The sequence below is a fragment of the Malaclemys terrapin genome, chromosome 1 (assembly GCF_027887155.1).
Source record: "Malaclemys terrapin pileata isolate rMalTer1 chromosome 1, rMalTer1.hap1, whole genome shotgun sequence".
Taxonomy (NCBI): Eukaryota; Metazoa; Chordata; order Testudines; family Emydidae; genus Malaclemys; species Malaclemys terrapin.
The window spans coordinates 320,703,370-320,775,458 of record NC_071505.1 but is presented as its reverse complement, the minus strand read 5'-3'; positions in this window follow the sequence as shown (position 1 = coordinate 320,775,458).

Genomic DNA, 72,089 nt, shown 5'->3' with positions numbered 1-72,089 from the left:
TCACTTTGTTGAATTTCATTTTGTCACCCAGTTCTCCAATTTATCAATTTTATCAAATTTATCTGAATTTTAGCTCTATCCTCCAAAGTATTGGTGACCTCCCCTCCCGTTTTTGTGTCATCTGCAAATTTGATCAGTGTGATCTCTATTCCTACATCCAGGTCATTAATAAAGATGTTAAACAACACTGAGCCCAGAACAGATCCCTGTGGAACCACACTTGAGACCTCCCTCCAATCTATTCCATTAATAGTTACTCTTTGTTTGCAGCTGTTTGATCAATTATGTATCCACTTAATGTTCATTAAATATCCAAGACGAGAAGCACAATTGCACAAGGTCTGAACAGAAATTGCATCTGCTCCAGCTTCTGGAAACATCTAGTTCACATTGGGAATGCTCAGAGACTTTACACGGGGCTTAACTAGTCACGCCCATATTTACATTAAACCTTCATTAGTATAATTACTCCCATACAAGTAACATGATACCTAATGTAACCAGGTGTCCTTTCCACACTGCTTCAAGGCACAGTAAACACACACGGTACTGAGTCCAAATTCAACTCCTTCAGGGGGTTGGTTTTATTGACATGTCATCAGAGGACAAATGTGGAGCAGGTCAGGAATTTTTTGATCATTATTTTCTCATTGGAAAAGGCTGATTTCTTGACACTGCACCCTTTTGCAAGCAAGGGTCGGTTTCAATGAGTTTTTCTACTCAAAAAATGTTGACGATATGTGTAAATGCTTCATTTTGACATTTTAAATGAAAAATTCAAATTTTCTGAGTTGAAATGACTTCATTTTGAAATTTAAGCTACATATAGTAAAAAAAGAAAATTTATTAAAAAATAGCCCACATCAAAACGAAATGTTTTGAAATTATCAAAATGAAACCAATTTTTTCCCGGATATTTTGAAAATTTTCAGGGGATAGGAAAACCATGTATTGCCCAGCTCTAGTCTTATGTATCCCTTCTCCCTGGTGTTAATAGCTCTAAAAGGACTGGTTTCAATTTAACTCAATGTCTACAGTTATAGAATGGGGCCTTTCAAAATAAAACAATAGTTTTGTGCCCCACCCCTTCAAACCTAACTCAGTTGTAGGTTCGAAGAAGTGAAAACTTCTGTTTATGTTTAATGCTGTTCCTTCCCCCCTTTGTGACTCTTTGGGAACCTGGTAACATACTTTTATATTTGGAGAAAAGATGAACACTTAATAAAATGAAATGAAATAAAAGCCACTAGATGTACAGGCGGTCTGGCAGGCTCTGCCATCTGTTATTTCTTCGTTTGCTGCCACATTGAGGCCCACAAAACTCAACCAAAATACCCACCTGATAACTTCTCTCTAGTTCATTTCAGGAAGCATCATAAGTCCTGTTACATGACCAAAATAACACCATCCCTAAGAACAAAAAACGAAAACTCTAAACAATACAACTTTAAACACTTTCTAAAACTGCATGGGAGCAAGTGACAAATGTGTAAATTAAACCTGCCAGCAAGTAGAAGCCTCTTCTCTTTTTCCTTTTAATATATTAAGGGAGCCAAGACAAGAACACTTTTTTCCCTGCAAACCTCCAGCACACAGTCCAGCTTAATCTGTTTTTCCAGCCTTGGTAGTTCCTAGGGCATCTCCCTTAGAACTGCTCAGCCCTAAACTCTTCTCAGAGGCCAGTTCCCACCTCCCTGGTTTCCAGGGTAGCACAAAAGCACTGTACCTCTAACAGTTAGTTATAAGGGCTCAATTAGCAACTCATTGCAGGGTACTTAAAGAGAAGACCCCGGCCATCCTGTACGCCTAGCTATAATTTACATATACAAGAGTCCCATTGTTATAGCTTGTACAGCTACAAGGTGACTTCAAGAGCTGGCCATATATATTTTTGTTTCTTTCTTTCCCAACGAACAGAGGACAGACCATGGCTGACCCAGCTTCTCCTCACTTATGGCAATACTTACAATACAATATTTACACAGCCCCCACCACTGCAGCATCTGAGCACCTCATGGGCCTGAGAGTGAAGACAGTGGGGGACTGGAGAGAACGAATTTCTGCATCTATCCATGTCTGGCTTGATTATTTAGCTCCTGGGCTCAAGATTTGGCCACAAATGCCTATCACTTACACTCCACTTTCCTGTGTCTGCAAGTAAATGCTTCAGAGGAATGTTGGTTCCTAAGGCCTGGTCTACATTAGGGGCGGGGATCGATCTAAGTTATGCAACTTCAGCCATGTGAATAATGTAGCTGAAGTCAACGTACTTAGATCTACTTACTGCAGTGTCTTCACTGTGGTACGTCGACTGCTGATGCGCCCCCATCGACTTCACCTACGCTTCTTGCTCTGGTGGAGTACTGGCATCGACAGGAGAGTACTCGGTGGTTGATTTATCACATCTTCACTAGACATGATAAATAGACCCCCGCTGGATCGATCGCTCTGGAGGTAAGTGTAGACATGCCTTAAGTTAATACTTTTCTTGTCAAACAAATTAAATTAGCACAAGTTTAACACAGCACTGGAGTTTTTACATAGCTGTGAGTCACTACAACCTTTCTTTCTCAGTCTGTTCTGTACATATATATTTTTGAAGTTATTCTTACCTTGGGTAGCTAAATCCATTTCACCTTCACCGTTGGTCATCAATCAGCACAAAGTGTCTTTTGTACAGGCCTTATGTAAACGCACCTAATAAATATGCTTCAGTGTTTCCCAGATCTCAGAATTATGGAGTCACAGTTGCCTCTCCAGCTGTTTTTTGGGTTTTGTGCTCAGTGTGACAAAGCAAATTCAATAAAAAATCTTCCATGTATTTTTCCTCATCTTTGACTTGTTATTGTGAAGAACATTATGGTGATGTCCAATAAGAAGAATTTTAAAGTCAGACATAATGTCTCTTGCCTAACTAAACAGCCCAGATTAGGCAATATACTTGTAGTTGGGGTTACAATTTGTACACACCATCATCAATCAGTTCAGAAAACACAGTATTATATATTTAAACGTTGCTAGATTGTTGTCTTTCAGCTTAGATGGTCAACAACAATACCAATATAACTGTCTTTCCATTTAATGGATGCAAAGTATTTGGAAGTTTTGCATGCATTGCTGTATAGTCATTGCATATCACCAGCTATGAGAGATAAGAATGTTATGTATCATAACGAAAGACCTGGATTGGTACATTACCACAGACAATTTCCAGAACTTTTTTTTTCAAGCCAGACAAAAAACAAGAACAATCTGACTTGGCCAAAACAAAACAACTTTTAAAACTTTAAAAACTCAAAGGAGGTTTTCATCCTCCTTTCATTAGTATTTTAAATGAATCAGTTTGCCCATCCTTAACTCACAATAACTATATTTCATATGCACTCTTACTGTTAAAATGTCTGGGTTAAATGACTTCAAAATGTTTTACTGACAGACTATGATGGCTCCATCTATTACTATCTGCACAAACTATGTGCTTTTTTGTTTTCAAAGCTAAAGTTAAGACTTTTAAAAGTGATTTGTGATATGGGTACTCAATTAACAGACCTTCAATGGGTCTGATTTTCAGAAAATGCAAAGCACTCAGTCTCTGACTACCAGGCCCCTTTAAAATGTTTCACAATGAGGACCTGTGATGGGGTGTGACTCACCACTGTGGTGCCTCCTGCTGGCTGTCCCAGGGATTAGCTCTGCTAGCCAGTGCATCTTCTTCTGGTGATGTCTCGCCGCCTTCACTTCTGATCCTGGACCCATGTCGCTCCAAGGACCACAACATCCTCTATAAGACACAGATCTCTGGCTGTGCCACACTGTGCTCCCCCCTTCCAGGGGAGCTGCAGTCTGCTGTCCAGCCATTTCCCTCAGTGGCAACTGCAGCCCAATATCGGGCCACTTCCTCAGTGGTGAGGGGGTGGGGGAGACCTGGGCCTGCCCATTACTGTGGGTCCCTGCCCTGGGATCCTATAGATGGCTGCCACTTGCTGCATCCCCTCCGAATCCTGGGCCACTTCCCCGCGGCCCCAGCACTCTCTTTACCCTTGCCTCAGGGCCAGGGCAGATGCCCCATCATAGGACCCAAAATACTGAAGAACCTCAAAATGACTAGTCATTTTTGACAATCTCAGACTAAGGGCTTGTCTTCATGTACAACGCTACTCCACTTTAGCAGAGACACTACTACACTGACAGGAGAGAATCTCATAAGAACATAAGAATGGCCATACTGGGTCGACCAAAGGTCCATCAAGCCCAGTGTTCTGTCTTCCAACAATGGACAATGTCAGGTGCCCCAGAGGGAATGAACAGAACAGATAATCAAGTGATCCATCCCATCACTATTTCCCAGCTTTTGGCAAACAGAGGCTAGGGACACCTTCCCTGCCCATCCTGGTTAATAGCCATTGATGGGCCTATCCTCCATTAATTTATCTAGTTCTCTTTTGAACCCTGTTATAGTCTTGGCCTTCACAACATTCTCTGGCAAAGAGTTCCACCGGTTGACTGAAGATTCTCCCATCAGGCATAGTTAATCCCCCTCCACGAGAGGTAGTAGCTGTGTCAGCAGGAGAAGCTCTCCTGTCAACATAGCGCTAACCACACAGGGGGTTAGGTTGGTATAACTACGTTGCTCAGGGATGTGGATTTTTCACATCCCTGAGGGCTTGTCTTCACTATCCGCCCGGATTGGCGGATAGAAATCGATCTCTCGATTTATCGCATCTCGTCAGGACGTGATAATCGATCCCCGAATCGACGCGCGTACTCCACCAGCCCAGGTAGGAGTAAGCGCCGTCGACGGGGGAGCCGCGGCGGTCGATTTGCCACCGTCCTCACAGCGGGGTAGGTCGGATCAGATACGTCGAATTCAGCTACGCTATTCCCATAGCTGAATTTGCATATCTGAAATCGATCCCCCCCCCCGTAGTGTAGACGTAGCCTGAGTGACGTAGTTATACTGATATAGGTCTGTAGTGTAGACCTGGCCTAAATGTGTACTTAATTATAGCACTCTGTGGTTTTCCAGACACATACCATACAATTTTTTTGCTAAACATGTTACAGGAGCTTTCTGTTTCATCAATCCGTGGTCTAGAAAGTATAACACTACCTCTGAACATGGCTCTACCATGCAAAGTCTAACAGCCTTATCCCAGAGTCTACAGTTATGTGCTGAGAATATTATAGTACCTCAAATACCACTGTGGTAAATGTTGACGTTTTAAAGCCAACCCACGCTGGATGATAATCCATGCATCAATGAAGGGCATGTCAAGAATAATGAGAGCCTACAGTATCCATCAGTGAAAGCTTTTGTAATATTTTCTCCATTAACTACTTTTAATCTCACTGACAGCAGCTATGCAGCCATCTAGCAAACCAGCAGCCAGGCAGCTTCTGAGAAACCTATTTACTAAAGTGCTGCCATACCTTACAGAGAAATCTATTGTTTATGAAGCACTCCATGTAACTGTGGTCAATAATTACTGTGACAAGCCAAATGAAATAAAATTGAAGGTTGAGTGGTGCATGCAGGCTCAAGGGGGAAAAAAAACTGTTTGTGCCTATGTGCTTTCCTTCCACTGTTGTGAATGGAAGGGAAGAAAAGCCAAGGGAACTGGGTCTAGAGTACACATTAGGAAGCAGAACCCTTAGAGCATTCTTCTCTTTCACCCCAATCTTGCAGGAGCCCCTCGGCACCCATTCTGTAGGGTAGAGGCTGTGTAGATTAGAGGGGGGTGGAGCCAGTGTGGAGCTGCTTTTTGTAGCATGTTCCCTTCCAGGCTATAGCTATCATCCTGGATAAATACAAGCAGCATTTATTCCTGCTCCTCCCCTTGTCCAGGCAGAGGAGAAAAATACACCTCTCAAAAATCTGGAAAAGTCATGAAGCAGGTCCTCAAGGAGCACTTAGAGGAGAGGAAAGTGATCAGGAACAGTCAACATGGATTCACCAAGGGTAAGTCATGCCTGACTAACCTAATTGCCTTCTATGATGAGATAACTGGCTCTGTGGATGAGGAGAAAGCAGCGGACGTGTTATTTCTTGACTTTAGCAAAGCTTTTGATACGGTCTCCCACAGTATTCTTGCCGGCAAGCTGGATATGAGTCGACGGTGTGCCCTTGTTGCCAAGAAGGCTAACGGCATTTTGGGCTGTATAAGTAGGGGCATTGCCAGCAGATCGAGGGACGTGATCATTCCCCTCTATTCGACATTGGTGAGGCCTCATCTGGAGTACTGTGTCCAATTTTGAGCCCCACACTACAAGAAGGATGTGGAAAATTTGGAAAGAGTCCAGCAGAGGGCAACAAAAAAGATTAGGGGGCTGGAGCACATGACTTATGAGGAGAGGCTGAGGGAACTGGGATTGTTTAGTCTGCAGAAGAGAAGAATGAGGGGGGATTTGATAGTTGCTTTCAACTACCTGAAAGGGGGTTCCAAAGAGGATGGATCTAGTCTCTTGTCATCTAGCAGATGACAGAACAAGGAGTAATGGTCTCAAGTTGCAGTGGGGGAGGTTTAGGTTGGATATTAGGAAAAACTTTTTCACTAGGAGGGTGGCAAAGCACTGGAATGGGTTATGGAGGGAGGTGGTGGAATCTCCTTCCTTGGAGGTTTTTAAGGTCAGGCTTGACAAAGCCCTGGCTGGGATGATTTAGTTGGGGATTGGTCCTGCTTTGAGCAGGGGGTTGGACTAGATGACCTCTTGAGGTCCCTTCCAACCCTGATATTCTATGATTCTATGATTCAAATGAGCTATGCTGCCAAAGAGAAGTGGTGAGCCATCAGCAAAGCAGGGCTTGTAGCTCCCTTTTCCCATGACTCCCTGGGCCTTGTACCACCATGACTCTTACACACTTCTTCTCCACTAGAAGATCTTGTGGTCCCTTCTAGCCTTAAAGTCTATGATTCTCTAACTCCTGTTGGGAACATTCAGAGAGAGCTACGGATTGAATCTCATGGACTGTCCTGGGGCTTCTTTTCTCCTCCTGCGGGCTTTTCTGCAAGAGAATACTATGTGACTCTTACTGATATTTTGATTAACTCTTCATCCACCTCCCTGCGTGCAATGCCTCTTGTCTCTGCCCCACTGGAGAGCACCATATAGCTAACAGCCATGGAAAATGGAAAAAACCCTCCCTTAATCAGTGTCAATAAGCACTGCATTATGTGATCACATACCATAGGTGCCAACTCTGTGGGTGCTCCAGGGCTGGAGCATCTACGGGAAAAAATGGCGGGTGCTGAGCACCCACCGGCAGCCAGCTCCTCTGCCCCCAGTGCCTCCCACCCACCAGCCGCCCCACCAATCAGCACTCTCCCTCCCTCCCAGTGCCTCCCGCCCACCACAGATCAGCTGTTCCATGGCATGCAGGAGATGCTGGGGGGGAGGGGTAGGAGTGAGGGTGGGGTGTACTCGGGGAAGGGGGTGGAATGGGGCAGGAAGAGGCAGGGTGGGGTAGGGACTTGGGAGAAGGGTTGGAGTGGGGGTAGGGCTTGGGGCAGAGCTGCGGGTCGACACTCCCCGGCACATTAGAAAGTTGGTGCCACTGTCACTTACAGAAGTTAGTCTTTCCATCTGATTAACTTGGGGCTAAAGTTGTCCTTAAAAGCAATTAGTAACTCTGTGAGGAAAATTTTGTCCCCATACAGCTAATTGAAAATGAGCAGGAGCTGCAAGCATTCATCCTCAACAGGTTGAATTCTATATATTAATCTTAAGTACATATATGGCTCCTGTTACCATAGTATCTGTGCACCTCACACTCTCTAATATATTTATCCCCACAACACCCCTGTGAAGTAGGGAAGTGCTATTAGCCTCATTTGATAGATGAACCATACAGAGACTGAGGCTCAGACCCTCAAAGATACTTAGCTGTCTAAAATCAATGGGAGTTAGACACCTAAATACATTTGAGGATTTGGACCTAAGTGCCATATCCAGGGTTACCCAGCAAGTCTGAGGCAGAACTGTGACTTGAACTAGGGATTCTGAGTCCCAGGCTAGTATTCTAACCACAGGGCCATCCTTCCTCTAATTTGACTTAAATGCAAATTATGAAATTTAACTTAGTTAAATCCTCTCTTACTTATGTTTAAAAATAGCTTTCTGTAGACAATTATCATGTCCTTTTTTACCATCTTGAAACTGTATTGATTTTGAAATTGGAAAATATTCTACTCCATCATGAAATTAGAGAGAAATCCAACCCTAAACATCTCCTCCCCAAATCCCCTGATCTAAAATCTCCACACTTTGATGGGGTTCAAAATTAAGATCTGGATCTCAGTTTTGCTCTCTGAGTTCACATCTGTGTGAAATAGATTACTATATCATCAGAGGGGAGAATAGGAAAGCCCTGTGCATAAGAGTTTACATAAATTCTGAGACCACCAATTGAAGTCAGACTCTTCCAATATCATCTCATCTGAATCATCCAGTGTTTTTAAAGATATTCTCTCTTTTACACATAGGTCACTTAGACCTAGTAGTTGACTAAATACTTATAAAAATATACAGTAGCAGCATTACATATAAAAATGGTAAAATCAATGAAAGTTAAGCATGTCGCAAGGAAAAACTGTATGTTCTTTCACAGAATTTCAGACATGTTGCTAAGAGTTCATTCTAATAGTGTGGCACATCTCTCTCCAATGTGTACACCAAACCTTTATTATTATTACTATTTTAATTTCTGGGCTAGGAAAAGAAAAACAAAAATATTTACTGTGATGCACATTGATGCATAATACAGTCAATGAGTGAGCAGTTCAACCTCCAATTCCTGACCTGAGTTATTTTCTGGTGGCTTGTATACACATTTTATATCTTTGCTATACTCATTCTGTAATAGAAAAAAAAATTTACTGCTATTATAATTGCTACAAACTAATGAAATGTTAGAGCCTTTGGGTGGTGTGGCCACTAGTCATGAACTTTTGATTCATTAAGTTACTTATTTTTTAGTGGGAGAATTTACTGTCTCTTTCCATCTTAGTGTGATTGCTTATTGATTGAGAGGAAGATTTGCTAATTTTAAGGGATATACTAAAAATTAATAACTTTTCCTGAAGCATGGCATACTGTACTTTGTCAGAATCATCTACATTTTAAATCTGGTCCACTGTTGTGAGAAATGCCTTTATAATGCCAGGGTTGGAGTCTGCCAATTCTGCATCAAAATTATAGCAAAAATTGCAAGCGTGCTCTAGGGATACTTCACATCAGCAATAGTTTTAGGCACACAAACCCAATCCCAAAAATGTTTTTACTCTTTTTATACGTAGTGCTGCTACAGGTTATTGGTTTAAGTATTCAGTCATCTACTAGGACTGAGTGACTTCAGCTGTAACAGACCAAGGTTCTTTCAAAATACTGGATGATTTATCTGAGATGATGTTGGAAGTTTCTACCTTCTACTTGTCTATTACTGGTTCCTAGAGCAGAGAAGAAATTGTTTAGCTGACCTTTTCTACTCCTCTCCTGTAGAGGAGCATTTCAGCTCCAGCCCTGTAGCTTCTCAGTCCATGTAGGGATGTCACTAGAGGCTGCAGAGGCTCACTAGAGTCTATCAAGCCTCACAGACCTATAAGAGTGGAAGTGGACAGAGGTGCTCGTAGCAGCATTTGCATGTTCACAGACAGGTGGGAGGCAGTGCAAGGGATACCTATTTCCACTTGCAGTGGAATAAACGTTGTATATGATGGGTGCATGTGTCTTCAAGAGGAAGGGCAAGGAATTGGAGTGTCTATTTTTATTCACATTGAAAAAAGAAGACTTTTCTCATCATCATAATTACATGAGGAGGCAAATACCATTGTATTAAGCTCCTCTTGCTGGAACTGCATTTACTTTATTTCTTAAAAGGATCCTGACAGACTGATTTTCAAAACCCAAACACACTAGAAAGTTATGCACTGACAATCTGGCAGCATAAAAGGGTCTTAATAGGCATGGATGGAGCCTCCTGAGAATTCTCCCTGTACAGAGGACTCCCTCAAATTATAGGTGAATAACACTGGAAGGTATTTACTATCATACTACTGAACCTACTGAAATACTGTCTCAATCCAAAAATGAGAGAGAACCAGTGTGGTTTCTGTACAGGCTGATCTTCAACAGGGCTATATATGTCTTGCCGAACATTATTGAAAAATGAGAGTGACAAAAGGAAGTTAACATCACATTTAGAGATTTTGTAGCTGCTTTTGACTGAATGCATCGATCAACACTATGGCTACTGCTATGCCAGGATGGGGTACATGAGGACTGAGCATGCCTAGTGGAAGAACTGAAATGCAGTAGATTTAGCTGTGTGTGTGTCAGTGGTCGTACTGCAGACTGGTTTTCAGTAGAGCCAAGAGTACACCTATAACACCTGGGTTATTACTTAACAGCAGGAGGTTCTATATCCAAGGAAGAAACATGTTGGATCAGTCTTGCATCAATGGCATTTCAGCATCTTCAAAGGCCTCTGGGTGGTGGATGGCTGTGTGACAACTAAGATAAAAAGTGTTGAACGCATTAGTGATGACAACTCTGTTCTATGGAGCAGAAACATGGCCACTAAAAATAGCTGAGGAGAAGAAATGAAACAGTTTTCAATGTCAAAAATTACAGTGTATTCTTAGCATCCATTAGTGTAATTTTGTCACAAACAAGAAGACACTTAGATGATCCTGGCAGTCATGCACCAGTTGAGAATGATACAACTGTAACGGTGGGGTCATGTCCAAAACACAGAAGAACATACACTTTTACAGAAGGTTTGTAGAGCTGAGGTTGAAAGAAGTAGAGCATGAGGCCAACCACGAATGAGGTTGGAAGATGCAATTTCCGCTACTGACTTTTACTGAATGAATAAGACTTGCAAGAGACTGTTCAAGATGGAAATCCATTCTATGCACCACTATGGCTACATCATAGCCATGTGAATCTGCTACTGCTGCAAAGGGCCTCCTCAACCCTGTAGAGCTGGCATAAGGGTCGTAGTCCATCCCACTCCCTTCCCACCAGAATGGAAGGTGGATTATGGGCCTGACTAGAATACTGTATACTATGGTTATTCTTGCCAAGGTCCATAGGGAATTAAGAGAAGCAGAGAGTAAGTCAGAGCAACCCTGATATTGCTCTATCTTATACTTTGCACCTACCCACAATGCAAAGAGAACAAAAGTGGCTTAAAGCACAGGAACGGAATAATTGAGAATCAGGTCCTTTGATCCTATTCCCAGATCTGCTATAGACTTCCCATGAGCCTTTCGACAGGTCACAAATTCTATGCCTCCAGTTCTTCATGTCTGAAATGGTGATAAAAGATATTTACCTTACAGACATGGTGTTTGGTTAGATTGATTAAGCTTTGTAAAGTGCTTTGCAATTCATGGATGGAAGGTGTTATAGACATAAAGCTTTTTTTCCTTCTAATTTATGTGGTCATTTAGGACTTGATTCTGCCATCTTTGTTTTATGGAATTACCATGGAATAAGGTACTACTGAACAGAAGTAAGAGTGGTAGAACTGGACTCTTAATCAACATCTTCAGCAGCATGGAAATTACAGTTATGTAAAGTGAGACAAAAAATGATGTAAGCCCTCAGTGGGAATTCTTCCAAACACCACTTTGCATTTCTAAAGCTCTGTTTCAACAAGTTGCAACTAGCAGCAGCCCAAAATCTCTGCAGTAAAACATGTTAATTGCATATTCAGCAAAAGTTCTAACATTTTAACAACAGTTTATAGCAAAAATAACAAGGGATACATTATACAGAAATGAAGGGTGACATTTTCAAAAGCACATAAGTGACTTAGGGACTTGTGCTCCTTAGTAGGAGCTTTGGAAGCCCCCACCCTAAAATGTTAGTAAAAGCTCAGAGCCCAATTCTCCCAATTTTCAGTTGCACAAGTAGAGAAACTCTAAGAACTCCATGCACTCTGCCTACTATTCCCTATGGAAGAAAAGGCAGGAGAAGTACTCCAGTTAAATGAGAGTAGAATTTGGATCACCAGCCTTATTTAAAGGTGACCTGGAAGGATTCAAGAATCATATGCTTTACAGTCACATGCTATGGTCTCCAATCCGCCAAAGTTAAAGGGGCTTCAGAATGTCAGTTGCATGCTTGTAATTTATAGACCTGATATGGATTGCCGGCCCTTGTTCAGTATGATGTCTCAGCATATAGTATATTGGGGTTTTCACTAGTTCATCCTTGAATTCTGTTGTTGCCTCATCTTGAACTGTAGCGGTTAGGAAAGCCCCATTAGAAAACAGAGCTACACCTTAGGTGCATAGATTGTGACACACGGAAATTTTTGCTGCTTGAGTAAAATGCTGTGACCTTTAATTGTTTGTGGAAGATTGTAATTAGAGATAACTTAAAGCTGGCCAAAAATAGTTGGTGAATTATAAATTATAGTTGATTAAGGGCCTGATCTTGCTCCTATTGATTTCAACATGAACAAGAGCAGGCTCCAAAGCTCTGATCCAGCAAAGCACTTGAGACTACATATGGACTTAGAGTTAAGCATGTGTTTAAGGCCATAGTTCTGGAAATAAGCACATGCTTTGTTGGTGGGGGAGGGTAAGGGCTAAGACAATATCCTGAAAATAAAATTTAGTTACTATAAACCATTACTTAAGAACATAAGGACAGCTATACTGGATCAGACCAAAGGTCCATCTAGCCCAGTATCCTGTCTACCGACAGTGGCCAATGCTTGGATGTCTTCCTCTTAAGAAGGACAAATATTGTGCATGAATATTATCGAGAGACATTTAGATCGTATGGTGATGGGGGGACAACTGAGAATCTAGATGAACGAGATTCTGGGATGCAACATCTCTCATTACTATGCACCAGACTCATGCTTTCACCGGTATTTAAAATAATCAGCCATCACCTACTGTATAAAAGAGGCTCAGGTTTGTTGAGTTCATTGTTTCTGGCTTTCATTTATTTACTTTTAGGCAAATTTTAGTACAGTTTTCAGGAGGAAATCTCATTTAGCAGGGCAGAATACACAGTTGTATTTGCTCTTAGAAAGAATGGTGTGTACATGTAAGCTGGGGAAGCAAATAAAGAATAAAGCCATGGATCTATCTTCTGCGGAGGGGGGTTGTAATTGACATTTTGTGGATTTAGGGTTTTTTTGTCTTTTAGCATGCTTAATTTTTTCCCCAATATGGTGTTTTTTATGTTTGAATTATGCATTATTTTACAACAATTCAAAGTGGGCTATGCAATAGTCTTTGTACTAATCTTGGGGTTCATTTAACAACAAACCAGTGAAAGGAATAAAACTTTAATAAAACAAATTGTAGAGCATCTCTGGCGAACTGCTGCACACAACCATGAGGTGTTCCCAAGCCCTGCCTCCAGGGCACATCTCCAAATTCCCACACTCACAACATAGTCCCTTATAAGGGAGCATCTCCAAATCACAATATCTCATAAATATATCTCTACAGTCTTTTAGGCTGTAAACTCTCTGGAGCAGTGACTATCCTTTTCTATGTGTTTTGTACAGTTCCTGGCACAATGGGGTCCCATTTGATTGGCTTCCAAATGCTACCTCAACATAAATGATCATTAATAATTATAATACTGCACTTAGCAGGGTAAATAGAAGGACATGGCCCCTGCTTTGAAGATATTACAGTCTAAGGCTGTGATCCTGCAAAAATTTACACATGCTTAAGTTTACTTACTTTTGTGCATCAATTCATGAATCTGAAATATATAGTTTAGAAAATATGTGTTTGTTCTTTTATTAAATACATTTATTGGCCTCCTTGCTAGTTTGGTTCTCCTCTCTAAGATCTTTTCTTTGGCTCTCTTTTATTTGTTTATTTAAAGAGGACTGAACTTTTATGGTATTCAAAGCTGATCAGTTTTGTAGGAAGATAAGTCTCTAAAATTCATAAGGGATTTTACAATTTTACCCAGCCACATCATAAAAATTCTTCTTATGTGGCATCTATAGACTCATAGACTCATAGACTTTAAGGTCAGAAGGGACCATTATGATCATCTGGTCTGACCCCCTGCATGCTGCAGGCCACAATACCGTCCCTACCCCTTCCCTGGACTCTGCTGTTGAAGTCCCCAATCCTGTGTTTTAGTGACTTCAATTGGCAGAGACCCTCCTGCTAGTGATCCCTGCCCCATGCTGCAGAGGAAGGCGAAAAACCTCCAGAGGCTCAGCCAATCTACCCTGAAGGAAAATTCCTTCCCGACCCCAAATATGGCGATCAGTAAGACCCCGAGCATGTAGGCAAGAATCTCTAGCCTGACCCCTGTTAGCCATTATACTATTTACCTACCATTTCTTGGTATTCCTTGGCTACTATGTTTTACCATTAAACCATTCCCTCCATAACCTTACCTAACTTAATCTTAAAACCAGTCAGGTCCGTCGCCCCCACCGTTTCCCTCGGAAGGCCATTCCAATATTTCACCCCTCTGACGGTCAGAAACCTTCGTCTAATTTCAAGCCTGAATTTCCCCACAGCCAGTTTATATCCATTCGTTCTCGTGTCCACATTAGTACTAAGCTGGAATAATTCCTCTCCCTCCCTTGTATTTATCCCTCTGATATATTTAAAGATAGCAATCATATCCCCCCTCAGCCTTCGTTTTGTCAGACTAAACAACCCAAGCTCCTCTAGTCTCCTTTCATACGACAGGTTTTCCATTCCTCTGATGATCCTAGTCGCCCTTCTCTGCACTCGTTCCAGTTTGAGTTCATCTTTTTTAAACATGGGAGACCAGAACTGCACACAGTACTCCAAATGAGGTCTCACCAGCGCCTTATACAACAGAAGCAGGACCTCCTTATCCCTACTAGATATACCTCGCCTAATGCATCCCAAGACCACATTGGCTTTTTTCACCGCCACGTCACATTGTCGACTCATAGTCATCCTGCGGTCTACAAGGACCCCTAGGTCCTTCTCCTCTTCCGTTACTTCTAACCAATGCGTCCCCAGCTTGTAACTAAAATTGTTATTAGTCATCCCCAAATGCATCACTTTACACTTTTCACTATTAAATTTCATCCTATTTCTGATACTCCAATTCACAAGCTCATTCAAGTCTCCCTGCAGAATATCCCTATCCTCCTCCGAATTTGCAACGGCTTCCACCTTCGTATCATCCGCAAACTTTATCAGCCCACTCCTGCAATCGGTTCCGAGGTCAGTTATAAATAGATTAAATAAAATGGGTCCCAAAACCGAACCTTGAGGCACTCCACTAGTAACCTCCCTCCAACCTGACAGTTCACCCTTTAATACGACCCGCTGCATTCTCCCCATTAACCAATTCCTTATCCACCTCTGGATTTTCATATCGATCCCCATCTTTTCCAGTTTAACCAATAATTCCTCATGGGGTACAGTATCAAACGCTTTACTGAAATCCAGGTATATTAGGTCCACCGCATTTCCCTTATCTAATAAGTCCGTTACTTTCTCGAAGAAGGAGATCAGATTCGTTTGGCACGATCTGCCCTTCGTAAAACCATGTTGTAATTTATCGCAATTGCCATTAACCTCAAGGTCCTCAACTAGTTTCTCTTTCAGAATTTTCTCCAACACCTTGCACACTACAGATGTTAAACTAACAGGCCTGTAGTTACCCGGATCACTTTTTTTCCCTTTCTTGAAAATAGGAACCACATTAGCTATTCTCCAGTCTAACGGGACCACCCCTGAGTTTACAGATTCATTAAATATTATTGCTAATGGGCCTATTTCCCGTGCCAATTCATTCAATATTCTCAGATGAAGATCGTCCGATCCTCCCGACTTAGCCCCATTAAGGTGTTCAAGTTTTGTTTCTACCTCGGATATGGTAATCCCCCATCCTGTATGTCCCTCTGTCACGGTCCTAGTATCCCTAATACCTTCATTGGCCTCATTAAACACCGATGCAAAATATTCATTGAGATATTGCGCCATGCCTAAATTATCTTTAATCTCCTCTCCGGCTATAGTCTTCAGCGGTCCCACTTCTTCTTTCTTTGCTTTCTTCCTATTTATATGGCTGTAAAACCTCTTACTATTGTTTTTAATTCCCCTCGCTAGGTCCAACTCTACACGGCCTTTGGCCTTTCTCACTCTATCTCTACATTCTCTGACTTCACTAAGGTAAGTTTCCTTACTGATCCCTCCCCTTTTCCACTCTTTGTACGCTTTCTGTTTTTTCCTAATCGCCCCTTTGAGTCGGTCGCTCATCCAGCTCGGTCTAAATCTCTTGCTTAGTAATCTTTTTCCCTTTTTTGGGATACAGGCCTCTGACAGCTCATGCATCTTTAACTTAAAGTAATCCCAGGCATTATCTGCCTTAAGATTCATTAATACGTTTGTCCAATCCACTTCCCTTACCAGTCCCCTTAATTTGTTAAAATTAGCCTTTTTAAAATTATAAACCCTAGTCTTTGATTTGATTCTGTTACTCCTTCCATGTAGTTTAAACTGGATTAGCTCATGATCACTGGAGCCCAAGTTGTCCCCTACTATCACTTCCTCAACGAGGTCCTCACTACTTACCAGAATCAAATCTAAAATGGCCTCCCCCCTCGTCGGTTCAGCTACCACTTGATGAAGGAATTGATCAGCAAGCACATCTAGGAACATCTGAGCCCTATTATTGCTACTAGCGTTTGTTCCCCAATCTATATCCGGGAAGTTAAAGTCCCCCATAATTACACAGTTTCTATTAGTATTTACTTCTATAAACACATTAAATAGTTCCTTATCCATATCCTGGGTCGATCCCGGCGGTCTATAGCACACCCCAAGCACTATCCCCGGAGAGGCTCTAGTAGTCCTTTTACCCAGTGTGAGTATTGCCCAAATGGACTCTGTGTTATCTATTCCATCAACTATTATTTCTTTACAGCTTATTTCACTATTGACATACAATGCCACCCCCCCACCTTTACCTTTGTCCCGGTCTTTCCTAAACAGTGCATACCCCTCCATACCTGTGTTCCAGTCGTGACTGCCATTCCACCACGTTTCAGTTATTCCTACGATATCCGGTTTCAATTCTCGGACCAAGAGCTCCAATTCCTCCATTTTATTACCTAGGCTTCTTGCATTGGTGTATAAACACCCTAATGTATGTTGTTTAGCCTGTCTCCCATTAGTAACACTATATGTTGCGGGCCTCTTTGTGTCTTTCCCCCCTGTCCTTCCTATGTCCAATCTCACCTCCCCGGCTATGTCTCCTCTTATTTCACTCACCTTTTCAATACTGGAATCTGGCGTGGAGATTAACTGTGCATCTCCCAACCGTCTCCCCAAACTTCCTAGTTTAAAGCTCTTTTGATAAGATGAGCCAGCCTCCCTCCCAGAAGTCTATTTCCTTCCCTACTCAGGTGAAGCCCATCCCGCGAGAACAGGTGTCTGTCCCCGAAAGCCTCCCAGTGGCCATACATCCCAAAGCCCTCCTTATAGCACCACTCCCTTAGCCAACTATTTATTCTCACAATCCTATCAGCCCTTTGCTGCCCTTCCCTAGGAACAGGCAGAATCCCACTAAAGATAATCTGAGCCTCTATCTCCTTGAGCGTCTTCCCCAGCCTGGCATAATCTCCCTTGATTCTCTCTAACGAGAACCTAGCCGTGTCATTCATTCCCACATGAAGGATTATCATCTCTATTACTGGCTGCTTGCAAGCATGGTAGCCCATTCTATATTATCTTCTGGTAGTCCCTTTGTTAATGAATAGTCCTTTTGATCCACTCAGGATATCACATCATCCATCCAAGGTCTTTCTGCCTCATGTTCTTCTGCCATCAACTTTTCTTCCAGTGCCCGTAAACATGCATCGCCTGCTGAACCCCTTAAAATTAACTAAAAGAACATGGCCAAAGAATCACCTTCTCTGGAGGTTGTCAAGATTAGCACTGAACAACAGCTAGCAAAGAAAGCTTGGGGAGAGTTGCATTGATCCACCATAAGGGAGGGGGATAGCCTCTCATAAGTCTCTTCCAACCTAAGCTGAAAATTCTAGAAAATTGGGGGTGAGGGTTCTCCCCGGCTCCAAGGATTGATCCTGAACCATTGAACCATTAGTACTGAATATTCAGGATTGGAAATCCAAGGTATGTTGGTCAGCTGGAATTTGTCACAAGTCATTTGATATTGTTTGCATTCATTTAAGGGCAGAAAGGACTATTATAATAATCTTGGCTGACCTCCTGCATAAATGGAGACCATCGAATTTCATCCAATAATTTCTGCATTAAGCTCAATTTACTTCTGACTGAGCTTCAGCAGCTCTTTTAGAAAGACATTTGATTTGGATGTAGCAAGGAGGCCAATAAATGTATTGTGATGGAGAATCTGCCACATCTCTTGGCAATCTATCCCAATGGATAGCCCTTGACTATTAAAAAAATTGACCTTTAACTATTAAACATTTGCACCTTATTTCTAGTTTGAATTTTTCTTCTTCTCTGTTATCCGATATTTTCTCCCCGTGTAAGTATTTACAGACTGACTGGCTTTAGGCTGTTCCTGGAGGCGCCACGAGTGCTGCCAGGGCTTCGGCCACAAGCAGAGCAACCTGCCTGGCTCCATGTCAACACCCAGCTCACACCTGCCACTCTGCACCAGGCCCCTGTGGGCTCTGCTGTCCAAGCACCTCCCAGTTCCTGCCCCAGCTGCTGCTGCCCTATGCTATAAGCCCGACAGCAAGAAGCTCATCCAGAAAAGTGATGGGGGGCCAGGCTGGGGGTGCAGGCTGCAGTGAGCTGGTGATATGAAGGGCACAGGGCCAGCTGGCGGGTGTGGGCTAGAGGTGGCTGGGGATGCAGGTAGCAGGGGGCAGGGTGTAGGGATGCCTAAATGTCATTGTGGTTGAGCTGAGTGGTTCCAGGGGAAGGGCTGGGGTCCTGGCCCCTGGCGTGGAGGAGAGCTGGGGGAGGGTTCCAGGGGAGGATAAGGAGTGGGTCTCCAGGCCTGGTGCAGCAGATGAGGAGAAGACTGAGGGAGGGTTACGAAGGTCAGGTAGGGAGTAGGTCCCTGTCCCCAAAGGAAGCCAGGGTAGGGTTGCAGGGAGAATATGGGGAGTTGATCTTTGCTGTGAACGTCTAAGGAGATAGGAATGGGGTAGCACACTGAAGTTTTGCCTAGAGCAACAGATTGACTTCGGCAGTTTCTGGCAAATGTAATTAAAGAAAACAGAAGGTGTTAGAATCTTTACAAAAAGTCTTGACTAGCTGTATAGAAGACCTTGACAGAGCATAACAAGTCAGTAGAAAATTCAACAGAAAATAAATGCTGTGGTGTTTTTCCATTAGATGAACAAAGCAGTATCTATGTTGATGAAGAATGAACTGTTCATTGTTGTAGACAAACACAGAAGGATCCATTCCATCACGAGAGGCCCCAGCACTAAATGCAATAAGCAGCAGAAATTGCTGGGTTGATTTAAAGAGTAAGAACATAGAAGGAAAGCAGAAAAATGTCATCCCTTTATAATTTAAGTTTTTTGAGTCAGGGACTGCATCTTAATTTTTATCTGTATCAATCTTATACACTTTTGGCATTATGTAAATGAAAAAACCCCAACAATGATAGGCAACTAGGAGAATTCAATTTGACATCAGCTAAGGGATGAAGAACCATTATGTTTTACAAGAATTAAAAAATGACAATGTTAAAAACAGAACTTTAAATAAGGTTAGTAAAATGGATTGCTCAAAGAACTGTTCTCTCAAGCAGTAGCAAATGGGATGAGAAGTACTGACAGAAAGAAAATACCCAACAATACTGCAATTGTTAGAAAGGCCCTTGGAAAAGAAGATGGATCTTAATGTTCAAACGTTGCTTGGTTGTAAGAGCAGCAAGACCTGGATCAGTGATGAGGCACAACTATCAATACTCCATTAAGGTTAAAAACAGTGAAGCACTACTAGGCAATATAGTCAAATCAAAAGATAAGCACAATATAGGGCTAAGCAAAGAAACCCATTAAGGAGATGATGTTAGCAGCAGCAAGTTGATGGGGTAGAAAAAGGATTAAAAGAATGAGCTGATTTAAAGAAAGATAAATCTCATGCAGGAGGCAGGATGTAAATGACGCAAAACACCAGTAGAAACTTAGAATAGAAATATTGCCTCTTCAGATTATAATCAAGCTGTGGAATTCATTATCACATAAAGTCATTTAGACAAATATCATGATTGAGTCTTTAAAAGCACTGGATAATTTCATGACCATTAATAGCATCTTCAGCTATGCAAGCTGATGTATAAGAGCAATCCAATCTAACTTGTCTTTACTAGCACACCTGGCAACAATTTTTGTATCCTCCTCTGAAGTTTCAGAATTTTGTGAAACTGAAAATTATTTAGAATGAAGCATGGTCCTGCTGTAAGTGCCAGGGACAGACTAGATGACCTCCCAAGACCCCTTCCAGTGCTTCGATTCTATGGTTCTTCTATGGGAATTCTTGTGAATTTTGAAGGAAAGGCATGTGTGTCCTGAACTAAGTACAAAACTCAAAGTCAGGGGGTCCCAAGTTCTATTCATACTTCTGTAGCTTTCTGGACATATGGATACTTTGCATATAGCTTCCAATTCAGGCAAACGCTGAAGGACATGCCCCTCTTTAAGTTCAAGTGTTTTCCTGAACCAAAGCCTAAAGCAGCATTTTTCAAATATTATGTATACAGCTGGTTGAAAATTTGGAAAAATTTCACATTTTTTACACATATCTCTGGGAAGTTGTCATTGTGACTTTTAGATTAAAAAGTCACTTTTGGAAACAACGTATGTTTTAAAAATTGCATCAGTATGTCAAATAGTTCCTCAACTGAATATCAGTTATCAGAGGGGTAGCCGTGTTAGTCTGGATCTGTAAAAAGCAACAGAGAGTCCTGTGGCACCTTTAAGACTAATAGATGTATTGGAGCATAAGCTTTCGTGGGTGAATGCCCACTTCGTCGGATGTGCATGCATTTGACGAAGTGGGCATTCACCCACGAAAGCTTATGCTCCAATACATCTGTTAGTCTTAAAGGTGCCACAGGACTCTCTGTTGCTGAATATCAGTTGAATCATTATGACTCAACCATGTCAATATAAGATTTCCCTCCTGCCATTCCCTCTCCTCACCTAAGTCCAAATATGAAAAATTTAATTAAGCATCCAAAAGCAATAAAGCTCCATTAAGGATCTGTAAAACTCCATCTGTAAATATTCCATCCATTCTTGCTCACACAACAGAGTGTAGATTCAGCACATATTTTATATTGTGCTGAAGTTTCAATAACATTGCATGCAGTGAAAGTCAAGAGGGATGAGTGAATTGTGAGCTTAAGTCAGATCCTCAAAGCCTCAAAATGTCACATTTTGAAGATTAATTATAAATATAAAGTGATTGAATAACCTGTAGGATATTACAACAGGAACGAGACACAAGATATATAGGGCAGAAGGAACAGTTGCTAGAGATGGCTGTTAAATAAAATATGAAATGGCCCAAGTTGCCGAAGACAATAGCCAAGAGTTTGCTTTTGCCAACAAATTGATAATGTAGAGTATGAAAAAGGATTGAAATATTTTCAGCCTGGCTGAGAAAATCTACTTTATACTTTGGGCAAGGCAGAGTCTTTAATGAAAACAAATTTTATGGTGATTAAAAGAGATGTTTTCTGTTCATACACATCGGTAAGAGAAAGTTTGTAGACAGAGAATATTTGGACCAATGACCTATTAGTTCAATAGTTTCATTGGACATATTGGCAAAATTGTTCACTTTTGTTAGAACTATATCAGACCCATCTTCAGGACCGAAAAATGATGTCTACAGTTAACACTTCAATTTGAGAGTACATTATATCTTGAGAATACTGCCAGAAGCCTGTAAACTTTTAAAAGGAAACCCCAGACAAAGCCTTCTCACTGGTATCTCAACCTATAACTAAGATCTAATCTAAAGATCTGTTGTACTGGAAAGCTAATGTAGCTAGTATTACACATCAGGTCTCCTTTCAGTCCTATGAATTAAACGTAGCCATGTGGAAATATTTTTAATTAAATCAGAGTTTACTCTAGAGCTAGTTAAAATTCAGAATTTCCATCCTGTAAGAAATTCCAAGATTTTGAAATTAGGTTTTACTCTAAATCAACAAGAAGTCAAAATCTTGGAATTTGTCATAAAACAAAATATTCTCAAAATATGTTGTTGTTTCAACGTTATTGAAACATTTTTTCCAATAAAATTAAAATTTAGTTTTGACTATATCATTTTGGCATTCTATTCTGTTCTACCATAAAATAGAAACTATAAATGTTTTGATAATTTCCCATTAAAATTTTGACAAAATTGACACTTTCCCATCAAATGTTTTAATTTTGTTAACTCGGCATTTTCCAACAGAAATCTGTTCTGTGAGACAATTTTCAATCAGATTTATTTTACTCTTTATCATTTGCACAATTGATGCTGGGAGTTTGTTTGCCCCAGCCTATGCATGTTGATTCTCTATCAAATGTCTTTCAGCAGTTTGGCAAAGAAGGTTTTATTGCTCATAAGACATTATATTTCTCTCTGGTATAGCACCAGATGAGGCAAATGAACAAGTCACTGCTTAGGTCAAAAGCAAATAGTGAGCCTAATACAAAATCCACACAGGTGCCCTTCATTACTTGATGGCTACTTGGTTATGTAGCAGTGTAATTTCATTGCCTTCACTAGAGTTATCCCTTATTTACATTGATATGAGAACAGAATCAGGCCCAATGTAGAAGAAAATCTTGTATTGCTTCAAAAACATCCACATTCAGCTTGACCCATCTGAAGCAGCATTGAAGATGACTGTTTAGGCACAAGACACAAGACGCTTTTCTTTTTAAAAATGTTCTTTGTATAGGCAGCAGGTTTAAAACAAATAAAAGGAAGTTCTTCTTCACACAGTGCACAGTCAACTTATGGAACTCCCTGCCTGAGGAGGTTGTGAAGACTAGGACTATAAAAGGGTTTAAAAGAGAACTGGATAAATTCATGGAGGTTAAGTCCATTAATGGCTATTAGCCAGGATGGGCAAGAAATGGTGTCCCTAGCCTGTTTGTCAGAGGGTAGTGATGGACGGCAGGAGAGAGATCACTTGATCATTACCTATTAGGTTCACTCCCTCTGGGGCACCTGGTATTGGCTGCTGTCGGTAGACAGGATACTGGGCTGGATGGATCTTTGGTCTAACCCAGGACAGCCATTCTTATGTTCTTATACATCAGGAATATTAATCTTTCACACTCTGATGTGTAGGAATTGCTTGTGCAGGGAACAGAGCAGAGTAGAATTCAATCTTTCAAGCAGTTCAGTTTATTTTGTATACATCAGTTACTTTTGTTGCCATCAAGAGTAAAATTTTCTTCCAAATGCCAGAGCATAAAGTTTGATGTGTCCTTGCAAAATCTGCTGCAAGCTGCATGTAAATGAGACCAGACCTTCTAGTGGCCAATCTCATCCCATTTGAAAACGCATTTAAGGATTACACACCCTGCTTAGATGATTTTGGACCCAATAGGTTCAGAAATATCATTTATGCTGTGCTTAATGGCTCAGCTACAGCTCAGCTGAAAGCCTCATCCAAGTCTGTCTCTTCTTCCCTGGACTATGGCAAATGTCTCTTTATGGCTTACCCAACCCCAAGCTCTCCATACTTCAGCATGTGCAGAATGCTGCTGCTGCTCACATTGATAGACAAAGAGCCACGCAACATATTTTCAGTAGCTCTCCAATTGAGGATTCAGTTTAAAATTACTATCATTAGGCCATCTCTCTTCCCGTCCATGAGCTCCTCTCCCATGCAAGATAAGAAGTTCCATGAGTCTGCACTTGCTGCATTTCTAATGCTTGCTCTTGGGAGGGGATGAGAAGTGGAGGTGTGCACTCTATGTCCTGTACAATCCTTTGTAGTAGCAAGAAGCTTGGGTTTCAAAATCGACATTACTGATAGATCTGCCAAGGAGATGACTGTCCTTACAGAGGTTCTGTGCCTCATCACTGGCTCTCCTAGGCCCTTGATAAGACATCTCTTGAGTTTGATAACTGCTCCTTATTGCCAGGGGAACCCTTGCCTGCCACAGGGACAGTTACATACATTAAAAAGGTAAGTGATTGTTGACAGGGTCACCATTAACTTACACATTCAAGTCTTGTGGAATGGCAATGCTTTGTCCCACTGTCAGCTGCCCTGCTGATCTTGCTCCCTCTGACATACCAGAGCTGCATCCCAGTGGGATTCTTGATAGAGCTGGCTCTAGCATTTTTGTTGGAGACTGCAAAAGATAAATGACCATCCCCTGTTCCAAAATGTAGTCAATTTCTCATCACCGTTCTCACCACTGTGCCCAGTGCTGGCGTGAGGATGCATGTGAGCTGATCCGTTCTCCCAGCCTCCTGATGCTAGGGAACTGTTCCTGGCATCTTAGTGATCATTTAATGTTTGTTTTCAAGTCTACTGTCACAGAAAAAAGGCTGCAAACTTACTGTGTTTTTTCCCTCTGAAAGCTGAGATCCTCATTTATGATTCTAGCGCCCCAAAATTAAAGTGAAGGTCTTGTGGGGCTCAAAAATGGCTCTATCTTTAGGGAGGGACTTCCACACCAGAAGAAGGGTGGTACGATTCAGTAGAACAGGAACAAATACAGCTCCCACTTCACTCCTTATTGAGCCCACACACCTCAATGTCCAGATATGCAAACTCAATATGCAGTCTTCTAGATCTGACGTAATTCCATAATTTGTTACCTGAAGGTTTCCGCTTGTTCTGTTGGGCCTTCATTGGATACAGTATATAGTAGAACCTCAGAGTTATAAACACCCTGGGAATGGAGGTTGAAACTTTACTATTCAAAAGTAAAATGCCACTTTAACCATCTTAATTTAAATGAAAGAAGCACAGAAACAGTTTCCTTACCTTGTCAAATCTTTTTTTAAACTTTCCCTTTAATTTTTTAGTGGTTTACATTTAACACCATACTGTATTGTATTTGGTTTGGTTTGGGATTTGTTTGGGTTTTTTTGTCTCTGCTCAGCTCCAGCATTTCTGTCGCTTCAAGCAAAAAAAAAAAAAAAAAGCCGTGATCGCGTGATCGCAATCGTGACCGGTGGCAGCAATTGGGGGGGGAAAAAAAAGCCACGATCGGCGGCGGCAGTTCGGCAGCAGGTCCTTCGCTCCTAGAGGAAGTGAGGGACCTGCCACCCCCGAATTGCCACAGGTGCCGCCCCTCTCCCTTGGCCGCCTCAAGCACCTGCTTGTTAAGCTGGTGCCTGGAGCCAGGACTGTCTCTGCTGCTGTTGCTTGATTACATACTTCCGGTTCCAAATGAGGTGTGTGGCTGACCGGTCAGTTCCTAACTCTGGTGATCATAACTCTGAGGTTCTACTGTAATTGAGACTTCAGTAGCGAGCACAATGTAAAAAAATAAATAAAATCAAGCTGTGTTCTAATTGCCCCATGGCAGCATCAATAATAAAGATTCTACAATTAGACCAGAATGTATTTGACAATTATCATGATGATGAACAAAATCAGAAGTGGACATTTCCAAAGCTACAAGCTCTGTGGTGCTAATAGTAATAAACACCCGGTTTTAGTAAATAAAGTGGATCACTGTATCACTGTGAATCACACAAGAAGCACACTTGTTAAGAAATAAGTGTAATTTTCACAAAATCACTTTTCTGACTGTAATCACAGTAGATTATAGGAATAAGTATACAGCAAAATGCAAGAGGCATGAAATAAGAGATCAAACATAAGTAAAAATCTATGACATTTGCTATGTCAATGGTGAAGGCAAAAATGACATAACACTAAAACAATGTAAATTTACAGATGAGAATCAAACATTCATAGACTCTCCCAGAACAAAGAGCATCACATCAGTTAACAAAACCAAAGAGAATGTATTCTACATTATTACCTCTAATAAAATAAAAGTAGCTAAGAGCCATTGAAAATCAAAGATATTTTTGCACCAGAGCCAAGAAGTATCTTGCAAACAATGGATAGGAAAGAAGAAGTGGAAATTCTGCATTTGTACAAAGAAAGAGGATAGACTCTTATTAAAAAAATACATAAATAATACATACAATACCTCTTCAAACCTGAATCCTGGAAGTAGGAGATCTCTAGAGGATGAATGGTTGTGGGATATGTTGTAACAGGAAGGCCATAGAATCAAGAGCTTTTTACCCTTGTTCATTCTTTCAGTCCAGCTGAACAGTTACCTTGTAGCCTCTTTTAACCAGATAGGTTCTTGCAAAGGGGCCACAGAAGACTGAAGCTTCCCTGGGAATGATCTCTGGCACAGGAAGTGTTCTGGGAAGGAGTGCTCTGGAGATAGTCAAGGGCATATCTGGGATGCGGGACATATGGCTGAGGCAGTTCTGCACCTTGATGATTCTGGCTGTTGGCATTTCCCACCCTCAAAGTCGTTTTCAAATGGCATCTAAATCTGCATACTGCCAGGAAAGTGCTTTACATTAACTTCATGTGGAACTATTAATTTAAAAAAAAACGCCTCCAAATGAGCACCAAAGCTAGACAAGAAAGTATATCAGTACCACTAGCTCTTTCATACTACAGCTGCTGGTTATGTAAGCATTTTATGATCTTTCATGCAGAAATTAAAGCACATTTTAATATTTACTTTTCATATCTGCCCTGCTCTGAAGTCTGACACTGCTAATAATACAGTTCGCTCCCATCTCAGCCTTTGTCTTTACCAAATTGTAACTAAGAATAGTTTACAGACCAAATAAACGGAATCTGCTGCTGTGATAACAGGCATTCAGTTCTGCTTGTCAAAGAGAAGTGCCATTGAAAATACACAGCCCACCTCTCAAGGAACTCAAAGCAAATGAAATAACATGTCAGACAAAGTGATTCATTCACTGATCTATTAAGTGAAAAAGATACATTCCAGTCTTGTTCAGAAGAAGGTGTTGAAATGGCATCTATTAATATAGGATTATTAATGCTTAAAATAAAGGAAAGTTTCCAAAGTACACGTTGCACATTTTATAAGAGGAACATCACTGCTTGTCATTTTACAGAGGGGAGACAGGTGATAAATAATGCTGAGAAAGAGAGCTTGTAAATACCCTTCTGAAACTTTCCAAACACACAAGGCAACAGTGAGCTTAATTAAACTCTGCAGATAAAACAAAGTTCCTGACAATTCCTTGTCAATCAAATTAAACGGATACTGATAGCTATTCTAAGACTCAGATTTTATTTGATTTTTAAAGGACATTTTTAACTCTTATTTTCCAGCTTATGTTTAGTCTTTAAATCATTCTCTCCAGCTCTAAACTATTACTAGAGAGAAAAGAAAAGATGGTTGAAGCACTGGCCTGGGCCTCCAGAGACTTACGTTCAATTCCTGTTCCTGCCAAAGTCCTCTTGTATCGTAACAGGCTCTCTGCGCCTCCATGCACCATCTGCATTATGCAGAATAATAATACTTCTCTTTCTTAATGGAGGGTGTAAGAATAAATTCATAAGTATATGGAAGATATTGAGATACCACAGTGATAGGGCCATATAGGAGATAGATAGACCCAGATGAAAACTCTGGATGCAAACACCCTGGACTTTGAAGATGTTTGATTTCCCAGCTCTGCTGACTGGCTCAAGCCCCCTCTTTTGTAACAAAAACATCTCTCATTGTAAATACCACAGAGCTGCGCATGTGTCACCTGCTATTCCTTACAATGGATTACCAGAGGTTGACATGAACTAGACTGACTAATCCCTCTAGAGACAGTAACTCAAATGTGTTCCATCACTTGCAAAATACCGTGTACTGCAAAAACTGTATAGTACTACTGTGTAGCCAACAGAAGACTGCAGTGCTCTCTGCACAAGGTTAACAGGAGTTATCAGGGGGAAAGCACACCACCATGCTAGCTCTTCCTGTACCTGTGTTACAGCAATTTTCAGACATAAGCAAAATAAACCTTCTAAATTACCATGTTTAGGAGACTAGGCCAATCTCAAGAATCACAATGGTCTTATCAGACCAGCTTTCACAGACCTTTACTGTTCAAGGGCTAGTGCTAGCCTTAAAACATTCTATGTCCATTTCTCTTTCTGTCGAGGTTTAATCAATAGATGGAATTTAGAGCCACTGCCAGAGTATGCCAGTGAAAGCCCAATACTACTAACCTCAGACTAGACAGATAGCAAGTTGCAACTTTTTTAGAAAAGATAATGGGTGGTATTTGTGACAGATATTGCAATCACATGCAGTATCTTTGGGGAACATGCAACTATGCAACTCCATGGCGGGAGAATTACCACAGCGCCTCCTGGAACTAAAAACCGTTCTGGGGGAGAGGGGGTGATTACTATAGTTCCTGAGATTGTAAACAGTTCCAGAGGAAAGCCAACCCCTCCAGGCTGGTTTGTGTATACTGGTTCAGACTGGGTTTTCCAAAGACTAGGAAACAAAGAAAAGGGGGTTTGTTATATGATTCAAGGAAGACAGGATTTTAGGGTCTTGGGAGATTCCAACCTTTGCTGAAAGTTTTGAAAGACTTTGGCTTACTAGGGCCTAGGGTTGCCAACCTTCCAGGACTGTCCTGGAGTCTCCAGGAATTTAAAATTAATCTTTAATTAAATATTATGCCTTGTGATTAAACCTCCAGGAATCTGTCCAACCAAAACTGTCAACCCTACCAGGCCCCCCATAAGACCAATGGGTAAGTCCTGTTATTTTTAATAAATATGTAGGAACTTTTCTTAAATGTTTTCTCTGCAATGCTTTTGCCCTAAGAATAAACATATTTTGCTTTGTGAAGAATGGTTGGTAACTCGTATACCCTGTTGTAGCCCCCTGAAGAGAAGTTAACCACAGAGATATTAAATATTCCAGCTCCTCAGCTGGTGTAAAATCAGCAAATTATAACTCAAATCAATAGAGCTATACCAATTTACATCAGTTGATGATTTGGTCAACTTGTCTCCTAATTTCAACTCCAGTTGAAGAACAAGAACCAGCATATCTCAAAATATAATAATTCTCTCCAGCTGATGTGTCTAAGAAAATGAGTATGTGTGGTATATATGGGAATAGTTTTGGGAAGCGGTTATTTAATTTCCAATTTATGTTTCCTACAATATAGAAAATAGCAAGGGTTTTAGGGAAGGAGTTTGGAACCTTCCTACAAGAGGAGTAGGACAGCATTGACTACGTCACTTATAAACTACAAATAATTTTCATTTTTTTCCATTGCGCCACCAACCACACACACTTTACTTCTGAGGTGTCTACAGAAATTGAGAGATTTTGATAAAAAGTTAGTTTACATCACACAAACAATATATAGCAACGTATTACACATTCTCCCCTAGAATATCCAGGCATCTGATTTGGGAAAGTTTATTTTCTCTGCCAAACACTTTAAGGTTGCCATAAAAAAACAAAAGCCAGTGCAGTGACCTGCCGGTAACTTTCATTACACACAAATTCAGAAGACTGAATTACTTAACTCAATATAATTACAGTTATTCCATTTTCTGGCAGTTACTGAGGAATTATCATTGGGGATTTCTTACTATATTCAGTACATTAGTGTCAACAAAGGATGAATTAGGTTTATAGAATGCACTGTTAACTCCAGACAGCTTGGGAGGAAATTAACCATTTTATATTAAGATAGCTTTAAGAGAATGATCAAGCTAAAGTGGATAATCCTAACTCCTATGCCATTGTACTGGCCAGTATTTATGAACTCTTTCAGTGTATATATGAAAGTTATGATTGTTTAAATCTGAACTACAGAAAACTTGAGGTTAATGAAATTTCATGGAGCTTGAATGGCAGGAAATTGGTGAAAATATTATGAAGGTGGGAGGCTAAGGAAGAGTCACAGAATTTGAAATTTCAGAGTAGCAGCCGTGTTAGTCTGTATCCGCAAAAAGAACAGGAGTACTTGTGGCACCTTAGAGACTAACAAATTTATTAGAGCATAAGCTTTCATGGGCTACAGCCCACTTCATCGGATGCATATAGAGTGAAACATATATTAAGGAGATATATATACACACATACAGAGAGCATGAACAGATGGGAGTTGTCTTGCCAACTTTGAGAGGCCAATTAAGTAAGAGGAAAAAAACTTTTGAAGTGATAATCAAGATAGCCCAGTACAGACAGTTTGATAAGAAGTGTGAGAATACTTACAAGGGGAGATAGATTTAATGTTTGTAATGGCTCAGCCATTCCCAGTCCTTATTCAGTCCTGAGTTGATTGTGTCTAGTTTGCATATCAATTCCAGCTCAGCAGTCTCTCGTTGGAGTCTGTTTTTGAAGTTTTTCTGTTGTAAGATAGCCACCCGCAGGTCTGTCATTGAATGGCCAGATAGGTTAAAATGTTCTCCCACTGGTTTTTGAGTATTATGATTCCTGATGTCAGATTTGTGTCCATTAATTCTTTTGCGTAGAGACTGTCCGGTTTGGCCCATGTACATGGCAGAGGGGCATTGCTGGCACATGATGGCATATATCACATTGGTAGATGTGCAGGTGAACGAGCCATACCGTCATTACTTTAGACCATTTCTCCAGTTTGTCCAGATCATTTTGAATTTTAATCCTATCCTCCAAAGCATTTGAAACCCTCCCAGCTTGGTATCATCCACAAACTTTAAAAGTGTACTCTGTATGCCATCATCTAAATCATTGATGAAGATATTGAACAGAACTGGATCCAGAACTGATCCCTGCTGGACCCCACTCATTATGCCCTTCCAGCATGATTTTGAACCACTGATAACTACTCTATGAGAATTGTTTTCCAACCAGTTTTGCCTTATATTAGCTCTATTTAGGTTGCATTTCCCTAGTTTGTTTAAGAGAGGGTCATGTGGGACAGTATGAAAAGCTTTACTACAGTCAAGATATACCGCATCTACCACTTCCCACCTATCCACAAGGCTTGTTACCCTGTCAAAGAAAGCTATCACGTTGGTTTGACACTATTTGTTTTTGACAAATCCATGCTGACTGTTACTTATCAGCTTATTATCTTCTAGATGTTTGCAAACTGATGGCTTAATTAGTTGCTCCATTATCTTTCCCAGTACAGAAAATGGGAAGCTGACTGTTCTGGTCTGGGTTGTCCTTATTTCCCTTTTTATAGATTGGCACTGTATTTGCCCTTTTCCAGTCTTCCGGAATCTCTCCCGTCTGCCATGACTTTTTGAAGATAATCGCTAATGGCTCAGATATCTCGTCAGTCAGCTTCTTGAGTATTCTAGGATGCATTTCATCAGGCCCTGGTGACTTGAAGACATCTAATTTGTCCAAGTAATTTTTAACTTTTTCTTTCCTCATTTTAGCATCTTCTGATCCTACCTCATTTTCATTGGCTTTCATTATATTAGACATCCATCATCATCAACCTTCTTGGTGAAAACCGAAACAAAGAAGTCATTAAGCATCTCTGCTATTTCCACATTTTCTGTTATTATTCCCCCCGCCCTTGGTTGAGTAACGGGCCTACCCTGTCCCTGGTCTTCCTCTTGCTTCTAATGTATTTATAGAATGGCTTCTTGTTACCCTTTATGTCTCTAGCTAGTTTGATCTCATTTTGTGCCTTGGCCTTTCTAATTTTGTCCCTTCATACATGTGTTATTTGTTTATAGTCATCCTTTGTAATTTGACCTAGTTTCCACTTTTTGTAGGACTCTTTTTTGAATTTTAGATTATTAAAGATCTCCTGGTTAAACCAGGGTGGTCTCTTGCCATACTTCCTATCTTTCCTATGCAGTGGGATAGTTTGCTCTTGTGCCCTTAATAATGTCTCTTTGAAAAACTGCCAACTGTCTTCAACTGTTTTTCCCCTTAGACTTGCTTCCCATGAGATCTTACCTATCAACTCCCTGAGTTTGCTAAAGTCTGCCTTCTTGAAATCCATTTATTTTGCTGTTCTCCCTCCTACTATTCCTTAGAATCATGAACTCTATCATTTCATGATCACTTTCACCCAACAGATGTCTGGGTAGTTGACGTTCATGATCACCACCAAGTCCTGTGCTTTGGATGATTTTGTTAGTTGTTTAAAAAAAGTCTCATCACCTCTTCTTCCTGGTCAGGTGGTCTGTAGTAGACCCCTACCATGACATCACCCTTGTTTTTTACCCCTTTTATCCTTACCCAGAGACTTTCAACAAGTCTGTCTCCTATTTCCATCTCAACCTCAGTCCAAGTGTATACATTTTTAATATACAAGGCAACACCTCATCCCTTTTTTCCCTGCCTGTCCATCCTGAGCACGGTGTACCTTTCTATACCAATATTCCAGTCATGTGTATTATCCCACCAGGTCTCCATAATGACAACTATATCATAGTTGTGTATATTTACTAGCATTTTGAGTTCTTCCTGCTTATTTCCTCATACTTCTCGCATTAGTATACAGCCAGCTAAGATACTGATTTGATTCCATCCCACCCAGTTCTGACTTGTCTCTCCTTTATCCCTGCTATAAGAGCCCATGCTCTCCCCAAATTCCAACCCTTCTCTCAGGTCTCCATGTTCTTGACTTACCTGTGGGCTTTGGTCACCTGCCTCCTTCAAACCTAGTTTAAAGCCCTCCTCACTAGGTTAGCCAGTCTGTATCCAAATAAGCTCTTCCCCTTCCTCAATAGGTGGACCCCATCTCTGCTTAGCAGTTCTTCTTCCTGGAACAGCATCCCATGGTCAAGGAAGCCAAAGCCCTCCTGGCAACACCATCTTCGCAGCCAAGTTGCATCTGTGTCTGCCGGTGCCCCTATCCTTGACCGGAAGGATCAAAGAAAACACCACCTGCACTCCAAACTCCTTCACCCTTACTCCCAGAGCCCTGTAGTCACTTCTGATCTGCTGAGGGTCATACCTTACAGTATCATTAGTGCCCACATGGATGAGTAGCATGGGGTAGTAGTCAGAGGGCCGGATGATCCTTGACAATCCCTCTGTAATGTCTTGGATATGGGCCTCTGGCAGGCAGTAGAGCTCCCGGGATGCCATGTCAGAGTGACAGATGGGTGCCTCTGTCTCCCTCAGAAGGGAGTCACCAACCACCACTACCCTACGTTTCCTCCTGGGAGTGGTGGCTGTGATTCTCCCAGCCTTGGGGGTACATGTCTTCTCCTCCTCCTTTGGGGTGATTGCTCATTGCCAGAGCAGCATATTGGTTTTCCATCACCATGGTGGGAGGGCTGGGAGTAGGGATGGAGCCCTACCTGCTGCCAAAAGTAACCAGCTGCCAGTGACAGAGCCATATTCTCCTCCCCCGGTGTGTGACAGCAGTCCTCTGTAGATGGATAGTTTCCTCAGCCTTACATTGTTTTATTTTTGAATGCAGGTTTTTTTGTACATAATTCTACATTTGTAGGTTCAACTTTCATGATTAAGAGATTACACTACAGTACTTGTTATGGGGGAATTGAAAAATACTATTTCTTTTGGTTTTTTACTGTGCAAATATTTGTAATCAAAAATAAATGTAAAGGGAGCACTGTACATTTTGTATTCTGTGTTGTAATTGAAATCAATATATTTGAAAATGTAGAAAACATCCAAAAATATTTAAATGGTATTCTATTATTATTCTATTATTATTAACAGCGCAATTAATTGCATGATTAGTCACAATTAATTTTTTAATTGCTTGACAATCCTAATATACATGCATGTAGCATTATATAAAATTACTTACTTGCTGCTTTCATTTCCTGTAAGTTTGTCCAGTCCTCATTAAAGCTGTCCATACAGTTTTCCCTTGAAAATTATTCATGTGTGACTATAATTGCCATCCCACCCATTGCTGCCTGGTCCAGTCATACAAGCTATGCATATATTTATATTAGGCACTGGATAACTAGTATGAAGAAGATTAGAGAGGGTCTCAAATAAGACCCACCAGATGCAAACCACTCACCATAAACTTTGAGTAAGTTTGAATCTGGGTCTGATTCAGAACTTAACTTTGCATATTGGGTCCATCTCTAGGTGAAACTGATGTGAACTTTTGTCCAAAACTGAAACCAAACCTTTAAAACTAAAAAAGGCTCAGTTAACTGTTTTTTGGGGAGTGGGTTTCATTTCCACAAGCCTCTTTTTTTCAGGCTTCAGTCAAGGCCAGAAGCATAAGGCCCCAAATAGCATTTGAGAGGCTATTGCTGTCATTATTCCAGAGCATCCAGAAGCAAGAAGTACTACAACTCTTGTGAGAGAGTCTATTCTTGTGCAAGTTGTAGGCCCAAGAAGCTTGGAGAGTTCAGATAAGAAATCAAATATCAGGATGATTAATGAAACTGAACTTCCCCGTATAAAAAGCCCTTTACTGTGCACTGTGATATATGGGAGCTTCCAAACTTTGGGTGATCACTTCTACTTTATATGTGTCATTCATGCTACATATAGGTGAAGTTCAGCCCATTGTAGAATATCACATAAGACCCTATCCACCACTCAAGTTCTATTTAAGCTCTTAATACTAGATTTAAGTATAGGTCCTCTGCACTGGGGTGAATTGTATCTTCTATGCATAAATACCCACACATGCATGCTCATTTCCCAGTTTTTCATACTTACACACATAGAAACTGTTTTATTTAGTTATAAAAGCCTATAACCTGCAACTCTTTGTCCCAAATGCTGACAATAATCAATAATAAATGCCTTTGTAAACAAAGAATAATGATGAATTGATACATGGACAAGAGGATTCATCAAATTCTGTTTGTTATATTTTTTAACTTATATTGTGGACAATGGGTAACTTTCAAACAAGGCAATGGAATTTCCTATTTATTTTTGCAACAGCAACTAAAATCTTTATGGCTGATCTGGAACATAATGTTTTTAATCAACTTTGTACAAATATCTGTGCAGATGTTGCACAGATGACATATTCCTTATCATCGATAAAAGTGATGTACAGCATACAGTGAATCATTCAATACACAATTTCCGGATATCAACTTCACTACAGATTATGAAGCTGATAAAGGCTCTCTTTCCTGGATGTTGGAGTTTTATGGAGTGCCCATAACACATGTAAAACACTACATGATATGAAAAGGACAGTGCTTCAGATACTGCAGACATAATCCAACTCTGTTAGCACTTGTCTACAAAATAAAAGCTCTATGTTACTGATTTGTAAAGTATACAAATTTTTAAAGACTGACAATTACAAAGAAATTCTGGAAATGCCCTTACCTATTTAGGATCCTCTATAGCAGCCATTACCATAACAACTAAATACTTTGCAGGAAAGGTGATGGTGTCCCTAGTGCAGAGGTTCTCAAACTACAGAGCATGTCTCTCTGAGAAGGCACGACCCTGGTCAAGGGATGTGCCAGTTGCATATCTTTGGCCAGAGGTATAGTTCTTGCTCAGCATGGCAGGAATTCTTCTACCCAGACTCCACTCCTACCGCCATTTGAAATGGGAACAGCCCTTCGACTGCCCCACAAGGGAGAAAAGGCCTGCAGAGTAGCCAGGGCTGGCCTTACCATGAGGCGAACTGAGGCACCCGCCTCAGGTGCCAGACTGTGGGGAGGGCACCACTAGGACCCAGAGTGTAGAAAATTGTGTCTGCTGCTGGTGCATATGTATTATCTCTGCTCTAGATGCACAGAGATGGAGGACAGAGTGCTCTGCTGGAGGAAGGAGAGCACAAGAGACATAACAGGCAGGCAGGAGAAAAGGTGAGAGGGAATAACAGAAAGCAGCAGGAGTTGCAGGGAGAGAGAGGAGGAGGAGCCTCTTATGTACCTCTCTAGCACCCCCAGGAGCCTGGACTGATTAACACCAGCTTCTCAGGGAGCTTCCTGTTTCCTGCTTCTTCCCTGAACCCACTTCAGGAGAACAGGCAGTCAACTGAAGTAATAGGAGCCAGTTAGGCCCTTAAGATGCTGATATCTTCCCTCAGTCAGGCCCTGCTACCAGCCTGCTTATTTGTCCCCTTCAATTGAGTGTTGAGAGCCACTACAGCTGGCACAGACCAGCAGTCATGAGTGAAAGAAGAAAACGCCCCTCTGGGGCAGCATTCAGAAAAAAGAAAGAAAGCAAAGGAAGCTTTTCTATCTAAGCAGGAAGGAGCTCTCCTGAGATACATAGACACAAATGTTCACAGTGAGCCTTCCAGCCCCAGTAAGGATGTGAGTGGTGAGGAGGTGCCTAATCTTCCAGTTAGTCAGAGTGCAGGTGACCTGGCAGCTACTGCAGCATCCATATCTCCATCTCAAATGGATGTAACCATGCAAATTCCTGAAGAAAAGTGTAGATCAGAGAAGAGTGTGGTGGAGGTGCAAGAAACAGCTGCTGCTGAGTTTAGTTCCTTAAGTCTAGATGATCCAGGACTGTGGACCCACTTGAGCAGTAGCCTGAGGGACTTCCTTGTACTGCATGGGCCACAGCAAGTGAAAAACTTTATGTTCCCCAAAGACAATGAAAATAGAAGTTTCCATCCAACACATTACTGGCGTGAAATCCCCAATGGTGACAAAGTGGAGAGGCCATGGCTTATGTACTCAAAAACCCAGAATGCTGCATACTGTTTTTGTTGCAAACTCTTCCAGTCTAATGTTCCAGGCACATTGGGTTCTACAGGAACAAAGGACTGGAAAAATCTGGCTAGAAATCTGGCATGCCATGAGAAGGCTGCAAATCACCAGAGAGCATTCCATAGGTGGAAAGAGCTTAAGATGAGACTAAGGTTAAAGGCCACCATAGATGATCAGCATCAAGAGAAGATTGCATCAGAGTCTCTTTACTGGCAAAATGTTCTGAAAAGGCTCATTTCCATTGTGAGAATGCTTGCTACCCAAAACTTAGCACTGCGTGGCACTTCAGATCAGCTGTATGTGCCAAACAATGGAAACTTCCTTAAAATGGTGGAGCTGATGGCTGAGTTTGATGCTGTACTCTAGGAACATCTAAGAGTCACCACCCAAGAAATGCACACACACCACTACCTTAGAAAAACAATTCAAAATGAGATCAAACAGCTACTGGCAACAAAAGTCAAACAAAAGATTGTGGCAGATCTGAAGTCAGCAAGATATTACTCTTATTCTGGACTGCACACCTGATATCAGCCATACGGAACAAATGACCTTAATGGTGCATTTTGTAATAACAGAACCTAGTAAAAACGTCCCTGCAATGGTTACTGTCAGAGAGCATTTTCTAGAATTTATTGACATTAATGATACTACAGGAGCTGGTATGACAAATTTGCTTCTTAAAAAGCTGTCTTGAGAGGTCAGGGCTCCGATAATGGTGCCAACATGAGAGGAAAGAACAGAGGAGTGCAGACACTGATCCGAGAGTTAAACCCTCGAGCTTTTTTTGTCCCATGCAGTTCTCATTCATTGAACTTGGTGGTCAGTGATGCAGCATCAGCTTCTAGTGAGGCTGCTGAATCATCGATGGCAAATTTTGAAGCAACATCTGGGAACATCCTCTCTGACACTGAAACCACTGAGTGCCACATGATGGGAAAGTCGAGTGGAGGTGATAAAGCCTATCAAACACCAAATTGGGAAGATAGATGATGCCATAGTTGCCATTATGGAGGATAATGCTATGACAGGAACTGTTCGTGGGAGAACAGTGGCAGAGGGAAATGGAATCACCAGAAACATAGATAACTTCAAATTTCTGTGTGGCTTAGTGTTGTGGCATAACATACTGTTTGAAATAAATGTTGTAAGCAAGAGACTCCAAGGTGTTGACCTTGATATATCTGGAGCAATGGAACAACTGGACAAAGCAAAGTCATACCTACAGTCTTACCCGTCAGATGAGGGTTTTCAAAACATTCTGAAGAGTGCACAGAAGTTGGCAGAGGAACTTCACACTGAAGCTATTTTCCCACCCATTCAAGTATACAAGAGTCACCGAAGAAGAAGACATTTTGATTACGAGGCACGGAATGATCCCAAAAAGACACCAAACAACAATTCAAAGTTGAATTCTTTAACCAGGTGCTAGATTGTGCAATACAGTCAGTTGAAGAACGTTTCATGCAGCTCAAGGAACAGAGTAGTAGTACATTTGGGATGTTGTATGATATTCCAAAACTCCTCACTATACCTGAAGAAGACCTACACCAGCAATGCAGGGCACAAGAGACAGTGTTGACACATGATGACATGCACGATATTGATGCGAGTGATTTAGGTGATGAACTGAAAGCCCTTTCAAGATACATTTCAGCAGGATCAACTCCAAAAGCTGTTCTGGAATATATCTGCACAAATAAGATGACTACCCTTTTTCCAAATGCTTTTGTAGCTCTGTGCATACTTCTAATGCTTCCTGTAACAGTTGCCAGTGGAGAATGCAGCTTCTCCAAGCTGAAGTTAATAAAAACACATCTACGCTCCACAATGACACAGGAGAGGCTGGTTGGCCTTGCAACCATCTCAATAGAGCATGAGTTGGCCCAGACTGTGGACCTTCAGGAAGCAGTTCAAATCTTTGCAACTGAGAAGGCCCAGAAAGCACCACTTTGATTATTCAAACAGATAAAAATGCCAGTGTTTACTATGCAGACAAAAAAAGTTACATTTGCTGTTCAGGCATTTGAAAGTTAAGTGTTACTTAAAATTTTTGAACAAGACATTTTAAGTTGTTAGTCCTCCTTTATTGGGGTGGGTAACAGAGCAGTACCATGAGAGGAGTAGAACAGGAAGAAGGCAGAATTGAGACCTTTCAAAGTTTTGGCCCAAGCGAGGGGGCATGGGGGGCTTCATTTGAGCTCCCTGCCTCAGGTGCCAACATGTTATGGGCCGGCCCTGACAGCAGCTTCTCCCTAAAATATTACTGCTAAATGTGTGTGCATGTGTGATGTAGAAAGTGAAGCCACCAAGGATTCGCTGCCCCTTATTGGGTATGTCTACATTGCAATAAAAGACCCAGGGCAAGGCTCATGGGGCTCGGGTTGCGGGGCTATAAAATTGCAGTGTAGATGTTTGGGCCTGGGCTGGAGCCTGGACTCTGAGACACTCCCTGCTCATATGGTCTCAGAGCCCAGGCTCCAGCCCGAGCCCAAATATAGACACTGCTATGTTTAGCCCCGCAGCCCGAGCCCCATGAGCCCAGCAAGCCTAAGTCAGCTGACCCAGGCTCTGAGACTTGGTGCGACAGGTTTTTTAGTGTAGACGTACTCTAAGAGAGTCTCCCTCAGGCAGCGAGAATGGGCTGGAGGCTCCAGTACCCTTCAGGGATCTGTGGCTGGGGGGCAGGGGATGACAGAGCCTGGAAGATGCTATGATGTGTGGCCTGGAGGAAGGGGAGGCTCTGCTTTGTGTGGCAGTTGTGAACCTCCACTGCAGTAGCCATGAGGCGAGGGAGGGAATCACGCACATGCAGTATCCTTCCCTCAGTTCTGTGCTCCGCGCACTTACCCACTCCCCGCACATCACTCCAGCATGTGCCTGAGCATTGGCAGCCAAGAAGCACATCCTATAACTAATGGAGCCAAACGCTTCGTGTTTGGGGAGTTGTGTGCCAGCATCTTGGCATCACAGCACCAGCCACACAGGCTCAGTGCAAGGAGTCAGGAGCAGAGCTAGTTGAAAGCTGGGACCTGTTAAGCGACAAGAACTACAGCACAACACTTCCACAAATGCCAGTCACAGATTTTTGGTGATCCGTGGGACATGTGTTTCCTAAGTTAACCCACTGAGCTCTTGAAGTCCTCATTCCTTTTTCGCCAACCTACCTATGTGAGTCAAGCGTCTCAGCATCAGCTGCAACCAAAACTAAGTATCCATCCAGTGTTTCAGTGGAAGCAGCCTTTCTACATTGCAACCCTGAATTCCACCACCTTGTTCAGCTAGAAAACAAGCCCACTCTTCCTACTAAGGTAGGATTGGTGGATACTGACATAATCTATAATTGTTTAGTGTTATGATTTCCTAAAATGTCTGTGCAGGTTTATTTTAGCTGAAAATAATTCACTCAGCTCTCCTCCTAACACCCTTAGATATGGTATCTCCTAACACACCAGAACCTAGTTCATTTTAACACAACTAAGCATACTGTAGCTGCAGCTGAGCGGTGCATGAAGTAGGTTGGAACCTGGAACCTGCTCATTAAATACTCACCATCAACTACAAACCACACCATAGAAACACTAACCCAGGAACCAATCCCTGTTTCTTAGGGCTTGTCTACACTGGCACTATACAACGCTGCAACTTTCTCTCTCAGAGGTGTGAAAAAACACACCCCTGAGTGTGGAGGTGGGGTTTTTTAGACTGATGGGAGAGCTCTCTCCCAGTGCTGTGCCACGACTACACAAGCCACATTAAAGAGCTACTGCGGCAGCACTTTAATGTTGCCACTGTAGACAAGCCCTTAGATGTTCTCTGCAGTCATCAGAGAGTGATGGGTGGGGATTCAGTGAAGAATTAACTCGCTTCCCTGCCTTAAATAGGATTTACATATGGCGGGAATCCTTTGTTTCCCAGTTTGGACCCACCCCATATTAGTGGAAAAATACTAGTAGGCCAAGATGGGGTCCAATACCAGGTGACATGATCACATGACCCTGCAGTGTCAAAGCTGCATCCCAGGAAGCTTCTCAGGAAGATGGGAGATTAGCATCTTCAAAATCCTAATGGCCAGCCAGGCTGATTGCATACTGTCTGGTAGGCATTCCCCAGGTATAATCATAGTTGTAATTGTTACATAGTCAATATTCCTAACTTCAGATACATGCATACAAATAGGATAATCATAGTCAGTACATCATAACCTTTCCAATGATATTTCACATGACCCATCTTACATAAAATACATTTTAGTTATGCCAAAATCATATTATAACAATATTTCTATGAAGACTATGGGGCATAGTGTCACATCCGTATTTCCTTCCATTGTTATTATATGGTCAGTATTCAAAATACAAACGAAAGCACGGTCGTTGCCCAGATGAGTTTACAATCTGAATGTAAGGGTACTGACTTACTGCGAGAGTCATGTTCAGTCCCTGAACACAATCACCATTCATGCTGCATAAAGAAAGTTTGTGCTATTTTTGAAAGTTCATAAATCTGAGAGCAGATCCTCTCAGATATGACTGTTCTTTGAATTGTTTACCTTTTTGCATAAGTGGTTTTAGATTAGCCATTTTAACCTCGTTTATTTGCTTACTGATATTATTTATGATCATTCAATCTTTAACTTTGGCTGTCTAAACAATAACTTTGCCAACTGTTTGCATGGAGAGGCTGAAATAGAAGCAGAAAATGGCTTGTTTCAACCATAGTTTATGAATTTTTTTGTCAATGTGAAATAAATTTCACAGCTGTCGCAGTAGAGTTGTTAACACTGGGTTTCTCTGAGTGCTAAAATTAGCAGTTTTACTCAAGAAACATAATTGTACATTAATTGAGAATGAAGAGTCTTGTTCATAGCACCATTATCTGTTGCTAGTTAAGACTTCGAGGAGCAAGTTTACAAAAAAAGATGCATGTGAGTTGCGTAAGTCTTATATGCAGCTGTGTACACAATTAGGAGCACAAGTGCACTTGGGAACAGTTTAACATTTTCTACAGGTGGCACTTAACAGTACAATACTTGCTGTGCACCCACCAAGAGGGCAAAAATAGAAACAACTGTAATGGGGGATGGAGGAAGAGGAAGAAGATGATAATCTCAGCATAGAAGTGTATTTTGAACACTGTTGAGGGATGGGAAGGGAATATGCTCCAAAGTGATAGAGTTCTACATTTAAGGAATTATGAATTATTGAGAAGAACTTAATGCTTGGTCTCCACTTCACACAAGTGAAGTCAAATTACTTGTAATTTGTGTTTCCAGGTCCTGATCCAAAGGCCTTTAAACCCATAGGAAAAACTCCCATTGACTTCAATGGAATTTGGATCAATCCCTGATAGCACCTTTCACCAAGTATCTCAAAATTCTTTACAAACTAATTAAGCACAAGGGGTATGTAAAGATTCCTTTAAGCACCAGAGAAATGCAGCCCCTCCCCTCCTGGGGGAAGGGGGTGTGGAACACAATAGCATATGGCAGTTTAGAGTAGGAAGTGAAGAAAAACTCCAGGAAAAAATTAGGTAGGTAGCAGCTATTGTCAGAATGTGAAGTGATGAAGAAGTAGCAGTATGTTCTGCTCCAAATGGGTAACTGGTTTGACAAATGCATCTAAATAAGAGTTAGTTATTATAAGTGGCCAAATACTGTGAACATACACCGTATCTCCTTATTGAGGCAGTAGAGTGAAATAGCATGCTTTCAGATCAGTCTTTTTTACCCTTACCTGTAATGCTTAATCTCCCGCTGGTAGTACTTACTATTTAAGGCCTCAGTTCAACAAGATACTTAAGCATGCATGCAACTTTAATCTTATGAATGGTCCCACTGAAGTCAACAGAACTATTCCCATGCTTGAAGTTAGGCAGATGTGTAAGTGCCTCGATAAATCGTGGCCTGACTCTCTCTTTTAACTCTTTATGCTTTACTGGTCTTTGAGTGAAAGATAAAGTTATATTGGGAGGAGTTGCTACAGGCCCAGAAGATCTAGAGTGAAGAATAACTGAACTTCAGTGAAATCTGTTCCATGGAGATCGTTATTGGCTGCAACACAGAATAAGGTCCAAGAGCATGGAAGCCAGACTTGCTTCAATTAGATCAGTAGAAAGTTCAGTCCAATATCTTCGATTCCTAAACATCAAGATTGGTTTGATGAAAAATGATATTGACATAGGTAGACTATTGAATAATAATGCATAATGCCTGTTTAGAAGACAGCCCTTCAACATCTAAGAAGCATGCCTTAGCAACATCAAGAGGCCTGTCCAACACAAATTTAGAGAGATGCAAAATTCATGGCTGAGCAACAAGACAGATGAGATTCAGTCCTACACAGAAAGTAATGACACAAAGAACTTCTAGGATTCTCAGAGGACAATCTACAGGCCACAGTCATCAGAAACATCTCCAATACTGAATGCTGATGGTACAACAGTGCTCACTGACAAAGAAAGGACAAAGATGGGCAGAACTCTTTAACAGTATCTTCAATCAACAATCTTCTATTAGTGAAGAGGCAATTGATGGACTGCCCCAGATTGCCATCAACATATCCCTTGCCGATTCCCCAACCCTGACTGAAACTGCGAGAGTGATTGACTTGCTGTCAAATGGCAAAGCAATCTGGAGCAGATGCTATACTAGCAGAAGTCTACAAGGCCGGATGCTCCCACATGGCTCTGAAACTGACTGAATTATTCCAGTCAACGTGGACTCAAGGTACTGTACCACAGGAGTGCAAGGATGCATCCATCATCCACTTGTACAAGCAGAAAGGCAGCAGACAATCCTGCAACAGCTATCGAGGCATCTCCTTGTTGTCAACAGCCAGCAAAATTCTCACCAGAATTATGCTGAATCATCTTGTACAACACATTGAACAAGGGCTTCTATGGGAGACTCAATGTGGCTTCAGGAAAGGACATGGGACTATAGACATGGTGTTGGCAGCTCAACAACTTCAGGAGAAAGGCCAGGAACAGAACTCCAACCTGTACATGACTTTCATTGACCTGACTAAAGCATTTGATAGTCAGTCAGAAGGGGCCTTTGAAAGATCATTGTAAAATTCAGTTTTCCAGAGAAATTCATCGCAATGGTTCAGCAATTCCATGATGGCACGCTCGCTCGCATTATGGATGATGGTGAGTTACCTGAACCATTCCTAATTACCAATAGAGTCAAGCAGGACTGTGTGTTGGCCCCAACCCTCTTCAGTATGATGTTCTCTACCATGCTTACAGATACCTTTCATGGCTATGACACTGAGATTGGCATTAGACTGATGGCAAGCTCTTCAGTTTGAGGAGACTACAGGCGAAGACGAAGGTATAGGAAGTGACTGTTCGTGATCTTCTGTGTGCTGATGACTGTTCCCTGAATGCCAGATCTGAGTCTGACATGCAGCAGAGTATGGATTATTTCTATTCAACTTGTTACATCTTTGGTCACGCAATTAGCATAAAGAGGAGAAAAATGATGAACCAGCCTGCACCAGGAAAGCCTTACATAGAGCCTACTATCACACTGAATGGCCAAAACCTCCAGACAGTGGACAAGTTCACCTATCTTGGCAGTACATTGTCATGTGCAGTTCACATCGAGGATGAAATCAACACCTGAATTGCCACAGCAAATGTGGCCTTTGGCAGACTACGTACCAATGCGTGGGAGCATAGAGGCATCAGTCAACAAACAAAACTGAAGGTCTACAAAGCCATCATCCTGTCAACTCTGATGTATGCATGCAAAACCTGGATGGTGTACAGATGCCATGCTATGAAACTGAATGACTTTCACATGAGCTACCTGAGGAAACTGGTGATGGATAAGATGGCAAGACAAGGTTCCAGATACTGAGGTTCTCTTATTGGCAGGCATTCCAAGCATCCATACTCTGTTGATGAAGCCATAGATGAGATGGGCAGGCCTTGTCACCAGAATGTCAGATGAGTGACTGCCAAAGAAGATCTTTTACGGTGAGCTAAAGGGAGGCCAGAAGAAACATTTCAAGGACTTCCTCAAGTTATCATTGGGGCATTTCAACATTGACCCAGAGTTTTGGGAAGATCTCACTCAAGATTGTTTTACCTGGTGAAGCCTCATCCATACTGGAGCTACAGTCTATGAGCAGAGGAGAACTGAGGCAGAGCAGAAGCACAAGCAATGTAAACCTCACAACAGCAGCATGCCTGCTGTTAATCAAGCAAACCATAGTGACACCTCTTGTTCAGTATGCCACAGACAGTTCAAAGCTCAAATTGGCCTGATCAGACGCTCATATGTTCACAGAAACCAAACCAAAAAGTGATGTCATGGTCATCTTCAAACCCAAAGGACAAACAACAGACAGTTCAGTACACTGCAATATTTTACAGGGTTCTTCTTGCAATAAAAGTATATTACCCGAAACACTCAGAGCTTGTATGATATAGTAACTTTTATGAGGAAAATTCCACTCCGAATAATGCAATAAATAATAAATAAATGTCAGTTTACTGAGGCCAAGTTTAACTGCTAAAGTTTCATTTAATAAAAATGTGTCTGCTAAGTCAACAAATTACGTGCAGGCTGAAATTATCTAACCAGATAATGCTGTGTTCCGAGAAAACAGACAAAATGTTAAGACAGGTTGGTCCTGTGTTATAGAAATATAAATTCTAGAAGGTGTGTTCAGATATCAGTGTGCATTACCCTAGGGCTTAGAATTCAGGTCCAAATCAGGGCTGGGATTTGGATTTGATGCTGCCAAGTCCTAAAGTGCTGTTCTTAATATTTGTGCCTTCTTCAAATAGCATTTCACAAGAAAGTCTGTTCTTGTGGGCTTTCTGCCATGTCATCTTAGCCTCGGGTGACCAGATGTACTGATTTTTCACACTTGCTGTCTGGTCACCCTATCCAGGTGCTTCCAGTTTTTAGATCCAAGTTAGTGTCAAAACTATAGGGAGCATTTGGATCTAGGAATCTCAGTCAAATGACTCAGATATCTGTTTTGTCTATTTGGATTCTGAGCTCTTTGGGACTGGGACAGTCTACTAATGTGTGTTTGAATAGTGCCTAGCACAGTGGGGCCCCATTCCTAGTTGATCCTTAGGCTCTGCTGTAATAAACATGAATAATAAAATAACAACTCAAAGTTTTGGATCAAGTCCATTGACCTGGTTACTATTACATTATTACTATTTTAATTTTGTATTTGGTTAGAGATTAAAGAGGAGACTGGCACCCACATAAAACACACAGGTGGTATGGTCTAGAACAGTGTTTCTCAATGACCAGTCTGTGGACCAGTGCCAGTCCCTGAGATCTCCTTGACAGTTTAGGAAGGCAGTAAGCCCCAGCAAAAAGGTTGAGAAACACTAGTCTAGAGGAACAAGCACAAGGCTTGCCAACAGGCAGTCCTGAGTGCTAGTCTTGATTTGACCTTAAGGAAATCATTTCATATCTTTGCCTCAGTTTCCACTTCTGTAAAATAGTTGAAAGATTCATATGCACAAGAGCTTATATTTACGAGCTCTAATTCAGCACTGTACTCACACACGTGCCTATTTTAAGCATATGAGTAGTTCCATTGACTTTAATGGAATCATTCCCATGCTTAAAGAAAGAACATGCAAAAGTGCCTTGCTGAATAAGAGCCATACTCCCCCTTTTCCGTCTTACTGAATCCATTTTGTAAATTCTTTAATACAACATATACTGGGGGGGAATAATTCCCTTTCCATGTCCTATCTCTTTCCATGTCCTATCTCTACTCAACTCACTACTTTCATTTAAAAGTACTCCCAAATACATGTACACACAGGGAATGGTGCCAGTGAACTCAAGGTGAAATCTGCCATCTAGCTCCAATCCATTGCTTTAGTTACTTACATGAAGAGAGTTACTCACATACTTAAGTCTTAACATTTAGTTAAGCCAAGGATCAGACCTGTAATGAACTCGATACAACAAACCTCAAGTGCAAGTAACATAGAAAAGACATTCCTTCCTTCTCACAACAATAAATAAATAAGTTACAGAAGCAACATGGCAAATGCACAGTTGTCTGTTCCAAGTGTATAGTACTTTTAACAAGAAAAAAACACTGAAATTTCTGCAGCTCTGTCACCAGTATTCCCAAGAGGTTTGGTAATCACTAAAAGGCATTTAGAAATCCACTGATGTTCTACAAATCCCTCGCTACCAGTCACTGCACTTAGGGTTTTGTAGACACTTTGATTGAATTGTAATTTACGTTTCTAAAATGATCATGAGGAAATATTACAAAACCTAATCCTTTTTTTTCTCCCCTGTGTTCTTATTTTATTCATGGGCTTTCCAGCTCCAAGGAACAAGTTCATTCTCATTTTGAAGACCCCCTTGAAACATGACTTGTGATAAAGGCACTGTACAAGCTTACACATGAGATCCGGCCCCACACAAAAGTTAGGCAGAGGAGCCCCTCTCATTCCCATGGTTTATGGATAACTCTGGGGCTTAGTTGTGCAGACTCCTAGAGGGAGGCAGCAGTGTGTATGCCCAGAGGAAGAAACATAAATGCTGAGGAAACTTTTACTGCAAAATTTAGATGCTGAGAAAATTTTAGGATCCTACAGGGTTATGCAGCAGCTAAGAACCTAAGTACCTTTGTGAATCCCTAAGACCCTACTTCATCCTTAACTGAGCAGACTCACACACTGGGTTAATGCCCACACTCACAGTAACCCACCAAAGTTTGATTTTGTTGCTACATCAGAAATAGTAACAGATCAACCTAAGCATCCTCCTTGAGCTTAGCTATCTATATAGGTTTTCTACCGTGCTTATCACTGTAGTAACTGAGTGCATTCCAGTCATGCATTAGGCAACGTGACTACACATCTGTCACATGTTTGTTCTCCCAGCCTCGTCCCTGAGGAGAACATGTGCAGTGGAATGTCTTGTTCTGGTAGGGTAGGTCTTTTTAAAAAAAATATAAACTATACCTGCTGCTCTGTGTTTATTCTAGAGATGGCAAGGTCAAAGAAATGTGCTTTGCACTTGAAGCGGAAAGTGATGAGGTTTGTGATGTTCCTTATTTCCTGAGGGAGTTCATTGCACAGTCTTGGAATGCCCCTGGAGAAAGTTCTGTCTCCTGTACAGCTGTACAAATGGTTTCTCTCCAAGGCCTCCTCTATTCCAGTTCTTTAGCTCCCTCTCCCCTCTCCCTAATATTCCAGGAGGAGCTAAACAGTCACTTCAGTAACATATCAGCTGCCGTGTACACTGCTAACAGAGTGAGTCAACAGAGGAGCTCTGCACCTTGTTACAGTCTTCGTCACACTCCCATCTTTGGACCCTTCTTTCATGTATAATTAACTCAGTCCCAATCTGCCAAAACACCTCCCTATCCCCCTTCTGGTCCCTATTAAAGACTCCCTGCATTTGCAATGCCCACAAGATGTAAGTTGCAGTACTAGTTTCTTTTATTAAAGTTATTCCTGCCTCTATATTTCTTCCTTGTGTCTGTTTCTTAGACTATAGCCTCCTCAGGGCAGACTCATTTTGTCTTCTACAGAGCATGATCACTTATTTGTATTAGTGCCTAAAGGCCACAGCCAAAATCAGAGCCCCATTGTATTAAGTGCTGTACAAACACACAGTAAAGAGACATAACAGATGGAGGGTGGGAGAATGGAAATATTACTGTTAGCATTTTACAGATGGGAAACTGTGACAAAGATTAAGTGACTTGCTGAAGGTCACAGAAGACGCCTGTGGAAGAAGAGGGAATTGAACTCAGAACCTGTCAGGGATGGTCTAGCTAATACTTTAGTCCTGCAGGGGACTGGACTAGATGACCTCTTAAGGTCCCTTGAGTCTTATGATTCTATGAGCTTCTATGAACTTGAAACCTAGTCCAGCCCCAACACACAAGGTCATCATTCCTCTCAAGCACTTTGCCAGCACTTACTAAATAACAAATAATAAAAAAACAAATTGATAAATTAAACAGCTGTAAGTCACCAGGACTAGATGGAAATCAAATGTGAAATTGCAAAACTAATAACTGTGGTTTGTAACCTATCATTTAAATCAGCTTCTGTACCAAATGACTGGCGGATAGCTAATATGATGCCAATTTTTAAAAGGGGCTCCAGAGGTGATCCCAGCAATTGCAAGCCAGTAGCCCTGACTTCAGTACCAGACAAATTGGTTGAAACTATAGTAAAGAACAGAATTGTCAGACACACAGATGAACATTATTTGTTGGGAAAGAGTCAACATGGTTTTGTAAAGGGAAATTATGCCTCACCGATCTACTAGAATTCTTTGAGGGGGGGGGTCAGCAAGCATGTGGATATAGTGTACTTAGATTTTCAGAAAGCCTTGACAAGGTCCCACACCAAAGTCTGTTAAGCAAAGTAAGCTGTCATGGGATAAGAGGGAAGGTCCTCCCATGAATCAGTAACTGGTTAAAAGATAGGAAACAAAGGGTAGGAATAAATGGTCAGTTTTCAGAATGGAGAGAGGTAAATAGTGGTGTCCCCCAGGGGTCTGTACTGGTCCCAGTCCTATTCAACGTATTCATAGATGATCTGGATAAAGGGGTAAACAGTGAGGTTGCAAAATGATACAAAACTACTCAAGATAGTAAAGTCCCAAGTAGACTTTGTAGCGAAGAGCTACAAAGGGATATCACAAAACTGGGTGTATGGGCAACAAAATGGCAGAGGAAATTTAATGTTAATAATGCCCATTGGAAAACATAATTCTAACTATACATATAAAATGATGGGGCCTAAATTAGCTGTTACCACTCAAATGAGAAATCTTGGCATCATTCTGGATAATTCTCTAAAAATATCCACGCAATGTGCAGCAGCAATCAAAAAAGCGAACAGAATGTTGGGATCATTAAGAAAGAGATAAATAATAAGACAGAAAATATCATATTGCCTCTATATAAATCCATGGTACGCCCACTTGAATACTGCGTGCAGATGTGGTCTCCCCAACTCAAAAAAGATATATTGGAATTGGAAAAGGTTCAGAAAAGGGCAACAAAAATGATTAGGGGTATGAAACAGCTTTCATATGAGGAGAAATTAATAAGATTGGGACTTTTCAGCTTGGAAAAGAGACAACTAAGGGGGGATATTATAGAGGTCTATAAAATCATGACTGGTGTGTAGAAAGTAAATAAAGAAGTGTTATTTACTCTCTCATAACACAAAAACTAGGGGTCACCAAATGAAATTAATAGGCAGCAGGTTCAAAACTAACAAAAGGAAGTCTTTCTTCACACAATGCACCTGTGGAACTCTTTCCCAGAGGATGTTGTGAAGGCCAAGACTATAACAGGGTTCAAAAAAGAACTAAATAAATTAATGGTGGATAGGTCCATCAATGGCTATTAGCCAGGATGGGCAGGGATGGTGTCCCTAGCCTCTGTTTGCCAGAATCTGGGAATGGGCGACAGGGGATGGATCACTTGATGATTACCTGTTCTGTTCATTCCCTCTGGGGCACCTGACATTAGCCACTGTCAGAAAACAGCATACTGGGCTAGATGAACTTTTGGTCTGACCCAGTATGACTGTTCTTATGTTCTTATGAATAGTGAGAATTGTCCACTCTCAGTCAGGCTGTCACTTTTGCATCTCAGCTGAAAGATGGCGCAGAAAGCAGCATAGTGACAAAGCTTTGCACAAAACTGGGGCTTAATAGGGAGTTCTTAAGCACATTTCTGGGTGAGTTTCATTGTAGTGGGTTAGCGGTGGTCCCTCCCCCTCTAGTTCAGTGGGAGACCACTGGACATTGTCTCTGGACATTGCCTACAGTCAGGGAATTAGCAGAGCACTACACAGACTATATGGCTCTGGCCTGCAGTCCAGGCAGAGCCGCCAATGAGTCTCTGGGCCCCAGACTCTCAAGGAGGGTGGGCCAGTTAAGAGTTTATGGCTCCGGCCTGTACTCAGGGCAGAACAGCAAGACGGTTGGGAATCCTAGCTCTGGTGGACAGTTGACAAACACTGGCCTCTGGACCTAGAGAGGGGAGACTGTCACCCCAAGGTTAGGGTGTCAGGGGGACACGGGCCCACCTGAGTCCATCAAGTCCCAGCCCAGGGCCCTAAGAGTGGCAGAGCATTCCACCACTGGGTCAGCAAATCCAGCTGCAACACACGGATCAAGTCTCCAGCAGCAGTGCAGCCAGATTAGGGTAGGCTGCCCCTGGGCCACTTCCTCCCCTCCCCTCGGGGGGTACCTGGATCCATGGGGGGGTCCTCCGGTTTATCAGGGCAGAAGGCCAGTGTTAGTTTCAACAACTCCTCAGTGCCTTGGTCTGCAGGCAGCTCCAGCAGCTCTGGCCAGTCCTCAACTTGGCTGGGGTTCAATGCAGTCTCCCAGCTCAGGAGCAGGAAGAAGGCATCTGTCTCCTTCAGCAGCTGCAGCCCAACTGACCTGCCCTTTATACTTCCTTTTCCACCCCCTGACTTCCAGGGGGAAGGGTGAGCACAGCCTGGCTCCACCAACTTGGGTTCAGAGAGTGGTTCTTCCCTCTCTGGCTCAGTAGGAGGGCACTCTACCTCACTACAGCCATAGTCAGTAGCAGAACCTGCTTTGTAGATCTCTAGACAACAGTGGGCTAGATGCTGAGTTGCTATGAATCAACATAACTCCATTGGTATCTGGCCCCTCTTTGTCTAAGTTAGCAGAAACCTTTACTATTTCCACTACTAACTTTGCATATAAGTTGAAAAAAATTGCTTGTCATGTGGTGAGCAATGACTATGGCGAGATGGTAATTGATCTGTCATATAAAACACGAGCAGCATTATAGAACCATCAGATTAAACTGATAAATGACATTTTGTTAATTGCTCAATTTTTATTTTAAAACTGCCTTTATAGTCTGTGAATCACATTTATGTCCTTTTTTCCTTTTTCTTTCTTTTTTTTTATTTTTTGCAAAAGACAAATTTTATCTGTTGCTTATAAATAATTTAAGATAGATTCATCTTATACCTGAAAGGAAAACCAAGACACAAAATCACAGGACCTTTCCACCTCCAACTATCTAGCAATAATTTTAGTCCTTCTCCTGCCATGACAGGTTTGCTCACAACAAACTTATGTGCTATGCTTTGTCCAGCAATTGATTTTAGTAAGGCTTTTGACACCGTCCCACATGATGATCCCATAAGTAAACTAGGGAAATATGATCCAGATTAAATTACTATAAACTGAGTGCACAACTGATTGAAAAGCCATTCTGAAAGAGTAGTTACCAATGGTTTGCTGTCAAACTGGGAGAAATATATCAAGCGGGGCCCTGCAGGAGTCTGTCCTTGGTCCAGTACTATTCCATTAATGACTTGGAAAATGGAGTGGAGAGTATACTTATAAACATTTCAGATGACACCAAGGTGGGAACAATTGCAAGCACTTTGGGGGATGGGATTAGAATTCATAAGGACCTCGATAAACTGGAAAATTTGTTTGAAATCAACAAGATATTTAATAAAGACAAGTGCAAACTACTACACTTAGTACTACACTTTTGTATAACTACAAAATAGGGGATAAGTGGTTTGGTGGTAGTACTGCAGAAAAGGATCTGGGGTTTATAGTGAATCACAAATTGAATGAGTCAACAGTGTGATGCTGTTACAAACAAGTCTAATATCATTCTGGGGCATATTAACTTGAGTGTCATATGTAAGATCTGGGAGGTAAATGTTCCATTCTATTTGGCACTGGTGAGACCTCAGCTGGAGTACTGTGTCCAGTTTTTGGCATCATGTGTTAAGAAAGATGTGAACAAATTGGAGAGAGTCCAGAGTAGAGTAGAAAAATGATAAAAGGTTTAGAAAACCTGACCTATGTGGAAAGACTGAAAGAATTGGGTATTTTTAGCCTATGGAAGAGAAAGTTAAGGGGGGACCTGATAACAGTCCTCAAATATATACAAGGTTATCATAAAGATGAAGGTGTTCAATTGTTGATGATGGTGCTTCATGTCTACTAAGGGCAGGACAAGAAGTAATCGACTTAGTTAGCAGCAGGGGAGATTTAGGTTGGATATTAGGAAAAACTTTCTAACTGTAAAGATAGTTAATGCTGGAATAGATTACCTAGGAAGGGTGTGGAATCCTTGTCCTTGGAAGTTTATAAGAACAGGCTAGACAAACAACTGTCAGGGATTGTCTAGGTATACTTGGTCCTGCCTCAGCTGGGGGATGAGGGACTGTACTAGATGACCTCTCAAGGTCCTTTCCAGCCCTTCATATCTATGATTCTAGGCTTTATATAACTCAAATGTTGGTGCTTATAATTCCACCACTGTGCTAAGGGAATTGTGTCATGGCCAAATAGAGCTTTTAATTCGGATGGTTTTCCTGATATGCAAACTACATTTTTCTTCCCACAAAGTCTCCTATATAACATTTGGTTTCACTGTTATAGTGAGCAGCAGCACCAACCCCCATCTTTAGGTTGCCAAACACTGTCCACAATTAGAAATTCTCGCTGCCTTCTTTTGCAGATCCTTAACACCTGCATGGGTTACAGCAGGACTTTGAATTCTGGCAGGGGGGTAGCCCTAGAAGTAAGAGGTAACTTCTGTTGGGCCCACGTAATTGTGTTCCAATTTGCCCGAGCTCTCAGCTGTTGAGTCTCTCAACTAAGTTTTTCCCATCACAACTTAAAAGAGCCCCAGAGACTTGCTCCTGAGCATGTGCCTGACATGGCACATGACAGAAGGAGCAAACTATAATAGCTAAGTCTGGGAAATGGGAGGTAGGACACTTGGATTCTATTCCACCCCAATGAAGTCACTGACCTGCTGTGTGATCTCAGTCAAGACTTCATGTCTCTGTGGCCTAGGCTCCCATCTCTAAAATGGGACAATGCTTACCTAACATTCAGAAAAAGTATTTTGAGTTCTTCAGATAAACACTGCATAAAACACAACTGCAAAATATTTTATGTAAACTCCTTGGCATATGGATTTAATGACCTTTTTGGATAATTGTGAACACACTTCCTGACATATAGATATGCATCTCTCGAATGGCTGCATGGAGGATTCATTTTTCCAGACTCTTACAGGATGTTTCACAATTATGGTTTTCCATCTCAGTTGTTTAAACTCGGCACTGCACACAAGACACAAGTGGAAAAAAACAACTTTTCCCCTAGTAAAAATGCCACATTTTCACCATTAGGTGAACAGTAATGGTTTAATTAAATCATTTCACTGTTTGCTCACCTAAATGGAAAATAAATATCTTAGACACGCCTTCTTAATTTACAACATTAACTTGTAGCTGCTTTTTTAAAAATTGCTCTTCCATGCAATGGTTCATAGCCAATAGGAGCAGGTACAGAGAAGGGCTACTAGGATGATCAGAGGAATGGACAACCTTCCTTATGAAATTAGACTTAAGGTGCTTGGCTTGTTTAAGCTAATAAAACAAAGGCTGAGGGGAGATATGACTGCTGTCTACAAACACATCAGAGGATAAACACCAGGGGGAGAGAAATGTTATTTAAGTTAAGGGCCAATGTTGGCATAAGAACAAAGGGATATAAACTGGCCATCAATAAGTTTAGATTTGAAATTAGATAAAGGTTTCTAACCTTCAGAGGAGTGAAATTTTGGAACAACCTTCCAAAAGGATAATGGGGGCAAAAATCTAACTTATTTTAAGACTAAGCTTGGTAAGTTTATGGAGGGGCTGATATGATAAGGTTTCCTACAATGGCATATGGCCCATCTGTTATTGCAATTAGCAAATATCTCCAATGGCCAGAGATGGAATACTAGATGGGAAGGACTGTGAGTTACCGCAGAGAATTCTTTTCCAGCTATAAGAAAAGCTAAGGAAACTGCTTTTCTTCTTATTAGAGAAAAAGAGAGAGATTTTTGAGGTGACCAAATATTCTCAAATGCATTAAAAGAAACTGTACATCAACAGATTATTTTTTACATCAGGAGCAAGTTCAAAAGCTTGGGGCCATAATACAATGTTGGGACTTTTTTCCAAACAAAACTAGGAGTAAATAGGGAATTTAGGAAGAATTTAAAAGAAAATGGAACACACACACGAAAGAAGTTTAATCAGAACCTTTCATTTGAGCAGGTCAAAGCAATTTATAAATTTAAAGCCTCACAGAACACTGGAAAGTTGGATAAATATTACACCCATATTACAAACAGGTTGTGACTTACTCAACAAGATAAGACAATTTCATCTTTAAATGTGTGTTACCCTGTTTCCTGACCTAATGAAACAGTAACTCAAAGGTCCTTTTCATTGGTGTTGGAAGTGGGACAACTGAGTTAATGTCACAAGTATGTAGACACAGAAGGACTATAACGATATGTCTAAACTGCAGTTAAACACTTGCAACTGGCCTGTGTCAGCTGACTCAGGTTCATGGGGCTCTGGCTATGGGGCTGTTTAATTGCGGTGTAGATGTTTGGGCTCAGGCTGGAGTCCGTCGGTGGGATCCTGCAAAGGGCGAGAGTCCCAGAACCAAGGCTCCAGCCCAAGCCTGAACATGTACACTGCAACTAAACAACCCCGTAGCCCAAGTCCCATGAGCCCAAGACAGATGACACAGGCCAGCTGCAAGTGTTTAATTGCAGTGTAGACATACCCTAAGACTAGTTTTACCCGTCTGAGCCATCTGAGATGGCTGATTTGGCCATGGTGGTTGAGATGGGATGTTCATCCCACATGAGCCTGGAAGAGGTTAAGGTGGCACAGATAGGAAAAATTAGCTTTATATGCTGAACCAGATGAAGAGTCTGGCATGATTGAAAATGACTAGCGGCTGATAAAGCCCTGCTGGTTGAGAAGCTGGCTAAGGTATAAAGCCAGGAAGTTTGCAGCAGAACAAGGCTGCAATGTGGAACCAAGAGTCACTCTCTGGGCTTAGAAAGGAAAAAAGAAGGAAACCCAAGGTTTCACAGTGGACGAGAAGCTGGATATGAGTCAACAGTGTGCTCTTGTTGCCAAGAAGGCTAACGGCATATTGGGCTGTATAAGTAGGGGCATTGCCAGCAGATCGAGGAACGTGATCGTTCCCCTTTATTCGACATTGGTGAGGCCTCATCTGGAATACTGTGTCCAGTTTTGGTCCCCACACTACAAGAAGGATGTGGAAAAATTGGAAAGAGTCCAGCGGAGGGCAACAAAAATGATTAGGGGTCTGGAGCACATGACTTATGAGGAGAGGCTGAGAGAACTGGGATTGTTTAGTCTCCAGAAGAGAAGAATGAGGGGGGATTTGATAGCAGCCTTCAACTACCTGAAGGGGGGTTCCAAAGAGGATGGAGCTCGGCTGTTCTCAGTGGTGGCAGATGACAGAACAAGGAGCAATGGTCTCAAGTTGCAGTGGGGGAGGTCCAGGTTGGATATCAGGAAAAACTATTTCACTAGGAGGGTGGTGAAACACTGGAATGCGTTACCTAGGGAGGTGGTGGAGTCTCCTTCCTTGGAGGTTTTTAAGGCCCGGCTTGACAAAGCCCTGGCTGGGATGATTTAGCTGGGAATTGGTCCTGCTTTGAGCAGGGGGTTGGACTAGATGACCTCTTGAGGTCCCTTCCAACTCTGATATTCTATGATTCTATGATTCTATGAGAGAGAAGCCCTGGGATCCTGACCCTGAGGAAAGGGTTTACCCGGAAGGGTGGAGAAGAGAGCTTGTGGGACATGGTGTAGGAGGCAGTCCAGGGAAAGATCAGCAAGGTTAAAGATTATGCAGACTTTGGATGCTGATTGTAGGGTCTCTGGGCTAAAACCCAGAGTAGCAGGCAGGCCTGGGTTCCCCTACCTGCCACTGGGAAATGGCACAGGATTGTGGGAGACACCAACTGGACGGTTGGTCTGGAACAACTTTGATACCCTGGAAGGGGAGGACTATAGTGACCTGGTCGTGGGGCTGAGTCATGAGAGGGAATAACATGAGTCCAGAGAGAAAGAAAGAGAGAGACCACAGTGAGAGCAACTGAAGGAGGGAACATCAGACCAATGGAGAACTAATCCCTATATAAGCCACAAAGAGGTGCCACAGTGGAGAGTGTACCCCCATGACAGTTGTGATGTGGACATGGTGATAATGATGTGGACCACCCAATCAAAGAATCACCAGAGAATATACCAGAAGTGGTGAGGAGTCAGGTCTTACCATATGGAGAGATCAGGCCAAGAGATGGCCAAGCTGCTCTGGGAAATCGAATGTAAATGAACATTCCTATTGACACAGGTGGTCAAGAGTCATCATGTTCTAGCTGGATAATGCATAAATACAGCTTGGATTAGTGCTATCATGGCAGGGCCTGATTTCTGAAGCTAGCCTAGATGTTAGTGCTGCAGACAGAACACCAGAGTAGAACACCAATGCTGCAGAGCCAGTGACACTGAAACTTGGCACTAGATCATAGAAATCATAGAATATCAGAGTTGGAAGGGACCTCAAGAGGTCATCTAGTCCAACCCCCTGCTCAAAGCAGGACCAATTCCCAGCTAAATCATCCCAGCCAGGGCTTTGTCAAGCCAGGCCTTAAAAACCTCCAAGGAAGGAGACTCCACCACCTCCCTAGGTAACGCATTCCAGGGTTTCACCACCCTCCTAGTGGAATAGTTTTTCCTGATATCCAACCTGGACCTCCCCCATTACTCCTCAAGGAGAGGAAAGGAAATCTGAGAAACCTCCACTACATGATCACTGTTATTTAAGGACTTAGATGATTTCTGCTGGCCAAATATGCCATGGGAGTGGGATAACCTAACTCATAGTACCAAAAAGAATTTCTGGACTTGCTGGACAGAATGGGTTACAAAATGTAGACTGCAAAAAAATCAGTAAATTTGCCTATGGTGAACTGATAGATCAGTGGGTCTCAGACTGTGGTCCTTGGACATCTCTCCTTTTCCCCCCACAGCACCTACATTGCATTAAACGATAGCAGAAAATACATTAAATAAAATCCTACTTTCAATGTCTATAGAGTGCCTATCACTGTAGTATCAAAACAATAAATATTAATTTAGATGTGTGTAGCTTTTCTACAAAATATCATGGTGGTTCTGCTTTTTGTCTGTGCAGGTTCCCAGATGATTTGCTTGCAATTTCTTCTTTCTTTTAAATATGTGTGAATGTCAACAGTTCCTTGCAACCACTCATAGCTTGAAGGCTGCAGCAAAGACATGGTTTCTGCAGTGTGCTCTGAAGACAAACACACTTTGGCCCTCGAGTATCTTGTTCCACATGAATAGAAGAAAGAGTTCTATCTCCTTGCCAGATATTCTAACCACTATGTAGCACTTCTCCTCACACCAGCATTGCCAACGGTCACCATTTTATCATAGTCTCATGATATTTAGTGTTGTTCTTAAAGCTTCAGTTCCTGGAAGCAAATGATTGTTTTGAGAATCCCAGCTTTCATTTAAAGAAAAACAGTAAGTTTCTAGTCCTTGTGGTTGCAGAGAAAAGCTTGACAATGTGAACCACATGCACTCTAAAGGCTCTTTTGTATAATCCACAGATGAGAGATACACTAACATTTGAATGTAAAGCAATCAGTACCCACCCCCATAAAACACTGAATGATCAGGCTATTTACTGTTGTATGGTTTTTTATGACAAACATTCATTCGGGAGAGGCAGTGGCCATTTATAGGCATGATTCGGATGCTGCTCAGGAATCACAGAAATTTGGGAAGGAGTCACATATAAACTGGGAGTTATCAACTCCAGGAAATGTGGTGGGGACTGTTCATGAGTAAACAGCTGATAGGCCTGATTTATCTGAACTATTTTGTTTTTGTTCTGTGTGTTATTAAACCACTACGTTGCTTTATCCGAATGTGTTTTTGACAGAGATGTTGTTTATGGATTTTTTAACCATTAGTCAGTCATTAGTCCAGAATGGAAATGTAACTATTTTACAGATTATGTAGGCATTTGGGTCCTGGAGTGCCATGGAAAGTTATTTATAATTGATTTCCATGCACTGGGGTCACTGATGCAAGGAATATAACTTCACTAAGGGAAAGGGCGGGGTGGGTTAAAGCATTCAGCTGAGGCGCTACTCTAGTGAAGAACAGGTGAACAGAAAAAAAAGATCTAAGGCTCAGGCCATGTGACAGAGAGAGAGCGTGTAGCCAACAGGATTTCCTAGGTTCCAATCGCAGGGGCTTATGAGTGGGAAAAGGCTGTGTGTTAACTGGTGGGCAAGATTGAGTTCTGTGCAGCCTCTGGAAGGATACGGTGTCCAGTGAGCTGAGAGTCTATAGAAGAAGCAGAGGCAAGAGGACAGCTGCTTCTTGGGACAGGGCTGGGGTGCCTTAGCTAGGAGTTTTGTAACAGATGTCTGCCTGCATGCAGTTTGTTCATACGGCTACTGAGGGAAAGAGGATTTGGGTCTATCTATAAGATAAATAATACCAAGAAAATAGCCTGACTCTGTCAACAATTTCTCATCCAGACAGAAACCACCCTGCTAGAGGAAACAGTGTGTGGTTCTTACTGAGGCACAGAAAGCTTGTATTTAACAACTAAACTATGTTTATGTAAACATTATATGCAGTGAGAAGAGAATATCGTCTCCCTCAAGTTATTTGCAGAGTTAGAGTTGTTTGCATTTTTAATGTTAGAGATAGATAGAAAGGCATTAACCACTCTCTCCCTATATACCCACATATATACACACAATATATATATATTTTCCAAGTTTTGTTCAAGTTTTTCAAATACTATATTGTTCTTTGGAATATTTCGCTAGTATATATGAATATGTCTTAGTCCTTATTCTGCTTTCACATACATACTTATTTGACAAATGTTTAACTCCTGTAATATGAAGTGCATTGCATCTCCATGCATGCGTAAAAGGTGTCTACCCAATGGATCATCACTTTTCAGGATCAGGACCTAAATAATGGATGGCAATAGTGTTGCAAACTTTTGCAAAACCTCTCTTAGGAGCCTCTATTTTATTGGCTAATTCTGACAGTAAGGAATGAGGCCTGGTCTACACTACAAAGTCAGGTCAACTTCTGTGAACCTACTTGTGCATGTGTTGACACCAAAATTTGTCTCCCACTAATGTAAGCACGCTGTTACAGTGACACAGAGCCATGGTCGACCTATAATGTAGACATTGCATTAGTTGCATTGACCCTAACAGTCTTCCAGCAGCTGACCCAAAATGCCCCTATCCCCGCAACAGTAAACTCTGTTGCCTCTGGGTCACAGACACTGGAAACCTGCCGCCCCTACCTCCCTTTAAAAAATGTGTGTGTTTTTAAAATGCCTTTTCCTTCACCTACCAGCTCTCACCTTTGTTAAGTGCATCTGACCATGCCCACTCCATGCACACAGAGATCTATTAGATGCGCTCTTGCCAGAAGCAGGCAAGAAGTCATGGATCTCCTCACCCTGTGAGGAAAAGAGGTTTTGCAAGCACAGCTACAGAACAACCAGAGAAATATCAACATCTACAGAGCAGATTGCACAGGAATGTACAGCAGTGCCATGTGAAATGAAGGAACTTCACCAAGCATACCACAAGGTGAGGGAGGGCAACAAGAAATCTGGTGCTGCCCCACCAACCTGCTGCTTTTACAATGAACTCCATGCCATACTTGGCAGGGACTCCCCGCAGATGACTGTGGATGCAGCAGAGGAGACTGAGGTGAAGACTCCTGCCGTGGCCAGTGAGGAGGAAAAAGAGGTAGCTGGGGGAGATGTGGCAGAGAACTCTAAACATGCCATGAGCCAGGAACTGTTTGAAACTCTGGTAGAGTCAAATCAGTCCCGACAGGTGAGTGCAGATAAGCCTGCTGGTGAAGGGGAAGGGAGCTTGGGGAAGCATGTACACATTGTTCCTTATAATAGTTTTTTTTCCTTTCCATTTCTCTGAAACCTCATCTTCTTCCTCCTGCCGTTTCTTTCCATTTAAGAAGGTTGCCTATCCCACCCACAAGTTTAGAGAACAAGAGTAGTGACTTTTGATTGTTTTACTGATATAAAGTTAGAAAATAAAAGCATGGGAATAAATTCAAAAAGAGTAGTATGGCAATCCAATTACACAATCCACATCAGATAAGCATCCTGTGCTTGGGAAGAGGTAGAACAAACAGAGGTATAGTTGGCATCTGTTTTTCATTTCTTTGGCTTGTTGGGCTAGGCAGAGGGCCAGGTGTATTACATTATCTAAGCAGGGATGTCGCTTTTATTCTCTTGAGAGATCTCGATGTAGCTGATGGAAATACTCCATAATCCTCTCCTGAAGATTTCTCGGGAAGACAGCCTTGTTTCCTCCACTGCAAGAGGAGATTTTCCCGTGCCACTCTGTGATGAGTTCAGTTGGCAGCATTGCAGCAAACAATCTAGCAGCACCCAAGCCAAGGAAGCTTTGGGTCATCGGTAGCAGTTAGTTCTCTGTGCCTTTGTCCATCATCAGGAATGAGATATTGGCTAAAATCACCACCACCGATGAAAACAGTACCAATATTTAGTGCACTTTCCATCCACCCATATGGAGAGGGGCACTCAGCATTAGTTTCCATGTAACAGGACTCCTCCTTCCTTCCCATTCACCATGGTTGGAGCTGCAAAGTGGTGCTATAGTGAGGCGCTCCAAAGTAAAGTGATAGCATTTCTTAAACATATTAATGGGAATAAAGTAAGGGAATTTTGAGACGTATCTTTCCCGTGCTGTGGAGACTGTAAATATAATGACGTAGCTGTCTGTTTTAATCAGCAGCCTCTGGTGTGGTGGCCTGAAGCAGTGCCTTCTGAATGCCTGACCCAGCTCAGGAGGAGAAAGAAGAGTAGTAGGGAGGAAATGTTCTGCAAAACTCTGCAATCCTCTACAGTCTTGGACTATGAACACAGGAATTAGAGGGGCCATTTGAACAGGACCATGGAGAAGATGTGAGAATGGACAGAGTGGTTGCTGCAGAAGAGGGGGAAGGGCCAAGAGGTACATTGGAAAATGCACCAGGACGTAATGGGTCTGCTCAGGCAACAAACTCAAATGTTGCGGAGCATTATTGACTACTGTGCCCAGTGACCCTGGACTCAGCAGCTTTCCAATCCTTGGAAACTCCCTGGCCCTCGCTCCCTACACCCCCTCAACATACCAGGTTGCAACATGGTGTACATCATTCGTTACCCCTACCACTCCATGCTAGACAACGAGAACAGCAGCAACACATACACCAAGCTGTGAAAACTACAGCTCAGTGTATATGTAGCCACAACCTACATTATCGTAGTTTTTAGATACATAGACATAAATATTCACTGTTTATTTCCATTTTTACTTGGGATTGCAAAGTACGATTCTTCTGCTATAGTGTCAGTAAAAATATTTTAACTTCATGTGTTTGTTTTAATTTTAATTGTGTTGCCTGTTTCTTTGCACACAATGAAGTTCTATTTTTGGAAACTCAGACTCTCTTTATTAGTCTGTCCAAGCATTGCAGATTCAAAGCAGGAAGCAAAGACCCATGCTTATTTAATCTCGGTGTTTCATAAATGCATCAGACAACACTACTGTGTCTGACTGTCAGAATGGTCTTTTAAGGCCTCCCTCAGCAGCATAGCTCCACACCAGGCTCTTCTAATAACCCTTGTGTCTGGCTGGTCAAATTCAGCAGACAGCTGATCCACCTTGCCCCGCCACACTGGCAACAGCCTTTCCCCCTTCTCCTCACAGATATTATGCAGTACAGAACATTCAGCTATACTCATGGGAATATTTTTCTTACCAAGATCCAATCTAGTGAGCAAACAGTGCCAGTCTACCTTTAATCTGCCAAAAGTACTTTCAAGAGTCATTCTGAGCCTGCTGAGTCAGTAATTGAATCCTTCCATGGTGCTGTCCTGGTGGCCAGTGTATGACTTCATGCCCCAGAGGAGCAAAGGATGGGCTGGATCCCCCAGAATCACTACTGGCATTTTGACATTGCCAGTGGAAATCCACCATTCAGAGAAGCACATCCCTGCATGCAGCTTTTTGAAAAGTCCTGTGTTCTTGAAGATGCAAGCATCCTGCACCTTCCCTCAACTTCCCACACTGATATCAGGGAAACATTCCTGGTGATCCACTAGCACTTGCATAACCGTGGAAGAGTATTCTGTTCTGTTGATGTACTGTGTGGCAAGGTGGGCTGGTGCCAGAATACAGATTGTGTGCTATTACCCCACTGCAGTTCAGAAATCCCATTGCTGCAAATCTATCCACTTTTTCCTGTAGTTTACAGACAGTCACAGTCTTGAGCAGCTGGAGCTGCTTAATGGTCTTGGATGACAATAGCCCCCACTGTGGATCTTCCAAATCCAAAACTGATTGCCCACTAACGTACCTCAATGTAGCATTGCAAGCTTCCAGAGTGTGATTGCCACTTGTTTCTCCACTGTCAGTGCAGCTCATTTTATTGTCCCTGCTCTGGAGGTCTGGGGTGAGCTCAGCACACAGATCTAGGAACGTGGCCTTTCACATCCAAACGTTCCGCAGCCACTGCTTGTGATCCCAAATCCACAGCATGATGTGATTCCACCAATCAGTGCTCAATTCTAGAACCCAGAAGCAGTAAAACACTGTGTGGAGCCGCTCAGTGAATGCCAGCAGCAATCTGGCTTTTTTTAATTATGTCCATAAGCATCCAGTTATTGTGCTTGAACATCTCTGCATCTTCCTCATTGCAATCCCAGTTGTAGCAGTACTCGTTCGAGCTCTGGAGATACAGGAGTACCATATGTCCTGTATTAACAATTCTCATGAGACCTGTGCTCTGAAGGGTCCATCTTTCTGTCAGAGAGATGGTGGAGAACTAAAAGCATCACACAAGAGTGAAAGAGTTTTTAAAAAGCAGAGAAAATATGGATTATGAAAAGTATTATGGGTTGGAGAAAGTGGCAGCTCCCAGAAGTCCCTAGGCAAATCGCTTGTATCCCACAAAAAAACACTGAATATTCACAAGGCATTGAGTCAGGTGGCAGTGCAGGCCGTACATGGATAGCTACCAGCGATGCACTGCATTTTGCATCGACATAACCACTCCTGGTGATTAATCGCAGCACCAGTGTAAATACCTAAGTGTGCAAGCACCTGAGTAATATACAAACATCAGCAGCTGTACAATTTTCACAACGTTTTTGCCAAAACATATTTTTGGTTTTTGGTTGAAATTAGCGTCAACAGAAATTTTCCAACAAGCTTCCATGCTAAGGTATTTAGAATTATTAGGAATTACCTATCTCATATGTCTCATACTTATCACCTCCATTAGATATCTTTAAAAGATACTTTGATATGAGATTAAAATAAAAAAATAAAGAAAATAACATCCATGCACCATGCAGTGTAATTAGCCAGACATCATCTTTGTTTTCAACTCACTATATCAGATATGTTTGCATCAGAAAGGGAATTCTGCTGCCCATAAGGCGTTGCATACTGATTGGGGCTAATGTGATGGCAGAGATGAAAAGAAAGAGCCAAACTACAGTAAAGCTGTAAGTTTGGGTTCATATTAGGATCTGTGGAATTCAAATTGCCCAGTATCTCCACAATCAAATTCCACAGAACAATGACGATGAAAAAAATAGAAAATAAGGTGCACTGTTTTAACGCCGACAGACCCCAGTCATCGGCATGCAGGATTGAACCTTGGGCCTCTGGAGCTTAGTGCATGAGCCTCTACTGAATGAGTTAAAAGCCATATGGCTCTTAAGGCTGTAGAGCAGACTCATTAATCTCTCTCTAAGTGCTCTCGGTGCCACTACATGGGACAGAGCCAGGAGCGCCGCCAGCTTTTTTGCCGCCCTAGGCAGCGGAAGGTCCCGCCCCCGAAATGCCACCCCCGACAGAGGTGGCGGCAGGTCCCGCCCCCGAAATGCCAACGACAACCGGGGCGGCCGAAGATCCGGCTGCTGCAGTCGCCACCCCCCAAATGTTAGTGCCCTAGGCGACCGCCTAGGTTGCCTAATGGGTTGCGCCAGCCTTGGACAGAGCACCACACCCAGGAAGTGTGTGGGTTACACTGTTATAGGCAGTCAGTAAGTAACACCTTTGCTTAGTACTTACTAGCAAAGAGCAAACCTATGGCGGTTATTTGAAAAAAAATTGACTAAAACTAAGTTCTACCATATTTGACTCAGACATTTAAATTTTAGTTGTTCTCTCAAATTAATTAGTGTTATTAAGGTGATGGCTCAACACTTTCTATCAGATCACAGGAAGAAAACATTACACTATGAAACAATGGTAAATAAGTATAAAGTAAAAAGGAACATGAACAGTAATAATGACTACTTTATATAAAAGGCATCATTATGTTAATTTCAGAATGCCAACATACTGAAGAAATCAAGTGACAAGTTCAAAGCAATTCCATGTAGCAAAAAGCAAAACAATTGTAAACAACAGTTTGACACCTGCCACTATTGAAAATAAAGGCTTCTTAGTGCTTACTTTCTTCAGTAATGTAATAGCTTCATTGGGGGTGTAATACTGTGTCATGCAGTCAGGAGCATAGAGAAGAGAGAGGTATGTGGTCATAACAGAGGTAAGTGCTTTATTAGGAATAACCCAGAAGTAACACAGTCAGCACTACTACTAGTTCTAGTGAGACCTACAGTATTAACTCCTTAAAGGCGCTAAACAAAGACCTGTCTAAGTCAATTGAAAGACTTCAATGAGATTTTCAATATGTCCTAAGTGCCTTCCAACACAGGGGCATGTGTTTTCCCAAAACATAAACCCACGTTTCCCCATTTTCTAGAAGATAATTGGTAAAATATTAGGAAACATACCAATATCATAGGGTTATGTCCATCTATGGTGTTCCCTTCTCATCTCTGGAAATAAGAATTATCCCTGAATCTTCCATATGTTTAACTCTGCTTCATTTTGTCATTATTTAGGAATCTAACCTACCCCTGATGAATACTCATCGTAGTTCAGTTCAATCTATCTACATATGCTTTTCATCCCAAAGGAACTTGATGTGCATTAAAACCTATATACATGAGTAACTGCCTTTACAGAGAATGCAGCCGCTAAGAGTACAACCAATGCAGAAAACATTGCACAATGGTGGGAGAGGAAATTCTGACCATGAGCACTATGATAAACGTCATCTCTTACCAAAAACTATATTGGACTTCAATGCAAACCAGTGCAGATCTGAACTTCTTAAATTCTGTTCTGAAAGACACCACAACCCCCAACAGTAAGTTGTACAAGATTCAGGTATAGCTCATGAAAGTTTGCGAGGATATTGCCAAGTCCCAAATACCAGATGCTTAAATTTCTAACCAATCCCCTCTCATGTCCATTAATGTAAAAATGTTATTAGAATTCTTAAAGGAAACTTACTGATAATTTTCAAAGGACTACTACTGTAATTTTTACTATTGCTATAGATAACTGTAGAAAATGCACTTAATCAGAAAAGATAAATGAAACCAGGAAATTACAAAACTATGTCTTAAAAATGAGAAAATGTTTCAAACTCTCCACTGATACAAAATGGGCAGCCATTTAATCCACATGAGCTGCCATTTTAATGACAATTCCCAACAAAAAATATAAGATAATGACAGAAATCAAGACAGGAAGCTACAACCAGAGGTGCTCATATCAGCAGGAGAATTCCAAAGCTCCTTTTAGGTAAGTTCTATATTTTTTTCTGTGTCTTTTTTCTGTTGTTGCTTTTGTACATCCATAAACCCCAGAAAAACTACAGAATTTATCCCAAGAGCTCTTTGGAATTCTCCTGCTGTTCTTTGTACCTCTGCCTGCAGCTCTGATCTTCTTGTCCTGGCACATGTCCTCAAGCTCACAACACAGATCCTACTTGCTTCATTTTTTCATATTTAAGTGGGTTATTTTTCAAAAGCATTCAGCGTTGGCCTACCACTGTTCCCACTGCAGGCCGTGGAAGTTATACAACTGGCAAGGACCTAATTTTGCTCTGAATTTACATCAGTTTTAAAGTGCTAATTGATTTAAATAGGAGCAGAGTAAGGCCAATGTTGAGAGCTTTTGAAAAATCCTCTCCCAGTTGTCATTTATAAAATATGTTAGTAACTTAGTTACGCTTTGCAGTGAATTAAGTGACCAAAAGCTATTTTATGTATCCCATTGCTGCTTTCCTTTAATGCCCATTGCACATGATTGTTTCTGGCAAAGTGTTTGGCTCATTACAGGTAGAGATGGGCCTGATCCTTGGAGTTTAGATCCAAACTCCTCAAAGTTGTCAAAACACCTATGTGGCACCTCCTCGTTGTTTTTGGTGATACAGACTAACACGGCTACCACTCTGAAACCTGTCAAAGTTGTCAGGTGTTCATGGATCTGGAGTTCTGGTTTGGGCCCATCTGTAAATACAGGGATGGAAAATATTATCCTTTGATGAACTTTGAAAGCATTTTTCTACCTTGGTCTATGTGGCCTTCAAATACACAATTCTTAGTAGGAAGTATCAAACAAATCTTTGATTTAAAATCTGGTAGAAGGCAGGCCCTGCTGCTTTTAATTCTCCTTTAATCTTAGCTGAGTGGCTTTTTTTAAATTGTTGCTACAGCTCCTTAATTCTCCTCTTGAGCTTTAACAGTTTGAGGTTTAATTGTTTCCTCTTCATTGAGACTAGAAGATAATAGCCCTCCTGTGGGCAGCTTTAGCCATTTCCCACAACAGGACTGGATCACAGGACTGAACTGTGTTCATTTCTTTAAACTGTTTTCACTGTCCATAGATGTAAAGCCGAGAACCTGCAAAGTTCATATTAATGTGCCATGACCACTAGATGTAGAGTAAGCACAGGGCATCTATTGATAACTTAACCTGAGCATGGCCTGAGATCAAAGTACTTCTGCCTCTGGCATCTGGGGTACTACGTACCAGGATATAAAGTAAGAGGAATTGAACAGTCTGAGAAAAGGCATTATCGGCGTGACGGTAAAGGAAGTTGGTCTAGTTTGTTCTCTTTGGATGCAAAAAAGATATCAAAGTAGGGTATTTAGGCAACAGATTTAGTGGTTTTATTGAAAACTGGAAAAGCTCTACAGCTTTTAAATTAAAAATGAGCCAGAATTTCAAAGTCTGGTTCCAGATCTGAATTTCTCCAAAGTTCTGCGTGTTCAGGAGATCTGGGGGGTTGACACAAAGCCATTTCTGAAATAAATCTAAAAAGTAGAAAAATCCCTCAATATTTATGGAATGCATGTGTATACTTTAAAGACAGACTAACCAAAATAATGGTAATTTGAAAATAATCTCTTTCTAGATTTACCCAGCAAAATCTGAATTCAAGGTTCCGCATTTGTCACTAACAGCTAAAACCGTCTGAACAGATTATTAATAACAGGCTTTTGTATAACATGTTTCATCTATAGTTCTCAGACAGCTTCACAAAAGGGAAGTATCATTATCCCAGGGGGGTGTTTTGTTTTTAAACATATATGGAAAAAGAGGCACAGAGAGGTGAAGTGGTTTGTCCAAGATGATGGAATAGGCCAATGGCAGAACCAGGAATAGAGATGGTCTCCTGTATCCTAACTTCTAAACCATGCTGCTTCTGAAACTGTGGTACATAGTCTGTGGGTTACTGGTAGGCCAGTGCTGCTTCTGTCCAAATGGCAGCATATCAGTTTTCAAGAATTACTGGATTATTTTTTGATCAACTAAAAACCATCTATCAGAGGGGTAGCCGTGTTAGTCTGAATCTGTAAAAAGCAACAGAGGGTCCTGTGGCACCTTTAAGACTAACAGAAGTATTGGGAGCATAAGCTTTCGTCGGCAAGAACCTCACTTCTTCAGATGCAAGTTTTTAGCAAACCCTCTGTTGCTAAAAACCATCTAAAAATCCCAAGATCTACACATCTGTTTCATGCCTCTCTCAGCCAGTTTTTGGTTGGTTGGTTGTGTTGGGGGTTTTTTGGTTGTTCTGATTTTGTTTTTGTTTTGGGGATGGTAAGTGTAAATTCAACCATAATCACCAAAATTGGAGGAGTGGCATATACAGGAAGATCCTACCAAACTGCAAAGAGACTTGGAGAGTTTGAAGCAGTGGGGTCCGGTGTCTATTAGACTAGGAGAGAATTGGTCCTAATAAATGTAATTTCCTAAAGTCAGGGAAAAGGAAATAAAGACCAAATGAATAAACTAGGGGAATGGAAACAAGAGTAGCATGCATTGCATTAGAGGTTATATTGATCTTGTCTTCATAATAAGGTCTTCATATTTTTTTCATTAAACTAAATAGTATATTTGCCATAGGGAAAACTGAATCAACAGGTTGGAAAGGGAATTGCTCTAGCAGAGGTTCTAGTCTTAAGTGGCTCATAATATGTAAACATTTAAGGGCCACTGGTCTGAAGAATGCAGGGAAACTCTCTGCTCTGTGTAATGCAAGTATTTGTGCTATCTCAATTGTTACAAAAATTTCACAGAGACCCTGAATGCAGGTATTGGCAGGTAAAAGGAAACATTTTTAGGAGATATTTCCATTATCTTTAAAGAATACTCAGCTTCAGAAGAATATTTAAAAACAAACCACTTATCTATGTTAATAGCTATATCCTAAGTGATTAAAATAGAGACATAAAAACTAACTCACTTTCCCACATGTATACTACTTGCCTACTTTTTGCACTTCATTTAGCTCAGACAGACAATGATGAATGTAGAACTAGTCACGGTTTCTCTTGTTCCTAATTAGTTGCACTAAATGAGCCTCTCATATTAGCTGCAATAATACAAAGTTGCAGCATTTGGGTTGCAAACACAGCTGGGAAATATATGAATCCAAAGAAAAAAATAGTATCACTTTTTAAAAAATAAATCATGAGAACTTTTCTAGTAACACTGCATTTTATAAAAATATTTGTAGTTTTGTTTTGTTAAACTCAAAACCTAAATTTGAGGTCAAAATTACTTGATAAATGTCTCTTTAAGGAAGTGGATATTGTCAACTATATTTACACAAGTTTTTAATACTACTTGCAATTAAGTCGCAAGTGGTAAACATAACACATCCTTGCTTATAACTAAATATAAATAGATTGATAGGTAAATTGCACACATTTTCTGGCATGTTGAAAATTAATCCTATCTGTATTATGATTTTAACTAGGCCTCAATGAAAAGAGATATAGAAACAGAAATGACTTTGACACCTAATTAAGTAGAGACTAATTTGAATAATTACTTTATTGCAAAATGTGACCAAATCTATTTATTAATATTTCCTGGTCCTCTGCATTCAGATGACCGTAAAGTGTTTCCAGAATTATTCTCTCTCTCTCTCTCTCTCTCTCAAGGCACGTTTTCTAGACTGCCCCAGAGGAAATTATACATTACTTCATATTTTATTAACTGTCTAAATCCTAGTGTAGGTTAAATCAAACACAATGTAAAATGTAATGCATTTCTCCCCTCTGAGTAAAGGTACGGTGGTTCTGAAAATAGAAATTTTTACTAAGAGATTAAGTGCCTGAATATATTAAGGGGGGGGAGAGGGAGTAGTTAGTGGGACTAAGCTCAGCCTTCCCCAGATTACTTTGCAGGAAACATTAAAGCTGTCATTCCCAATCTTTGCGATCTAGACTCCATCTGATGTGAAAATATCATTTTAATTTATGTTAATGGGAGTTACATCAGATACATCAAGGGGGAAAATAGCCACTGAGTAATGAAAGCAGCTGCAAAGTTAAAACAGATGGCGGCCGCTCCATGACAAATAGCCCAGCAAATTTAACATTTGACTCAAATTCATTTTCCCAGTAAATGCTAACACCCTTTTCTATTCTTGGAAATGCCCGGGACACCTCTCGTCTCTAAAGATGGAAGAGGAAGCAGGTAGCTGCACATTTCCATAGCTTTGACCTGTTCCCTTAATCCCCTACCTTCTCGGTGTCTCCAAAAATGTACAGAAGTTCATGTTTGGAAAAGCATAAATAGGATTGATCCATTTAATAAAGAAACATTTATAAAAATTGCCGCCTCTTCCTTCCCCTTTTTAGTGGTCACAGTTGTTAGAGAGTAACATTCAGAAGTTGTTGAGTTTGACTCTGTGTAAGGTTTTCACCCCTTTCAATTCCTGTAACTGTTACTCATACTATCATACCAGTCACAGTTACAGAGAGAGCTGCACCTCTGACCCTTCCCTGATCTCTGAGTGCAGCCCACCGGTCGCAGACCTCAGGCCTTTATCCTTTCTGGAGTAGACTCACACGATTCTCCCACTCTTAGATTGGGCCCTGGGTTACAGAACCCTATGTATCGACTGTGCTTACCCTGCAGGTCCAGCTGGGTTCAGGTCTGTATTCACCACCAGACCCATGGTGAATACAGTGACCAGACAGCCTTCTTAAACAAAAGTATTGTTTAATCCTAACAATAGTAATAAAGAACAACTGAAGAGAAAGGATTTTAGAACAACAAAAGCTCTATATGTATGTCTGCCTTACCCAGAGGCTTACCATCCTTTGGTACAAACCACAAGCAGGCCCTCCCTTTCTGAGGATACATCGACATGTGAGCCGGGAGGTGTGATTCCCAGCACTAGCTGTGCTGAAGCTAGCACCTAAAAATAGCAGTGTGTCCATGGCAGCCTTGGTGGTAGCTCAGGCCACCCAAGTGCATACTCAGGGGTCAGGCTTGAGTGGCTGCCGTGCTGCTGCAGACACACTGCTGTCTTTAGGCACTAGCTCAAGTGGAGCTAGTGCAGCTGTGACCCAAGAATCTCTCAGTGCGTAGGGGTTACAGGAATCTCCTGAGACTCGTACGTACAGGCAAGTTCACTGAAGAATGTCCGGAAAGATTTCAAATAAAAGCCAGTGTCACACTGGTCATCATTATCTCTGAGAAATGTATCTACGAAGGTTCTGTATGGAGTTATGTATATACACTGAAAATTGTAAGGTCTGTGTCTAGGGACTGGTCGTCAAGAAAGGTGAAAAACAAGTTTCCTGTCAAACAAGAAATGTTTATCTAGCTGGCTGTTTCCATGTAAATTAAATATTGTATAGTTCATAATGGGCCTCTTTATCACTAATCTGTACTGAATGTTATTGAAGGATTGTAAATACTTCAAAGGGAGAAAATAACAGGAAGAAACAAACAGGAGGGGGGAGGAGAACCCTATCTTGAGGTGCACATCAAAGATTTGCTTTATTATATTTGGGGAACAAAGAAAACAGCTTGTCACTTTTCACCTAGGAAATAAAGGGACAGCGTGTTTGCTTCATGAAAGAGGGGTCGTATCCAGCCTTGGGTTGAAAATTCTGGAGTGAACGTTGGGTGAGATAAGCTTGTTTAGACAGGAGGGTAACTCGTTAGGTAAATTTAATTTCTAGAAAGCACGTTATGATTTTGTTTTATATGTAACACTTTGTTTCCAATATTCTTACCAGAGATTTGGGTAATAGTGAGTATTTGATAAACTTATTCTTGTTTTCTTGTATCCAAATGCTG